Source organism: Pristis pectinata, chromosome 2, assembly GCF_009764475.1.
Source record: "Pristis pectinata isolate sPriPec2 chromosome 2, sPriPec2.1.pri, whole genome shotgun sequence".
NCBI classification, from domain to species: Eukaryota; Metazoa; Chordata; class Chondrichthyes; order Rhinopristiformes; family Pristidae; genus Pristis; species Pristis pectinata.
In genome coordinates this window covers 17,147,384-17,219,472 of record NC_067406.1, presented here as the reverse complement: position 1 = coordinate 17,219,472, position 72,089 = coordinate 17,147,384, and the positions used below count along the sequence as shown (strand labels likewise).

Below are 72,089 nucleotides of genomic sequence, written 5' to 3'. Positions count from 1 at the left end.
CAACTTCTACCAACTTTTATCGATGCACCATAGAAAGCATCCTATTTGGATGCATCACGGCTTGGTATGGCAACTGCTCTGCCCGGGACCACAAGAAACTGCAGAGAGTTGTGGACACAGCCCAGCGCATCACAGATACCAGCTTCCCCTCCTTGGACTCTGTCTTTACCTCTCGCTGCCTTGGTGAAGCAGCCAGCATAATCAAAGACCCCACCCACCCGGGACATTCTCTCTTCTCTCCTCTTCCATCAGGTAGAAGATACAGGAGCCTGAGGGCATGTATCACCAGACTTAAGGACAGCTTCTACCCCACTGTGATAAGACTATTGAATGGTTCCCTTATACGATGAGATGGACTATGACCTCACGATCTACCTTGTTGTGACCTTGCACCTTATTGCACTGGACTTCCTCTGTAGCTGTGACACTTTACTCTGTACTGTTATTGTTTTTACCTGTACTACATCAATGCACTCTGTACTAACTCAATGTAACTGCACTGTGTAATGAATTGACCTGTATGATCGGTATGCAAGACAAGTTTTTCACTGTACCTCGGTACAAGTGACAATAATAAGCCAATACCAATACCGAGAGAGAAACAGGGTTAATGTTTCGGGTTATTGGTCCTTCATCAGACCTTTCATCAGTTTGTTGACCTGAAACATTAACTCAGCTCTATGTCCCACAGTATGAGTGATGCGGGTTTAATTGTGACCTCTGGTGCTGTCTGTGTGGAGTTTACATGCTCTCCATGTGACTGTGTGCATTTCCCACAGGTCATGGAGACGTACAGAACAGAAGCGGGTCCTTCGGCCCACCATGTCCATGCCAACCTTTTTACCCATTTACGCTAATCCCATTTGCCCACATTAAGACTGTATCCTTCTATGTCTTACCTGGTTAAGTGCCTGTCTGAATGCCTCTTAAGCAAATTGAATGTATCTGACTCCACCACCTCTAGCAGTGGGTTCCAGATATCAATCAGTCTCTGTGTCAAAATCTTCCCCTCAAATCCCCTTTAAAACTCCTTCCTCTCACCTTAAACCCATGTCTTCTTGTTTTTGACACTCCAACCACAGGAAAAAGATTCTATCAACAGTATCTATGTCTCAATTTTATACACCTCTATCAAGTCACCCCTCAGCTTCCTCTGCTCCAAAGAAAACAAGCCCAGTCTATCCAATCTCTCCCCAATAACTAAAGTCCCCCAATCCAGGCAAATTCCTGGTCAATCTCCTCTGCACTTTCTGTAGCACAACCATATCCTTTCTGTAGTGTGGCGACCAGAACTGCACACAGTACTCCAAGTGCAGTCTAAGCAGTGTTTTGTAAAGTTGTAACATCACATCCCAAATCTGATATCCATTGCCTCAACTTATGAAGGCAAGCATGCCATATGCTTTCTTCATCGCCCGATCTATCTGTGTTGCCACTTTCAGGGAACTACAGACTTGTACCCAAAGGTCTCTCTGTTCATCATCATTCATTGATGCCCTGCCATTAACTGTATATATCCTGTACAGGTGCTCTGGTTTCCTCCCCCATCCCAAGGGTGAGCAGTTTCATCGTTTAATTGACCAACGTAGTGTAGGTGTCTGGAGGGAGAATCAGGAGGGTGTCAATGGACATTCGGTAGAGAATGGGTTCCACAAATTTAAGTGGGGAAATAGGATTGATGGGATTGCTCTGAGAGCTGGCATTGACCCGATGGGGCCAATAGTCTCCTATGTAGTAAGAGAATATTAGCTCTGCTTCTCTCTTCACAGATGCTACCTGATTTGCTGAGTATCCACAACGTTTTCTGTTTTCAGTTTGAACGTTGACACTTGCTCAGGGACAGAAAGAACTGAAGTACTCACTTGTGGAAAGTTGGTGAAATGTTCAGCTGGAATGAGTCTCATTCTGTGTTGTGACTACTCTGTAGTCTGGCAAATTGGAAATTTATCTGAAATTGAAAATGTGGTGAAGATTCGTTACAGGAATGAAGTTCAAAAGGCTGGAAAATGCACCCAGAAGTGTCAAAAAAGTACACCTCTTGGCAGGCTGCATCTCCTGGTTGCACCATTACAGGGAGGATGTGGGGGCTTTGGAGAGGGTGCAGAAGAGGTTTACCGGGATATTGCCTGGATTAGAGGGCATGTGCTATGAGGAGAGGTTAGACAAACAGGTTTTATTTTGGACTGGTGGAGGCTGAGGGGAGACCTGATAGAAGTTTATAAGGAAATGAGAGGCATTGATAGAATACACAGATGGTATCTTTTTTCCGCGGTTGAAATGTGCAATACTAGAGGGCATGCATGTAAGGTGGTGGGGGTGGGGGGAATTCAAAGGAGATATGTGGGGAAAATCTTTTACAGAGAGAGAGGTGGGTATCTGGAATACACTGCCAGGGGTGGTAGTGGAGGTAAATACGATAGAAGTGTTTAAGAGGCTCTTAGATAGGCACATGAAGATGCAGAGAATGGAGCAATAGGGACCTGTGTAGGCAGAAAGGGATTAGTTTAGTTGGGCGTTTAATTACTAGTTTAATTAGTTCGGCACATTGTGGGTCGAAGGGCCTGTTCCTGTGCTGTACTGTTCTATGTTCCTTCATAAACCCTAAGGATTAACCTTGTTGTGCCTGAGTCAAACATTAAAGACCCTCCACTACAAAAGTTGTGCTTCACTTTTCACTTACCCTTCAAACACAAATAATGATCATTGGAAATAGTTACTGCTCAGTTTATAACAAGGCATGTCACACTAGCCTCTTACTTTGGCCATATCCCCAGAGCAAGAATAATTCGGATTTACCAAGAGCTGGTTGGCATACATCTGCATAACCACCGCTGCTCTCTCGGCCCTTCTAAGAAGAGGCTATGAAAATGTATTTAATGCCATGGCTCCGTTGTTGAGCAATCTCTTCACTTGCTAGTGAACGATGTCGCCTCAATGTCCTGGGATTCTGACAGAGAACTGCGACAGGGTGAAGAATTATTGGCTGCTCTTCAGGTCTCCTTTGTCGCTGATGTTCTTCTTTGTGGTTTCCAAAAGGCCTTTTTCTCCTCTTATGAACCATCATTATACTCTCCTGACTCACACTTGTTACTTGGTAATTGGTTTATTATTGTAACATAAGAGCTGGTCATTGACTTCAGGGAAGAAGATAGAACATAGAACACTACAGCAGAGTACAGGTCCTTCGGCCCACAATGTTGTGCCGTCATTTTTTCTTCCTCTAAGATCTATCTAACCCTTCCCTCCCACACAGCCCCCTATCTTTCTATCATTCATGTGTCTATCTAAGAGTCTCTTAAATGTCCCTAATGTATCTGCCAGAAAGGGGGTAGTGTACATGCACCTGTCTACATCAATGATGCTGAGGCTGAGAGGGCTGAGAGCTTCAAGTTCCTAGGAGTGAACATCACCAATAGCTTGTCCTGGTCCAACCACGTAGACTCCATGGCCAAGAAAGCTCACCAGCCCCTCTACTTCCTCAGGAGGCTAAAGAAATTTGGCATGTTCCCTTTGACACCACTTTTTATCAATGCACCACAGAAAGCATCCTATCCAGATGAATCACAGCATGGTATGGCAACTGCTCTGCCCAAGACCGTAAGAGATTGCAGAGAGTTGTGGACACAGCCCAGCGCATCACAGGAACCAGCCTCCCCTTCATAGACTCTGTCTATACCTCTCGCAGCCAGCATAATCAAAGGCCCCACCCAACAGGGTCATTTGCTCTTCTATCCTCTCCCATCAGGCAGAAGATACAGGAGCCTGAGGGCATGTACCACCAGACTCAAGGACAGCTTCTATCCCATGGTGATAAGACTATTGAATGGCTCCTTCATACAATGAGATGGACATGTTTGACCTTTCACCTTATTGTCTACCTGCAATGAACTTCCCTGTAGCTGTGACATTTTACTCTGTATTCTGTTATTGTTTTTACTCTCTACTACCTCAATGCACTGTGTAATGAATTGATCTGTACGAACAGTATGCAAGACAAGTTTTTCACCGTACCTCGGTACAAGTGACAATAATAAACCAATACTGATACATGTACCGAGATACAGTGAAAAATTTTGTTTGCCATCCAGACAGATCATTCCATACATAAGTACATCGAGGTAGTTCAAATGGGGAAAGAAACAGAATGCAGAATACAGTTACAGAGAGGGCAATGCAGGCAGACAATCAGGTGCAAGGGCCATGATGAGGTAAATTGATAAATTGGTTTATTATTGTCAGTTGTACCAAAGTACTGTGAAAAACTTTGTCTTGAATACTATCCCGACAGATCATTTTATTACAACGGTGCATTGAGATAGTACAAATGAAAACAATAACAGAATGCAGAATAAAGTGTTACAGTCACAGAGAGAGTGCAGTGCAGTAGACAATAAGGTGCAAGGTCATAACTCAGTAGATTGTGAGGTCAAGAGTCCATCTCAACGTACTAGAGAACCGTTCAATTGTCCTATAATAGCGGGATAGAAGCTGTTCTTGAGCCTGGTGGTACGTGCTTTCAGGCTTTTGTATTTTTTGCCTGATCGGAGGTGGGAGAAGAGAGAATGTCCTGCATGAGTGGACATCAAGAGTTCATCTTTATTGTGTAAGAGGTCTGTTCAAGAGTCTGATAACAGCGGGATAGAAACTGCTCTCGAGCCTGGTGGTAAGTGTTCTCAAACTTTCTGCCTGATGGAGGGGGGGAGAAGCCTGAATGGATCAAGTGGCCTCTCCCTTCCCTAGTTACTGTTGATAATTGCACCTGGAGAAGGCTTATTCCAATAAATCCTTGATCCAATAGTTAGTGCCAAGTGAACAGATGGTAGCACGTTATTGGACTGCAACTCCAGATTTGGTTCAATGATCCCGGGACTGAGTTCAGATCTGAAGAAGTCTGAAATTAACAAGCCAATGTCAGTAACAATGATAGGGAAACGACTGGAGACACAGGAGGCTGCAGATGCTGGAATATGGAACAACAGAACAAGCTGCTGGAGGAACTTTATGTCTGACCCCAGACCCAGAGCAATGCAGTTGACATTTAGCTGCCCTCTGAAATAGTTAGCAAACCACTTACTTCAAGGATAATTGGAGACAGGTAACAAACACTGACCTTGCCAGAGAAATACACACACTGTGGTTACTGGCCACATTTACATTTGTTTGTAAAGAAAGAATCTATCCAGGAATCTATCACTCCTTTGAGAAACATTCCAGCATATCTCACAACTAATGAGAAGCTTTCAGAATAATCATTGGTTTCATGTAAGCAAACACAACAGCAATTTTGCACACAGCAAGATCCTTCACATTAATTAGACAAATAACCAATTCACTTTTAATCATTTTGGTGGTGCTAATTGAAGGAAGGACCTTGGCTGGGAAGCTCATTGCTACCAGGTCATTGATGATCATCTGAACTATAGAAGTGATAGAGACATGGCCTCAGTTTGATCTGTCAGCTAAACAACAGTGTGTCTGGCAAAGCAGCACTCCATCAGTCTGCAATGAAGTATTGGTATTGGTATATTTTTGTCACTTGTACAGAGGTACAGGGAAAAACTTGTCTTGCATATGGTTCGTGCATATCAATTCATTACACAGTGCATTGAGGTAGTACAGGGTAAAAACAATAACAGAATACAGAGTAAAGTTTCACAGCTACAGAGGAAGTGCAAGGTCACAACAAGGTAGATTGTGAGGTCAAGAGTCCATCTCATTGTATAAGGGAACCGTTCAATAGTCTTACCACCGTGGGATAGAAGCTGTCCTTGAGCCTGGTCGTATGTGCCCTCAAGCTCCTGTATCTTCTGCCTGATGGGACAGAATGACCTGGGTGTGTGGGATCTTTAATTATGCTGGCTGCTTCACCAAGGCAGCGAGAGGTATAGACAGAGTCCAAGTAGGGGAGGCTGGTTTCCATGATGCTCTGGGCTGTGTCCACAACTCTCTGCAGTTTCTTGCAGTCCTGGGCAGACCAGTTGCCATACCAAGCCGTGATACATCCAGATAGGATGCTTTCTATGGTGCATCGATAAAGGTTGGGGAGTGTCAAAGAGGACATGCCCTCTGACATGTCACAAGTGGTAGCCTTGATAAGGGCCTGAAACCGGGGTTTGACCCATGTCTTGGTAACTCAAAACTGAAGACGCCGACGTCTGATGGTAATTGACAACCCATTACTCCATTAGGGAAACACTGGTTAATAGTTTAATGGCAATATTTGCCCTTGACTTGACATTGCTGTTTCCCTCAAGGAGAAGGTGCAACTTAACTGAAAATCAATAATAAAACAGCAACAATTATCCCGACTGGTTTTGTAAGTCAGATCGCACAAATGTAAACTTGATTTCTAATTTCCGGTTAATCCAATGTCCCTGGAATTTCTGAACAGCTTGTATGGGAAAGATCATCTTACTGCAGTTGATTATCCTTCTCTGGCCATAAGCCAAGTGAAAATGGTTGGAGTACTTCCAGGGATGTTGAGACAGTGAACCTCAAAACATCAACAGCAGCTTGGAACTGAGCCCACTGTGTGACACAGTTAACATCAGTGGACAGGATGAGAGGAATTGGATAGGCTCAGACAGTTTAGCGCAGTTTGTGGCTATTACTCAGTAAGCTCTACAGGAATGCAAACTATTAGCAAGAGAATTTATAGCAGAGTCCCTAGTTATCACACAAAAAAGTTCTCTGATCTTCCCAAGAAGGAGACAAACAGGCCCGGTTGTGACAAAAGCCCATCTGGTTCAATAGCATTCCTTAGAGGAGGAATCCATTGTTGTTACCTGCTCTGGCCTGTATGTGACTCCAGACCCACAGAAAACTGCTCTGTAATGAAAATATAAAGGGATGGATATTGGCTGCTGGCAGAATACAGCCTGCATTAGACCTATTCAAGCTCATAGTTGTGCCAATTGCAGCAGCTCTTGTCTGAGGATGAACACTGGCCAAAGGGTGACATTATTTTTTACAAGAATGGGTAATGGAATAGCAGACCTCACTTCTTCTAGAGGATTTAACTATTGCTATTTCAAACAGTGTTTTAACGTGGTAGCATTTACAGAATGCAGTTGGTATGAACTTAATGCTGTAATTTAAGTTGATCCTCATCTCAACAAGACTACTCTGACAGCAGCTCCCAAACCCACAATCTCTGCTACTAAGAATAATGAGGGTACCAAGTGCATGGGAATGTCACCACCTGCAGGTTCCCCTCCAAATCATGCATCAACTTGAACTGGAAATAGATCACCATTCCTCTGTCGCTGCTGGGTTTACATCATGGAGATTCCTACCTGTAGTGTCCATTGGCTCTTCTGTGTTGCAAGTAACAAGGATAGAGCTATCAACAAAACATCTTCTATTGAATGTGGTCGACACTCAACCAGCAGATATGGCTGGTACCACAATGTGTCAGAAGTCAAATCACATGGTGTGCATCTTTCTTAAAGGCACACACACACACACTCATAAAGACTGTGCTATCCAATAGCTCTGTGGGAATACCTTCACCAGAAGGATGTCAGTGGTTCAAGAAGGTGGATCACCCCCACATTCTCAAGTGCGATTAAGAATGAGCAATAAATATTGACTTTGCACGAGATATCCATCAGCCATATAAGTACAAAAACAATCTGGTGTATGGAATGCATCCATGTGAAATATCAAATTATTTTCTCATTGCAGATGCTGATTGACTTGCTGTACATTTCATAAAAGTATCAGAGGAGGAGGAGGCCAATTTATCCCTCTAACCTACTCATTTAGGTCATGGCCAATTTTCACCTCATCGCTGCTTTCCTGCCTTCCCTATATACCCCTAACATTGTTAACTGAACAAAAATACTTTAATCTTGTAACTTCTTGTTATCCCCATATGTTTAGCCTTTTGGGTCCCTACCACCCAGCAGATCCCTTTTATTATTTCAGAATTTCTATATTTGTGTGCTTTCCTCTTCCAAAGGGACTTGAAGTCTGCTGTGTGTGCTGTTCATGAGTGTCTCTGCTGTGAGATTCTGCTACACTCCAGCTGGAGGGAACCTCTTGAAAGATTGGTAGAAATGGAAAAATTGTATCATTTGGCCCTTCAAGCTTGTCTTGCCAATTAATAGAATCATTGCTGGTCCTTTATCTCAATAGTGTATTCCTGCTCTCTCTAAATATTCCTTGATGCCTTTTGCACCAAGGGTACCTTTAAGTGTGTACCTTTAAGAACTCCAAATAATACTGAGAAACACAAGAAGGAATAAAGCTTTGATAAGCTGGTCATGGCACACATCAACTCCATCCTCCCAGCCAACCTCGACCCACTGCAATTTGCCTAGAATTCACTCAGCTCTGGAGCATCTGGACAGTAAAGACACCTATGTTAGGCTATTGTTTATTGACTACAGCTCTGCCTTCAATACAATAATCCCAAGCAAACTTGTCACCAAACTCCTAGACCTAGGACTCAACACCTCCCTCTGTAACTGGATCCTTGACTATCTAATCAACAGACTGCGATCAGTGAGGCCAGGCAGCAATACCTCCGGCACAATTATTCTCAACACTGGTGCCCCACAAGGCTACATCCTCAGCCCTCTACACTACTGCCTATACACTCATGACTGTGTGGCCAGATTCTGCTCTAACTCCATCTACAAGTTGCAGATGATACCACCATTGTAGGCCATATCTCAAACAGTGATGAGTTGAAGTACAGGAAGGAGAGAGAGAGGTTAGTGGAATGGTGTCATGACAACAACCTTTCCCTCAATGTCAACAAAACAAAAGAGCTGGTCATTGACTTTAGGAAAGGGGTGGTGTACATGCACCTGTCTATATCAACGGTGCTGAGGTCGAGAGGGTTGAGAGTTTCAAGTTCCTGGGAGTGAACGTCACCAACAGCCTGTCCTGGTCAAATCACATAGATGCTACGGTCAAGAAAGCTCACCAGCACCTCTACTTCCTCAAGAGGCTAAAGAAATTCAGTTTGTCCCCTTTGACTCTCACCAACTTTTATCGATGCACCATGGAAAGCTTCCTATCTGGATCCATCACGGCTTGGTATGGCAACTGCTCTGCCCAGGACTGCAAGAAACTGCAGAGAGTTGTTAACACAGCCCAGCACATCACGGACATCAGCCTCCCCTCCTTGGACTCTTGTCTTTACCTCTTGCTGCCTTGGCAAAGCAGCCAGCATAATCAAAGACCCCACCACCTGGGTCATTCTCTCTTCTCTCCTCTTCCATCAGGTAGAAGATACAGGAGCCTGATGGAACGTACCACCAGACTTAAGGACAGCTTCTACACAATTTAGATGATAACCAAAGCATCTACTATCTCTACCAACACCTCTTTCAAAATTTGGGATGTAGATCATCAGATTCTGTGTACTAAAGAGGAAAATCTGACAGCTTCTACCCCACTGTGATAAGACTATTGAACAGTTCTCTTTTACGATGAGATGGACTATGACCTCACGATCTACCTTGTTGTGACCTTGCATCTTATTGCACTGCACTTTCTCTGTAGCTGTGACACTTTACTCTGTATTGTTATTGTTTTTACCTGTACTACATCAATGCACTCTGTACTAACTCAATGTAACTGCACTGTGTAATGAATTGACCTGTACGATTGGTTTGCAAAACAAGTTTTTCACTGTACCTCAGTACAAGTGACAATAATAAACCAATACCAATACCAATAATGTCTTAATATAATAAAATATTCCAAGCCACTCCAGAGAGAGGTTTCTCATGAAGAAGGTTGATGGAATTGCATAATGAGATATTGGAATAGTGAACAAAAATTTGGGCAGAAAATAAGAACTGTCCTAAAGGAGGAGAATGAAAGACACAGAGAGGTTTCAAGAGGGAGTTCCAAAGCTTTGGCCCCCAGCAATTGAAGACAAAAGTGGAGAAATTGAAATCCAGAAAGCTCAAGAAGCTAGAATTGGAGGAGTGAAGAGACCTCAAAGAGTCGTATACAGCATAGAAAAAGGCCCTTCAGCCCACCACGTCCAGGCTGACCTTTTTGCCCATCTACACTAATCCCATTTGTCCATATTAGGTCTGTATCCTTCTATGTCATGCCTATTTAAGTGTCTGTCCAAATGTCTTTTAAACGCAGTGATTGTATCTGGCTCCACTCACTCCTCTGGCAGCACGTTCCAGATATCAACTGCTTTCTGTGTAAAAAAAAACTTTCCCCTCAAATTCCCTTCAAAACTCCTCCCTCTCATTTTTGATACCACTACCATGGGGAGAAGTATCTATCTGATCTACACCTCTCACTCCTAGAGATTCCAGGCCCAAAGGAGGCTCTCATGCTAAGGTGGGGAGAGCTGTAGAAAGATTTAAAAATGTGAATGAGGACTTTTAAATTGAAGTGTTGATAGACTGGGACCCAGAGTGAACCAGCAAGCTAGCGCAGTGATTAACGCTACAAATAGAAGCAGGAGTAGGCCACTTAATTTCTTGTGGCTGCCCAGCCATTCAATAACATCTTGGTTGACCTTTTATGAGAGAACCACTATTCTGCACAAATTCCTTGATTCCCTTAATATCTATTAATTTCTACTAATGTCTATCAATTTGTCTTGAATTTCTGAATGATTGACTCATCATTGCCTTCTTGAGTACAAAATTCCAAAGTTTCACTCTGCCCTGGATGAAGAAATTCCTTCTCATCTCACTTTGAATGGCTAACTCCTTATTCTAAGACTGTAGGCCTTAGTCTAGATACCCCCCAAGGCAGGGGAAACATTAAGTCTGCTTCTACCCTGTCAAGCCCTGCAGGAATTTTGTTTTAATGTGATGCCCTCTCATTCTTCTAAACCTGACAGAGAATATAGGCTTAATCCTTCCTAGTATAACAAACCCACTATTCCATGAATCAAGTTAGTGAACCGTACACTGCATCCCCTCTATGGTAAGTCTGTCATCACTTAAGAGTGATGGATATACACTTTCCAGGCCCCAAAAAGGCTTATTGCTAACCTCAGCTTTTTAGCGCAGCAGCGCGACCTGTCTAAAGGTCAAGAAGTGGTTGCTCATTAAGCTAAAACAGCAGAAATTGTCCAGGGCTCAAGATGTTTGTTGATTGCTAAGTTAAACTTCTAACCAATATTCCCTGCTCAGCCTCTTAACATAAACAAGAGAACAATGGGATCCACGGTTACTTAATTAAACCCTCCAGTCACCTGGCCTGAAAATGTAGTTGAAAAATCATCACACGCCAATGATGTCAACTTAGTGAAAAAACAGTATAAATGTTAGAAAGCAGTCAGGGTAGGGGGAATGACAGAGAGAAGGGGTTACAAAAAGAAGACCAAGAATTCATTCCTCAGCCTTTGGTTTTTGTGACTGACAACTTGTTCATCTGCAACTTGTTGTATGACTTTTTAGCTTGTAAGAATTGTACTTATGTTTGGAAATCCTTTGTAAGTTACAAGTCATTGTTAAGAATAACTTACGAGAATGAAATGTGTCTCATTTAAAATAAAATAAATTGGGTTTAAACTGCTTTGTTATCTTCTCCTTGGTCGGGAGGAGGGACCCACCACTCGAAATAGTGATTATTGACAACCAGACCTTTCCGTAGAAACTAAAGTAGTGGAGTAAGCTAGTTTTTGAAGTGTAGGTTGATACAATATAATCTCTCTGTAGTGAGGGTACTCGTAGATACCTATGCCAGATAGAACTTAAAGTCTTGACTTAAATTTGGAGCTCTCAGATGCAACACTCAATATCATCACCTAGGTAGGGAAGCAAGACCTATATACAATATTCTAGATGTGGTCTCACCTGGGCCCCACATAATCTGAGCAATAGAGTAATGGAGGTGCCAGAGAGGATTTTCATAACAGGTGACCATAATAATTCCAGACAAAGGGATTTCAATCTTATGACATCAACTCCTATAAAACCCTTGTATTGAAAACAACTCCACGTGTACTCACCCTAAATGAGCAACTTATAGTCTCTATTGTTGTACTCAAATCTTCTTGCAATAAAGGCCAGAATATTCTCTTGTTAATGTTCCAACAATGCTCTAATTGTTCATCATAGAAATCAGAGCTCTTGAGATGAAGTGTCTGTTGCAGAATAAGTCATGGTAGCGTGAGCAGAAAAGAAATTGAAAAATTAGTAACATAGGGATTGCAATAAGTAAAAGGAAATATCTTACAGTGTCCTTTGAGTAGCAGGTTTTAGATGTGCGATTACACAATGAAAAACTCTTCATGCCACACTAGGAATTTCAGAACTTTTCAAGCATTTAACAAGAAGTAGAGTGTTTGTGATTTTAATGTACGCTTTCCTATGTTTATTGGATGATTTATTAACAGCTTTCCAGATTGTTGAGATGGTGTGGGATTTAAAGAACAAAATGAAGACACCAGAGACTGCAGCTGCTGGAATCTGGAGCAACGCACAAAATGCTGAAGAAACTCATGGGTCAGGTATCATCTCTGGAAGGAAATGGACAGTTGATGTTTCAGTTCAAGACCCTTCATCTGGATGCTAATAAAATATTTAACTTGTTAATCCTTTCCAGATATTATATTCTGACTGGGTGCAGTACGTGCATGTATATACATGTGTACACTGCAGTTGGTCATATTGGAGGTGACTGGGTTCAGAGTGTAGATAAAAATCACAGAGAGTGCACAAGTGCGTATCGATTTATCACTTTGTGCATGTGTGCATGTATATATTTAAATGATAGATTTGGTTAAAGGTATGTAACAACTCTATTATATTATATATACTAGTACCTGTGGTGTTGATACTATCAAGACAGGCTGTAAATTCTTCCCCCATTTGTAATGCTAAACACAACCTTTAGTGGCGACTACATGTTATGCTCCACCTCTGAAATTCGTTCCATTGAAGCCAATGATATCTTTTACATTGTTAAATGCAAGTTGCAGGTGCTATGGGCACCACACTCCCTAGGACCATACAGCTCAGTCTCTGCTTTTCTCTTCTTCCCTGCTTAAGTCCAGCATGACAGACCATTGGTGAAATAACCAAACAAACCAGTTCATTGATCTCTATTTATTTAGTTCTGTGGTGGTGCGTACGGAAATGAATATGCAAAAAAGTTCAGCAGGACTGAATTTTTGTGTTTCCAAAGCAGTACAGACTGAGGTGCAGGGCCATTGTCAGGGCTGAGTAGTGTAGCTCTGGCCAAGGTAGGACAGGCCATACCACAGAGCACCAAGAAGGAGGCATGCCTGGAGCATCGAGGCTGGAATTGGAACCATGGTTACCCACTCAAAGAAAAATGGCAGCAAAGAATTGTTTTATAGCCACACTGATTAGTTGATGTTTTGTCATTTCTATTTGGCGGGAGGGCTTTTACATATCTTGGACCTCATTCTATCAGTGAAAAGCATGAAATTGAGGAGTTGCTCAGACACCGTGACAGATGGGGATAATGTGCACTACAGGTACAAAATTGTAATCGTCTATTAATCCCCCAACACTCCCCATTACATGTTCGTCATGGCCTAATCCAATTTCAACATCACAAGTCCTGTTAAACAACTTATTCCCTTTCATTAGTAGAAGATAAAAATACTGTCTCATCCCCAAAGGAGAAAATCATGCAAATTAATCACTGTGTGGTTTATTTTGAAGACATTTGGAAAATAACCAAAATATAATTTAACATCAAATATGGTGTTAGGTGACTTACAAAAACAGCAGACATGGAATAACAATATAATTTAAGGAGTTTGTATACAGACGGTACATTTGTCTGTCTACATTGCAAATGGGTTTATATTAATTTCCTCAGCAATTCAGGTGGAATCAGAACTGCCTCCTTTCTGCAGGAAGACTACAGAGAAGGCATCTTGGCCAACATTTATGATGATGCTACATATCGTGACCAGAGGAAGTTATACCTCCACTGCCCAGAACCTCTGCTGTGGAGACTTGACAAGCACAGAAACAGGATAATGACTAAACACATAGTTTTCTGCTTTTTCCCAATAATGCTTCAAGCCCCAAAATACCTATTTGTAAACATTAAAACAATACAATGTGAAACATCACATTCAGCTTTATTGAGTCCATAGAACTAGAGGGAAGAGTTTATTCACCAGCACCTCATAAGGTGAATCCTCATACCTATTTTGGCTTAAAATTGTGTGAATCTAATATTCCCATTTACAATCACACCAAAACAATGTCCAACTTATGCGGTGTACTGCAACCGAGTTACTTCTAACGTTACCCATTGTCACATTGCATCTATTGTTCCCTTCCTCTGTACCTTCAACTAGAAAGCAAGGTCAGAGCTTTATAAACTTGCTGGTGCCACCACTCCTCTTCAATCATGGCTAATGGGAGAGCTAGGAAGGTTTGGACTGGAGTTGTGCAATGCAGATGCATTTTTAACTTTTCTTGAGTAGTTCTGGTACTACCCAAGCAGTTGGAACTGTTTCTATAACACTGAGTGTTCCCAATATTATTTATAGGTGTTCTTTAAGTTATGCCTATTAATGATTGATGGATAAATAGTCTCCTACAAATGATATTTACAGAATATTTCTCATTTTTATGACATAGGTGGAGAACATTTTGTCCATTCAACATTTGCTAGTTCTCTCTCACCTGCCCATCAACCCTCCCCTGTCCTTCTACCCACCTACAATAAGGGGTAACTTACAGCAGCCAATTAACCAGCATGTCCTTGGTATGTGGAAGGAAACTGTAGCTCATGGAGGAAACACACACACAGTTGCAGGGAGAACATGCAAACTCCGCAGAGACAGCACTGGAGGTCGGGATTGAACCTGGGTCACTGGAGCTGTGAGGCAACTGCTCTACCTGCTGCAACACTGAACTTTTACATGGGTAATGGGTTCCCTTTCACCACTATTGTTTGACAGTCTTCTCAAGAGTGAGCACTCCCAGTGATTGGGGAGACTGAAGCAGAGGGTTTGTATTATTGTGGCCAATAAATGTGGACCTTGCCAATGACACACCCAACTGATGCTTGCCTGCTTGGCTCACTGGATAACAGCCCAGAGGGCAGCCTAGCAACATTATCCCCTTCCAGATGGCTAAAAGGCCAAGTGTGCATTCCCTAACGTGGCCTAAACTGAGGTCCTCTGACAACACTAGGACTGTGGCAGCGTACAATCTCTGTAGCTCAGTGGAACACTACTGACTTTTGTCCCTTTGTGCTTGGGCCTGTCGTTTACCTGTGTGGGCAGCACAGGCAATTCCTTCCTTTATGGGCTTGTATTGAAGACTAACCACTGTAGACATGCCCCACAGTGGTGAGGAAGGTTGAAATTGTGTGTAAGATAAATCTTCTTCCACAGTGGAATTCCCCAATCACCCCTCTACATAGGTAACAGATAAGGCTGCATTCACCCTTGTTTTCCAGCCCCATCTCCCCATCGGCCTCACTCCTCCTCCACGTTATGTGAGCTGTGCAGATGAAACACCCAGACTAAAATGAAATTTCAGGCCCTATTGTTTGGCCATTAATACCTCATTAAAACCATATTAAGCTCTGGGCTAAATAGTCGTTTCGATTTCCCATACTTATAATTTCCTCATTTCATTTCAGGAAGAGTTTCTGTTTGAGATTAAGTACTGAAGATTAAGAAGAGACAGACATTAACTTCCAACCCAGAGCCATTCACTTGTGTAAACCAATTTATTCTCTGTACTTTTATGGTGAAAGGATACCACTGAGAAACACCATACAAGAATCACAACAAGTTTGAGATTGTAGATAACCTTGGACTTTACTATAATAAAAGCCGATCTCATAAACCTTCAGAGAGGTGAATGAGATGGACAGGTCTGAACTTGTACATTTATAAGGTCCACACTTGTTACTCTCTGTGGATGTAAAGTTCCAGCAGATACTTGGTCTTCAGTAGGAGCCCATTCAAGAAGGGAATTGTCTGTGCTGCACACTTCAGGCCCAAGCACACAGAGAAGGAAAACTCTCCAAAGGCCAGTGGAGTCCCACTGTGCCACACCGATTGTACAGTGCCACAGTCCTAGTTTTGTCAGATGACCTCTGTTGAAGCCACATTAGAGAAAGCACACTTGACCTTTCATCCTCTTAAGGGGCAATGTCATCCGGCTTCCTTCTGAGTTGTTATCTAGTGAGCCATGAGCATCAGATGGGGGTATCGTTGGCAAGGCCTGCTTTTAATGGCCATTGCTAATTGCCTTTGAGGAATCAGGACAGAATGTAACTTGGCTGTGGATTGTCAGGAATGCAGAGGATTAGGGATTTAGGAGATGCTTTTGAAGAAGCCCTAAGAAGGTACTGCAGTCCACGTTGTGGATAGAATAGTGGTGGAGGAAGTGTGTGCTTATCAGCTCAAGAGCACTGGAGCTGCTTAAGTGTTGTTGCAGCTCCACCCACAGGCAAATATTCTAAACTATTCCTGATTTAAGTAATCAAAGGAATCAATACGGTGTACTCCCGGCAGGTTCCCGAGGCTTTGACGGCTCACTACAAGACTCGAAGCTCCTCCACTGTAAGGAGCTTCAGATGTGAAATTAACCCAGTGGACTTTATAAGGGATTAAGACGTTGGCAGGGGGCATTGACTGACGGCCCCTGGCACCTGCTACACTTTCAAAGATCTACAATTCTCTGTTACCCATTAAAGTGCGAAAATACATATGGAGTTCCTGTTATTGAGTCGAGTGGCATTAGTTAAAGCTAGCAGGAAGTTCGACAGGACTTTGAAAATGCCCCTGCAATTGACAATGGGAACAGCTTAAATGTGACACTGTGAAAAACCCTGAAGGACCTTTATTCCAAAGAGCCGTCGTTATTTCTTTACTGTTGTCTGCCTGTGGCACTCCAGGCCTGGTTTTCGGTTCCCATAAGGAATGATCCAAGATCATTTCTTAGTTCCTTTGATGATTTTCAGGGTGAGGGTTATGGGTGCGTTTGGGGACTGGGTCTTATTCCACATCCAGTACTCAGTGACTAGCTCTTCTGCCACAGCCAGAAACAGAATAAATCCCTACTCTGTATGACCTGCATTAATTCCTTCTGGGAACACAGTATGTTACTGGAAAACTAAGATACAGCAGATGCTGGAATCTGGAGCAAAAAAACAGACTGGAAACATCAACTGTCCATTTCCCTCTACAGACGCTGCCTGACCCACTGAGTTTCTCTAGTGGTTCATTTTTTGCCAACTGTCCCAGTGGGAGGAACTTCCAGTTCCCCGAACCAGTTAGTCACCTCTGAGGAACAGCACTGACAACGTAGTGGGCTGCATGGACCTGAGCTAGTTCTTTTTGGTTTAACTTTCACAAGGACCAGGGATGGCGTGGGAGACACTACAGGAGCATGGGGAGAGAAACCAGGGGTGTGTGGAGAGGGGGAGCAAATGAGAAATATGATGGTGAGGGTGGGGGTGACTATTGTCAGGGAGGTACCTCAAGGAGAACAGTATGGGGTGATTTGGGGTGGAATCTCTGAGGGGCATGGTGTGAGGGGAGACTGTGGGGGGAATCCTCAAAGGGCAAGATGTGGGGCAGAAAAAAGGGAGACCACTCAAGGACCACAAAGAGAAATTATGACTAACCTCAAGGAACATGGTTGGGTCTGATTAGATAAGGTTATTCAAGGGTTTTCACAATCACTGCACCCCTGTAGGTGTTTGAGTCATGCCTAGGGGAACATGAATAGAAGCATGGAACATAGAACGTGGAATATAGAACATAGTACAGCACAGGAACAGGCCCTTCGGCCTACCAGGTCTGTGCCAACCATGATGTCAAATTAAACTAATCCCACCTGCCTGCACATGGTCCATATCCCTCCATTCCCTTCATGTACATACATCCTAAACTCTACTGTCATATCTGAGTCCACCACTACCCCGGCAGCCCGTTCCAGGCACTTTCCTACCACTTTTGCAAATCTCCTTTAAACTTTCCTCCTCTCACCTTAAAGCTGCGCCCTCTAGTATTTGACATTTCCACTCTGGGAAGGAGACTCTTGACTATCAAAGGAAGCAATGGGGGATTCCCAGAGGAACATGGTTAGAGATGACAGGGGGCCAAGAGAAGGGGGACAATTGGGGATATGTGGAGGAACATGATGGGGTGATTGGGACATGCCTAGAAGAAAATATTTAGGATGAATAGGGGACCTTAGAGGAATGTGATATGATGTTTGGAAATTCACAGGGGATCATGGTTGGAGCTGATTGGGCTTCCCTGGAGGAATGTGGATGATACAGATTGGGTGTTTTCTAAAGGAACATGGAAGGAAGCATGAGCCAGAGGAGTCTCAAGGAAGATACAGGGAACACAATCAGGACAGCACCTGAGGAACTTCCCAGCATGTATACTTTTTAAACCCTTTATCCATTCTCAAGTCAAAATTGGAAAGGCGAAAGCAACAACGATCCTTGAACAAACACATTTACAGAACATGCATCTCTCTCCAACAATCCTGCTGCTTCATCTTAAATATCCGTCTCTTTCAGTCCAAAGGAATCAGTAACCTCATATATTTGATAAGCGGCTTGCTCTTTGAGCTCGTGGCACACTCCGATGGAGATGGACTCCACTGGAATGCCCTCGACCTTAGTGACGGCTGATGCACAGGGCTGATGCTGTCCCATCCTGATTTTGTTGGAGAGGTTGTTCATTTTCTCTCTGAGTTGGAAGGGCGATTTGGACAAGGAGGGGAAGAGTCTCCAGCTCTGGCGGCTGAGGGCTCGGTTAGCCACTCCACCTTCGCTGGCCCCCTCGCTGCTCCCCCACTGCTCACGGCTCAGTGCGGAGGAGCTGTTTATTGACAATGTCTCTTGGCTCATGGCGGACCTGGTCATCGTGTCTCCATTGAAGCCACGCTCCGAGCTATTGGTGGAGGTTTGCCAGTCTCGGTGGCCGTACACACGCCAGGGACGGTGCCGCCTCCTGCGGCACTGGCACTTCAGCAGCCTGGTGAAGGCTCGCTTGAACTCCTTGCTGGAGCAGGGGTAGATGATGGGGTTTATGCAGCTGTTGAAGTAACCCAGCCAGAAGATCACCTTGAAAACCACGTCGGAGGGCTTGATGGACGGGAAGAAAGCGCCTGAAATATATTCAAAGGAAAGAAAGACAAAAGCATGAGCGAGCTTCTCAACATCTCTTGGAAGTTACAGCACAGAGAAAGGCTTGGCAGCCCAGCTAGTCCATGCTGGAGTTTATCCTCATCATGAACTTTCTCCCACTTCATCTAAAATAAGAACAGAAAATACTGGATACTCTTAGATCAGGCAGCATCTATGGAGAGAAATCTGTTTCAGGTTAAACATTTTTCAGTACTCCATTGCAATACAGAAGGGAGGCTGCTTTTTTGGAGGTTTCAGGTCAGACGTTAAACTGAGGCCCTCAGGTGGGTGTGAAAGACCCCAAGGCACTTTAGCTTCATTTTTTGGCTGTCACAGTCATGATGGATCAAATGACCTTCTGTGTTGTAAATTTCTGTTTCTCTGACTGATTCCAAAGAGGAGCAGAAGAGTTGCTCCTGTGACCTGGATTGGTAGTGGTCAGCATAACACTATTACAGTGCCAGTGACCCGGGTTCAGTTTCGGCCACTATCTGTAAGGAGCTTGTCTGTTCTCCCTGTATCTGCGTGGGTTTCCTCTGGGTGTTCAGGTTTCCTCCCACATTCCAAAAACATATTGGTTAGGAAGTTGTGGGCATGCTATGTTGGTGTCAGAAGCGTGCTGACACTTGCGGGCTGCCCCCAGAACACCCTACACAAAAGATGCATTTCACTGTGTGTTTTGATGTACATGTGACTAATAAAGATATTTTATTTATGGTTCAATCAACACTAATTAAAGATATCTGTTCATTATTACCTTACTGTTTGTGGGAGCTAGCTGTGATTTAAAAGGCTGCAGTTTTCCATATTACAACAGTGCCTACCCCTTGAAAGTACCTCATTGTCTGTGAAGTGCCCAGGAAGTCCAGAAAGGTACAACACAATGCAAATCCTGCTTTTTGTGGCTGGGAGTTCTATAATATCACTGCTGTCTTGACAAGTTTCTGCTTGGATTTATTGGTAACCATCACATGTTGATAAGCTTATCCAGCCTAGAGTTGGACACCCTTACAAGTGGAAACATCCTCTTGATATCCACACAACTGGGTTCAATAGCAGGAATTGCTCTAAAGGATGGAAAATGATTGAATACTATTTGATAATAAAACAAAGCTTTATTCATAGCACTTTCCACATGAAATAAAAATAAATGGAAACGTAATCCTTGTTCTGTGCACTGAGAAAAGTCTCAATATAGTTTGCACAGGGCAAACACTTCCCAGGTAAACTGGACCACAGCCTAAGATTTGATAAGAAGCAATGCCGAAGTGTTAGGCCTAAAATAAATCCTGAGACAGGAAGCAGCTGACATAGGCCGGGAGTCTGACTGAAGAAAAAGGCCTGTGTGTCACAGCCACCACCAACTTCATCAAGACCTGCGTGGCTGAATGTGTGCCGTCGAGAAAAGACTGAGTTCTCCCAAACCAGAAGCCCCAGATGAACCAGGAGATTCGCAGTCTGCTGAGGGCTAAATCTGTGGCGTTCACGACTGGCTATCCAGAACCCGACAAGAAGTCCAGGTATGACCTGCGGAAGGCCATCATGAGAATGAAAAGGAAATTCCGTGTGAAGTTAGGGACACAATCAGACACACGACAGCTGTGGCAGAGATTGCATGCCATTACTTCCTATAAGGCCAAACCTAACAGCATAAATGGCAGGGATGCTTCACTGCCTGATGAGGTCAACACCTTTTATGCACGCTTTGAAAGGGAGAATAACACTACACCTGTGCAAATCCCCACAGCATATGATGACCCTGTGACCTCTATCTCGGAGGCTGACATCAGAACATCCTTCAAGAGAGTGAATCCTTGCATGGCATTAGGCTCTGACGGTGTATCTGGCAGGGTACTGAAAATTTGTGCCGACCAACTGGTTGGAGTGTTCAAGAACATCTTCAACCTCTCCTTGCTGCAGTCAGAGATTCTCACCTGATTCAAAAGGGCATCAATCATACCAGTGCCCAAAAAGAGTAGGGTGAGCTGCCTCAACGACTATCGCCCGGTAGCACTCACATCTACTGTGATGAAGTGCTTTGAGAGGTTGGTCATGGCTAGAATTAACTCCTGCCTGAGCAAGGACCTGGACCCACTGCAATTTGCCAACCACCACAACAGGACGCAATCTCACTGGCTCTCCACTTGGCTTTGGAGCACCTAGACAACAGCAAAACATACGTCAGGCTGCTGTTTATCGACTACAGCTTGACATTCAACACTGTCATCCCCTCAGTACTAATCAACAAGCTTCAAAATCTGGGCCTCTGTACCTCCCTCTGCAACTGGATCCTTGACTTCCTTATCGGGAGACCACAGTCAGTGCAGATTGGTAGTAACATCACCTCCTCACTGACAATCAACACAGGCACACCACAAGGATGCGTGCTTCGCCCATAGCTCTACTCTCTCTACACTCATGACTGTGTGGCTAGGCACAGCTCAAACACCATCTATAAATTCACCGATGACACCGCTGCTGTTGGCAGAATCTCAGATGGCGATGAGGCGGTGTACAGGAGTGAGAGAGATCGGCTGGTTGAGTGGTGTCACAACAACAGCCTCACTCTCAATGTCAGCAAGACCAAAGAAATTATTGTGGACTTCAGGAAGGGGAGGTCGGGAGGACACACACCAGTCTTCATTGAGGGGTCAGCGGTGGAAGGGGTGAGCAGCTTCTGGTTCCTGGGTGTCAACATCTCAGAGGATCTATCCTGGGCCCAACACATTGATGCAATCATGAAGAAGGTGCACCAGCGGCTATAATGGAGTTTGAGGAGATTCAGTATGTCACCAAAGATTCTTGCAAATTTCTATAGATGTACAGTGGAGAGCATTCTGACTGATCGCATCACCATCTGGTATGGAGGCTTCAATGTGCAGGATCAAAAGAGGCTGCAGAGGGTTGTAGGCTCAGCCAGCTCCATTACGGGCACAACGCTCCCCACCATTGAGGACATCTTCAAGAGGCGGTGCCTCAAGAAGGCGGCTTCCATCATTAAAGACCCTCACCACCCCGGACATGCCCTCTTCACGTTACTACCATCAGGGAGGAGGTACGGGAGCCTGAAGACCCACACTCAATGTTTTAAGAACAGCTTCTTCCCCTCCACCATCAGATTTCTGAACGGTCCATGAACCCACGAACACCACCTCGTTATTCCTCTTTTGCACTATTTATTGTTGTAACTTATGGTAATTTTTTATGTCTTTGTGTCTTGCACTGTACTGCTGCTGCAAAACCACAAATTTCACAACCTTTGTCAGTGATAATAAACCTGATTCTGATTCTGATTCTGCTTCAAGGGGACCCTGACCGATAGTCGGGAGGTTCGACTGAGTTGACCATCAGGCATCTTGGAGACAAAGTGGGCATAAAAATATTGTTGATCACCTGCTGACAGGCAAAACTGAGGTGGAAGTGGTTGAGACTTTAAGTTCCCAGGAGTAAAATTTACTAATAATCTGTCCTGGTCCATCATATACATGCCATGGCCAAGAAAATGCCTCTGCTTCCTCAGGAGGCTAAAGAAATTCAGCATGTCCCCATTGACCCTCACCAATTTTTATCGATGCACCATAGAAAGCATCCTATCCGGGTGCATCATGGCTTGGTATTGCAACTGCTCTGCCCAAGACCACAAGAAGCTTCAGAGAGTTGTGGACACAGCTCAGCACATCACGAAAACCAGCCTCCCCTCCATGGACTCTGTCTACCCTTCTAGCTGCCTCGGTAAAGCAGCCAGCATAATAAAAGACTCCTCCTACCACTGATATTCTCTCTTCTGCCCCCTCCCATCGGGCAGAAGATATAAAAGCATGAAAGCACCTACTACCAGGCTCAAGGACAGCTTCTATCCTGCTAAAACTATTGTTATAAGACTATCATACAAAGGGACTATTGAAGCAGTCTGCTTATACAATAAGATGGACTCCTGACCTCACAATCTACCTCGTTATGGCCTTTCACCTTATTGTCTATCTGCACTGTACGTTTTCTGTAACTGTAACACTGTATTCTACAGTCTGTTATTGCTTTTCCCTTATATTACCTTGATGTACTGATGTGATGAAGTGATCTGTATGGATGGCATGCAAAACAAAGATTTTCATTGTACGTCGGTACATGTGACAATAATAAACCAATTACCAATTTACACAACTCAAACAGCATAGAGGAATACCACCAACATTCAAACACCTCGGAGGGGAGCAGAGACTGGCAGGCAAGGTGGCCCACTCTTGTTTCTGCTCGACTAAGAAAGATTTTCTTTAAATTTGCAGCTTCTTCTATGTCTCCAGTCCTTCCATCTGGAGAGATTGGCTTGACGGATATGGCAGCGCTATCAAAAGGTAGTCAAACCCTAATGCATCAATGACTCAGCCGGCTTCCCTAACCAACTGATATTAACATGGCAGTGTGGGACAGGGGAGGTAAATGATTATCAAATATTTACAGCAGCAAAGTAGGTTGGCTGTCCCGGCAGCTTTGTGGTGTATCAGAGCCATTTGATTTTAACTCCTGCTCTGCACCATTTCTTTCCGGAGCGGGGGTTGAATATTCACGTCAGAAGATGGATTACTATTTCAAATGTGAGAACAGCAGTTATTATTCTGATGATAAGTCTAGTTAATTATTTACTTCAGTTGGAGAACACTCACAATATTTGCATTTTGTCACAGGGAAGTGATTCAAAATGCCGATTCTGTAAACAAACTGTTAACTGAAGTCTGAGCTCCAACAATGAATGCTATTTGACTTGATACTGACATCTAAAACCTCAGTTTAGCATGAGGTAACTGCAACCACTTCATTATGCCACCTACTCTGCCTCTCTTTTCAGCTTTAGCCAGTACTTTGGTCTTTGGACCTTCACTAGTTTCTCAATTAAAGAATTAATTGATGGTCTATCCAAGGATTAATTAACCTTATTGTCCCTTATTATGGGAGGCACAGTTCTGTTACGTTGCAATAAATTACCATGGTCAGGGCACTTGCTTGTGTGATCCATGAAGATGAAAACCTCCACTGTATAAAGCTCATGGTTTCTGTGTGTCTAATGCACGCAGCAAGAATCAGATACCTCTCTTGTTGTTTTCAGTACTTTGTAATAAAGTGAAAACCCTTGGAGATTGAATGGTATTGGAGCTCCAAAGCTGTGACTGGTGTCATGAGCTACTAAAACGATTGGATTTCCTCCCTTTTACTTGATTCATAGAGCTGTACAGCACAGAAAAGGCTCTTCAGTCCACCATGTCCATGCTGCCCATTGTATCTATCTCTACTAATCCCATTTACCTGCATTACGCCTATCGTCTTCTATACCTTGGGTGTCCGTAGCCTTCTACGGTTTCTATGCCTTCCACACTAGATTGTAAGCATTTGGCCTACAGTTGGCCGTTAACTGGAAAAGCAGCAAGAAGGAAACTGAACACAGGAGTGACAACCCTCCTACCTGGAATTCATATGTATTAGTTAGTGGATGTTCCAGGATTTTCCACCAGGGCTCAGTACTGGAATCCCACAACCTAAACTTAGACGGTTTAAGAATTGAGCTTCATCTGCTTGGTGTGTGCAGTGGACACTTGGCACAGAGGTCAACTGATCCTGCTGACTTTCTTTCTGTGACATTTGTATTTAAAATTCTGCTCCATGCATAGGGAGGATGTAACACTTGCTGGTGAGCAAGTACTCACAGAATGGACACATGATGCAAAGTGAGGCTGTGCAATGTTTCAGAGCAGCAGTTACACAAACTACTGGGATCAACATCTGCAGCAGAAATTCATCATTGGCCACTAGTACTGAATGTTATTGACTGGCTGTTGTACTCACCTCCTGAAGTTAATTGGTAATTGGTTCATTATTGTCACATAGACTGAAGTACAGTAAAAAGCTTTGTTTTGCATCCCATGCAGACAGATCATTCCAAACATCAGTACATCGAGGCAGTGGAAAGGGAAAAGCAATAACAGAATGCAGAATATAGTGCTACAGTTGCAGAGAAAGTGCAGTGCAGGCAGACAATTAAGGTGCAAGGGCCATGACGAGGTAGATTAAGAGATCAAGAGTTCATCTTTATTGTGCAAGAGGTCCATTCAAAAGTCTTATAACAGTGGGATAGAAGCTGTCTTTGAGCCTGGTGCTGCAATTTTTTCAAGCTTTTGTATCTTCTGCCCAACAGAAGGAGATGAACTATAGGAGGGATTGCAAAAGAAGGCTGATACTGCAGCACCTGTTAGCCATCTGCATATCCAAGGGTGACACCATGGTTCAATGCTGTGAGAGTGCAGCATTTTAAGAGAGGTCATTTTGGATAAAGTGGAATCTTACTCAGTCAGACATAAAAGACCATTGTGTTATTCAATAATCTAGTAACATGCCTGTTGTCTTTGCCAACATTCCTCCCTCTGCTGTCATAAAAAAATTATGCTGTATTTGATCATTCATTGACTGGCTGTAGACTGCTGCTGTCAGGTTTGTCTAATTAATAGCAATTGCCTACATTGCAAAATTGTGAAGTTGTAAAGTGTTTTGGAGCATTATGTTTTGAAAGGAGAAAAATAAATGCAGATTTCTTTTTTTCTTCAAGAAGAAACCAGTTGGTATTATTTAACAAACAAATGTTTTTTTGCTACACTAACTGCAGAGGTGTAGAGGCAGATACACATTCAAAAATCCACAGCCACTGCACCCCCTTCCAGTGATTCCCACTGCATCCTCTTCCCCTCATGTTCATCTTATGAGATAGGATGAGGTCATTCAGCCATCGAGTCTAGGTTGGCTCAGAGCAATCCCAGTCCCCCATCAATTTTCCCTGTAACCCATTCTTCCCACATTCCTGTCAATTCCACCAGCCACCTATACAAGGGGCAATTTACAGAGACCAACCCACACATCTTTGGAATGTGGGAGAAAACCCGATAGCCCAGGGGAAACCCACATGGTCACAGGGAGAATGTGCAAACTCCACACAGACAGTCCCTGAGGTCAGGATTGAACCCAGGACACTGAAGTAGTGAGGCAGCAGTTACACCAGCTGTGCCTCTATTTCCACCCGAGTATCAGAGAAAGAGAAAGGACTCCAGTTTGCCTTTCTTTGTTTTATGTTGCTATTTCTTCAGATTAAGATTTCAGTTCAATTATTTCCTGCATAGGAAAGTTTTTTTATACCTAACCAGGTCCAGTTAGCACAAATAGAACCACCTGTTCCTAGTTATGTGATGTGCATTTAAGTATAGGGCATGCTGCTTTCTGTGTTCCTGCATTTGTATGAATTATGGTCCTATCAGACATCAGAGTCATGTGGTATGTCTGCTTCACAAACAGTATAACAGCTTCACCGAATAGTCAGTTTGCACCAGAAGTTTAGAGATTCAACATATAACTAGTTAAGAGTGCTGTCTTGGAACTAACCTACTTCCTTGTATCTCAATGCATACATTCTGTGATCTTACAAATTAGCAACCAGGTGTTGAGGCTGTGCAGATGAGAACCTCACACTCAACATCAGTAAGACCAAGGAACTGATTGTGGACTTCAGGAGGGGGAAGTTGGGAGAACACACACCAGTCCTCATTGAGGGGTCAGCGGTGGAAAGGGTGAGCAGCTTCAAGTTCCTGGGTGTCAACATCTCAGAGAATCTATCCTGGGCCCAACACATAGATACAATCATGAAGAAGGCACACCAGCGATTCTGATTCGTTAGGAGTTTGAGGAGATTCAGTATATCACTAAAGACTCTTACAAATTTTTATAGCGGAACGATGGAGAGCATGCTGACTGGTTGCATCACCACCTGGCATGGAGGCTCCAGTGTACAGGATTGCAAAAGGCTGCAGAGGGTTGTAGACTCAGCTAGCTCCATCACGGGCACAACCCTCCCCACCACCAAGGACACCTTCAAGAAGCAGTACCTCATGAATGCGGCATCCATCATTAAGGACCCTCACCATCCGGGACATGCCTTCTTCTTATTACTACCATCAGGGAGGAGGTACAGGAGCCTGAAGACCCACACTCAATGCTTCAGAAACAGCTTCTTCCCCTCCACCATCAGATTTCTGAACGATCCATGAACCCATTGAACAATACCTCATTATTCCTTTTTTTAACACTATTTTATTTATTTTTGTAATTTATAGTACTTTTACGCCTTTGCACTGTACTGCTGCTGCAAAACAACAAATTTCACGTCATATAAGTCAGTGATAATAAACCAGATTCTGATTCTGATTCTGAGAACCACCTCAGACTTTCGGGCATTGTGCATTGTGAAATATAGGCAACTGTGTGATTGGAGCAACCCAACCTCTTGCTGACCTCCCGCACACGTCAGATTCTCAGCAATATGTAATGGATTATTTGCTTTATTCATCTAATGGTTTACAATGAGAGATACAACGAGCTGGACTTGGGTTTAACGTTCCATATGGTGTAAACAATTCAGTCAACACTTGTTAAGAGTTTCTGCTGTGAATCATCCCCATTAGTCCCCTGTTTTGTTTCTTCCCATCTCTGCTCCTGCTCTAGGCTTTATTTACACCAGTCAGGAAACAGGTGGAAGATGGTTGGAACTACACCACTGAACATAAGAAAAAGAAACAGGAGGAGGGTATTTGGTCCCTCATGCCTGCTCTGCCACTCAAAAGGATCATGACTAATCATCTACCTCAGTGCCACCTTCCTGCACTAAACTGATATCCCTTGATCTTGATTCCCCCCCCAATATCTCCATCCAAAATATTTTTTCAATTCCCGATAAATGCTATCAAAAAGCAAAACTCTGGGTCTGGGACATACACTTGGTAAACAGGCTTCTTCTTTCCTTGGAGACACAAAAGACTGCAGATGCTGGAATGTGGAACAAAAACTGAGCTGCTGGAGGAACTCAGATGGTCAGGCAGCAACTAAAGAAAATAGACGTCAATGTTTCAGGTCTGCAGTCCAGTCCAGATGAAGAGTCTCGAACCAAAACATTGACTGTCCATTTCCTCTGTAGATTCTGCCTGATCTGCTGAGTTCCTCCAGCAGCTCATTTTTTGTTCTTCTTTCCTTTTTGCCCTCTTATACGATGAGATGGACTCTTGACCTCACAATCTACCTTGTTGTGACCTTGCACCTTATAGTCTACCTGCAATGCACTTTCTCTGTAGCTGTGACACTTTACTCTGTACTGTTATTGTTCTTACCTGTACTCTGTACTAACTCAATGTAACTGCATTGTGTAATGAATTGACCTGTACAATCGGTATGCAAGACAAGTTTTTCACTGTACCTTGGTACAAGTGACAATAATAAACCAATACCAATACCATTATTTTATCTGTTAGATTTTCCAGTAGTAGATGCTTTATTTTCATAAGGTGCTCAATTCCTCTGGCAGCGTACGCACAAACTCACTTATCTAAAAAAAACCAGAAAATGCAGGAGACATTCATCAGGTCAGGCAACATCTGTGGAAAGAGAAATGGTCAATCTTTTGCTTTGTGATGCTGCGGCAGGACCCCAGATTTTTTGATTTTCATTTATCTAAAGCTCTGCTGTGCTTTTGTAGGTCAACGTACAGGGCAGGAATAGGCCAGGTTCACCAAACCTGTTCCACACACCAAGAAGGTCAGTGCGCCTTTTTTATACACTTCCTTCCTCCTTCCAACTATCTCCTCGTGCCCAGTTATGGGTTGGAAATAAAAATCCAGAAAAGAGAAGTATTTGATGGGTTAAAATATACGTATTAATGACGTATGGGTAGATTAATTTGGGTTTAAAATGGGCAGCATGGACTTGTTGGGTTGGAAAGGCCTGTTACAACCCTGTAAATAAAATTAAAAAAAACAACTAAATTACAGTTCAAAAGCATTATCCGTTAGCTAGTGTTAATTCTGACAAAGGGTCTTTGACCTGAAACGTTAACTCTGTTTCCCTTTTCACAGATGCTGCCTGACCTGCTGAGTGCTTCCAGCACTTTCTGCTTTAATTTCAAATTTCCAGCTTCTGTAGTTTTATTAATTTTTGTTTTCTGTTAGCTAATGTGCAGTTAGAAGAAATTAAGCTTTGTAAGAAATTAGTATTACTGCAAAATGAATTAGTTGCGTTAATTAGACAATCACAGTGAATGGTAAGTTTACAGGTAATTGGTATGAATTACGCTAAAAAGCTTTTTAATTTGGACTGATCTTTTATTCACTGCAGTTGTGAATATCCACCATTTGACCTCAAGTGACAACAGAGGGCAATGCACATTCATTAAGAACTTGTCAACTGACCACAGTTATTTAGTTGGTTTCTCTTCAAAAATTGGCTACACTGATGTTTTTGATTCAATTGACATAATGAAGGTTAAAACCCATGTCAGAATTTTCAAATGAATCCTGAAGCTGACATCAGCTTTTTACAGGCAGCGTCTATTTCAGGGCTTTTAACCGCTCAGACATTTTAACTACTGTCAATGAGCTGTCAACACATCCAGGTCGGGGGTCGGTAATGGAACCTACTGTGCTTGAAGCAATATAGAGATGTAAGTCATGTGATCAGAGGATGTAGTGACATCGTAGAGTCAGAGTCATAGAGTTGTACAGCACAGAAACAGGCCCTTCGGCCCACCACATCCATGCTGACCTTTTCCCTGTCTACATTAGTCCAACTTGCCCACACTAGGTCTGTATTCTTCTATACTTTGCCTATTTAAGTGCTTGTCTAAATGTCTCTTAAATGTAGTGATTTATCTGACTCCACCACCTCCTCTGCCAGCGAGTTCCAGATTTCAATCACTCTCTGTGTAAAAAAGCTTTCTCCTCAAATCCCCTTTAAAACTTCTTCCTCTCACCTTAAACATATGCCCTCTTGTTTCTGATACCGCCGCCCCTCCCACCATGGGAAAGAGATTCTGACCATCTATCCAGTTTCTGCCTCATATAGGGACACAAGAGACTGAAGATGCTGGAATCTGGAGCAACACACAAAACGTTGACTGTCCATTTCCCTTCATAGATGCTGCCAGACCCGTTAAGTTCCTCCAGCTTTTGTGTGTTTCGCTATGCCTCTTATAACTTTATATACTTCCATCAGGTTATCCATCAGCCTCATTTGCTCCGAGGAACAAAATCGTCACTTGTGCATATACGTATACTGACGTAAGCACCATACGTAGGTGCTTCCTGCTGCTTGAATAATATTTATTGCAGCAGTGTTCAAGGTCCACCTCAAGAGATGATATAATTGACAGCAAGTTTTCTGTATTTACTCATTCATTGGTAATCTACAGGAAAAGTTGGATGAAGAAAACTATGTTCTCTTACTTACTGATTAGTCGTCCTCTGTGCTTAAACTTTAGTTCAGTAAACAGGACAGCACAAGTCACTTTTAATGGGTGTACTGCCAGAAGTTGCTCATGCAACTGTTTAAAGAGTCCATGTGCTACTCATGTCAGAAGAAAGGTCACATAGCAGGAGCTTGTGAAATGTAACCCATAACAACAGGCAAAAGTGTAATCACCGGGCGGCACAATAGTGCAGTTCAGAGAGTTGGTGTCTCTCAGCACCGGTGATCCAGGTTCAATTCAGGCCTTTAGTGCAGTCTGTGGGGAACTTGCACATTTCCTCTGTGACTGCCTAGCTTTCCTCTGGGCGCTTCTGTTTCCTTGCACAATCCAAAGATGCACGGGTAGGTTAATTATCAATTGTCCCCAGTATATAGGTATGTGGTAGAATCTGGGGGGAGTTGATGGGAATATAGGGAGGATAGCTTACAGGGAAACTTAGTGAGGAATGGGATTGAGCTGGCATAGACACAATGGGCTAAATGGCTTCCTTCTATATTGAAAGGGAATTTGGAAATATAGAATGCAACATCAGCAGGGACAGAACAACGTTCTCCCAAAAAGTCACCAAAAAAGGAAGTTGCACAATATTCCAACCTCTGCAGATGACATGGACCTTAGCTTGTGTAGTATCTCTGTTGCAAGCAACCATAGGTGAGAGCAAGAGACATTAAGGTCACAGTCCTGATTGACGGAAAGCCAGCAAAGATACAGATTGATACAGCTGCAGATTCTTTCATTCTGTGGAGCACACACATGTCAAGCAGTTCAGTGATAGTGACAAGACTTATCAGGACGTTGCCTGGACTTGGAAGTCTGAGTTACAAGGAGAGGTTGCGTAGACTAGGATTTTATTCCTTGGAACACAGAAAATTGAGGAGTCACCTGACAAGATCATGAGGGGCATAGACAGGGTGAAAGTCTTTTTCCCAGGGTGGAGGTGCTAAAAACAAGAGGGCAAAGGTTTAAGATCAGAGTCGAGAGATTTAAAAGGGACATCAGGGGCAGCTTCTTCACGCAAAGGGTGGTGTGTATTTGGAATGAGCTGCCAGAAATAGTGGTTGAAGTGGGAACATTAGCAATTTAAAAGCTATCTAGATAGGTAAATAGATAGGAGAGGTTTAGAGGGCTATGGGCCAAATGCGGGCAGTCAGGACTAGCTTGCTGGGCAACATAGTCGGCATGGACATGTTGGGCCGAAGGGCCTATTTCCCTGTTGTATGACTCAATGATTGTGTGATTATGGCCAGAGAAATGGCTGACTTGACCACTCTAAAGAATCTATATTGACTTTTATCAAAAGGTGTATGCCTATTTCCTTGTTCTCATGGACATACACTCAAAATAGTGTGAAGAGATAACACAGAACATAGAATTGCACAGGAACCAGCCCTTTGGCCCACCATGTCTGTGCCAACCACGATGCTAATCTAACTAATTCCATCTGCCTGCTCATGGTCTCTATCCTACTATTTCCTCCCTATTCACGTATCTATCTAAATGCCTCTTAAACATTGCTTTCTATCAGCCTCTTCAACCTCCTCTGGCAGCCTGTTCCAGCTATCTACCACTCCTTGTGTAAAAATCCTGCCTTGCAAACCTCCTTTAAATATTCCCCCTCTCATCTTAAACCCATGCCTTCTAGTATTTGAAATTTCCACCCTGGTTAAAAACTCTATCTACCCGACGATATACTTCTATGAAGTTATCCCTCAGCTTCCAACTTTCCAGAGGAAGCAATCCAAGTCTGTCCAACCTCTGCTTAAAACTAATATATTTCAATCCAGGCAATGTTCTGGTAAACCTCTTCTGCACCCACTTCAGAGCCTCCATATCGTTCTCATAACGTGGCAACCAGAATTGTGTACAAAACTCCAAAGCGGCCAGACCGAAATTTTATACAGCTGCGGCATGACTTTCTGACTTTTACACTCAATGTCCCAACCGATGAAGAGTAGTAAGCCTTATGCTTTCTTTACCACCCTTCCACCCATGTTGCTGCTTTCAGGGAGCTATGGAGTTGCATCCCAAGATCCCTTTGTACATCAATGGAACCAAGGGTCCTGCCATTTACTGTATACTTTCCCCTTGCAATTAGCCTCGCTAAATCCCACACATCACACTTGTCTGGATTAAACTCCACTTGCCATTTCTCTGCCCACATTTCTCACTGGTCGATCCTTTGACAACCTTCCTCACTGTCCAGAACTCCACCAATTTTTGTGTCACCTGCAAACTTATTAATCAGACCACCTATATTTTCATCCAGATCATTTATATGTATCACAAACATCAAAGGTCCCAGCACTGATCCTTGTGGAACATCATTGGTCACTAACCTCCATCAGAGGAACCCCCCTCCACCACTACCTTCTGTCTTCTCAAGCCAATTTTGGATCCAACTTACCGATTCCCCATGGATCCCATGTGACTTAATCTTTTGGACTGGCCTATCATGAAGGAACTTGTCAAGTGCTTTACAAAATTCCATGTCGACAACATTCACTTGCCCTACCCTTGTCAATCATCTCCGTCACTTCCCCAAAAGATGTCGATCAAATCTGTGAACCTTGCCATGCTGACTGCCCCTAACAACTTCATGCTTTTCCAAATACATATATATCTCATGTTGGATATACATCACATACAAGTTATAGGATCTATTAGCCTAACCAATCCACTGCCAGCTACAAAGAGATTTATTGTAAAACATTCTGCAATATTTCTGAGGAGAAGTCATGACATTGGAACTCCCACTATAGTGAGTAGGCTTCAGGCCAAACCACCTCCACACCACCAACCCCCACCCTTCTCCGCAACAATCAACTCTCTTTCCTTCCCACTTTCCTGAGGTGTGCCTATATTGGGATACGTGTATGCCAGGAGTGTTTAGAGAAGGGAATCTCTTGCAACCCTGCAAAATTTGGTGTTCAGACCTCAAGCTTCCTGGGGGATACCCGAGAAGAAAACAAAGTCTGAGGACTTCCAAGTACAGAAAAAAATAAATGGGACTTGATAGCAAAAACAAACAGGTCAAGGTTTCATGTTGCAAAATACTATTTGATGTTCACTGTTTTTGTTCACCATCATTTCTTTGCTTTTTTGGTCTGAGTTCACCTCTTCCAATTAAAGAATGTGGCATGTTTATGTGCACTTGTTGTCTATCCTTTATCACAGAATGCTTACAAAATGGAAGACAGCCATTTGGCCTGTTGAGTCCATATTGGCTCAACATTAGAGCAATCCGTCTAGCCCCACTCCCCCATCCTCTCTCCAGAGCCCTGTAAATTCATTTATTTCAGATACTTATCAAGCTCTCTTTTGAATGCGACTTTGAACTTGCATTAAGCTCACTTGGAACTGTTCCACATTAGGCATATTTAATGAAAAATCTCAAGATGTGGACATCACTGGCAAGGCCAACATTTAATGTTTAGAGAAAGCAGTGCCTGGTAGGCTACCTAGAGAGCCAACCATTGTGGAGTGCAACCAGAGACCAGAACAAGTGAAGGCCACAGATTTCCTTCCTTAAAAGGCACCCAGCACTGCTTTGATTGCTGACTTACACTGCTCTTTGTCCAACAACACCTTGATTTAAAATCTCATCTTGCTTCCAAATTACTCCAATGCCTTGGACCAGTTGACCTTTCCCTGCATGTTTGAAGTTCAAAACACTGCAGATGCTGGAAATCTAAAATAAAAATTGAAAATGCTAGAAACGCTCAGCAGTTCAGGCAGCATCTGTGAAAAGATTGAAGACCAGACAAAGGAACTGAATAAGGTCCTCAATTTCTGTTTCTCCTTCTACAAATGCTATCTGACCTGCTGAGTGTTTCCAGCACCTTCTGTTTTCTTGGACGTTTCCCTTATGTGAGCATGTTCAGTTATGTGGACAGACTACAGAAGCTGGGCTGGCTTTCCTCTCTGTGGAGAAGGTTAATGGGAGATTTAATAGTTCTGAAGCTCTGAGAGCTTTTGATGGAGTTGGAAGGACAAATAACCAGTTTGCAGCAATGGTCAAAAGAAACAAAAGCAACATAAGTAAATGTTATTTCACACAGAGGCTTGTGATCTAGAATGCATGATCTGAGAAGTTGGCTGAAGCTGACTCAACAGTGTCTTTCAGAAGGGGTTTTGGATAAATACTTGAAATGGAAAAACAGTTACTGGTATGTGTGAAAGACCTGGGGATGAGTCTAGTTGATAATCTATTCAGAGAGCCAGCTCAGGCACAAAGGGCTCCTGTAGCATTCAATGATTTTACATGTCTCACTCAAATTCTTAAGATCCAAATTTATCATCAGGAACTTCCACCTGATTGGCTGTTGTAGATTTAGCAGCAGGTTGGCGGACACCCAGATATGGGAATGGTTGTAAACAAACTTCCACCAGGATTGTGATGGCTACTCAGGAGATCCTCTGAGGAGGTTCTGATGCATAAAGGGTAATCAAACTCAGCTTAGGACAACATGGGCTGAATTGTGCTGGACCTGAAACATTGCTTGGACTTGCCACTGCAGTCCACGCTAGGTGCCATGTACAAATGTAGGGTGCCTGAGTAATCCAACCTTCACCCCTGACAGGGGACTTGTGAGGCTGTAAGGGACCCAAACAGTGAGTAGGCCAAAGGCAGCATACCCTGACGCACTGAATCTGGGACACTTGACGGCCTTTATCCACTGTCAAAGGGTGAAAACAGTTTCCAACACTGTTAAAGCATTTCTGACAGGCAGACATGTTTGAAAGCTATCAAAAACAGATTTCAAAAAATTTAAATATAAAAAAGTATTACATTGAAATAATAAGTGGAAATAACTGACAAACAATTAAGAATTATTAAACTAAACGCGTAAAGTACCCACCTACACTTGCCTTATTTCCCAGTGTTAGTGACTCCCATTCAAATGACTCTGCCAGTCCTTCCCTGGTGAGGGGTGAATGTGAAGTGCACTCAGAGCCCCTCTTCGGCTGGTCGCCTCCCCATCGCTGGGGTCAATAGTTCCAGTGACAGAGCAGGCTTGCTGCTACCTGATCTTTAGCAAGTCATGGACTTCCATGTTTGGCCAGGCACGTAAGGAAGTCTGAGATTTTCTGAGGTGTGATGTGTTCCCTTTGGGACTGCAACCATCCATCAGTGAGACCTGGCCCATTGTCTCCTGATACGTGAGACAAGGAAATGCTATCATCTGAGTCCGGGAAGTAAACTGCAGGCCATTCTATTAGAGTGAAATACTGCTGTCTCAGGGATAGGGAGAAATTCCATTTAGAAGTTCTCTTCTTAAGGATGTTACCTTTGTCATATTATTTATTATCATCAATAATTAGAGAGATTTAAGAGGTGGTGATGAATGGGGTGCCAATTATGCAAGTTGCTTTATCCCGAAAGGTGTTGAGCTTCCATAAGTGATTTTGGAGCCATGCTCATCAATGTAAGTGCAGAGTATTCCATTATGCTCCTGCCTTTTGCCTTGTAGACAGAGAGACGACTTTGAGGCATCATGAGTGTTACTCGCTGCACAATACCCAACCCCTCACCTGCTGTTGTAGTTTAGGTGGTCCAGTTAAGTTCTTGGTCAAAGGTGATTCCTTTAATGTCAAGACACCATGTGGTATGGTAAGGCCATTGAATGTCAAAGAACACAGGCTACACTCTTTCTTGTTGGAGATGATTAGTGCTTGATACCTGTGTGGCATGAATTTCTTTACAATTGTCGGTCCTTGTCTGAATGTTGTCATTTCAATGTTAGAGTGGGGATTTTTTCCTTGTAATGAGCTTACAGATTATTCTTAAGTATAATTCTCCATCTCTAATGCAGCACAGGGACTCCTGAGCCCTGTGAGTTGTTTTCTGAATCCATCCCATTTAGAGCTATGGTAGTGTCATACAGCACAATCATGGGCATCCTCCATCTGGAAGTCGGCCTTGACTCCATAAGGAGATTGTGCTGGACACTCCTGCCAATAATGTCAAGGAGAGTTGTATCTGCTACAGCAGAAGGATGAAGATGAGATCGGGCAGTGTTTTCAATGGTGTAGGTTCTCTCACCACACTCTTCAGGGCTGTTCTGGCACCTTCGTCCATTGTTCAATATAGACTGGGCTTGGATCTCACAAACCAATGGTCCAGGTTAAAATGATGAAGAAAATAATAATTCACAGAAATGCTATTTTTATCGATAAAAGAAACGTTCTTTGTTTTCAAATTTCAAAATTAAATTGGAGGAATGCAGAAACTCAGAGGTTTTTAGATCTGGAGGCAATAGCAGAGATTAGGAGAGCCTACAGCATAGAAGGATTTGAAAACAAGGATGAGAACTTTAAAGCCAGATTACCTCTGTGATATGTTCCACACACATCCCCAGCTCTCAGACTGAAATTCTGTCTGTCAGCATTTTTGTCTTCTCTTATAGTTCACAAGTGGAATGTATAGCAATCAACCAGATATTGTTACTGGGTGAGCAGCAACCATATCATTGACATTGATTTATTGTGAAAGGAGTAACAAAAGTGGATAGCCCAGACATGATTGCAATTTGCAATGCTGGCTGAAGTCTTGTCTAAGTTCTTGGCTTGTAATCACTTTGTGGGATACAGCACATATAGATGAATAGTGTTCAAATTTTATTTCGGTGGTTGATTTACCATTTGTTCAGCCAAGCATTCACCCAGGAGAATGGGGTTAAGTAACCATTGTAAGCTGATTCATGAAAGGGAGCCTTGCAATTCTACAGCACATAACATATCCTCTCAAAGCACTTTGTAGTCAATGAACTACTTTGGAAGCAAGTTCACTTGGATAATGTGGGAAATGCAGTAGTCAGTTGAGTTATAGGAAGCCTCCACAGGCAGATAATGGCCAAATCAACTTTTCTATTTTTAGGGATCTTTATTGAAGCGGGGGAACTGGCTGGGATACCCAGGAGAATTCTTGCCTCTTTGAAAATAATACTCTGGGTTTTTTTTTATGTTGGACAAAGAAACCAGACAGACAGAAGTTCATGAAAATTAATAAAACTGCAAGTCCTGAAAACCTGAAATAAAAACAGAAAATGCTAGAAACACTCAACAGGTCAGCCAGTATCTGCAAAAAGAGAAACAGAATTAACTTTTCAGGTCTGAGACCTTTGTCAGAACTGGGCAAGAGAGAAAACTCATTCTCATACTGTATCAAGAGGGTCTGAAGGCCCTCTGCCTCTTACTTGAAAAGAGGCCCAACCAGTTCCCCTCCACCAACACATACATCAGCTGGCTGAACTTGTCCTCGCATTGAACAACTTCTCTTTCATTTGCTCCAGATCAAAGTTTCAGTCCCACTTCTCCTGTACATACATGACTTGGTGCTGCTTCCTGCACTCATACGAACTCAAGAATGACATGAATTTTTGCTGCTAACTTCTGCCCTGCTCTCACCTTCACATGGCCCATTTCTGACTCCTCCCTTCCTTTCTAAATCTTTCAAGTCTCCATTTCAGGGAACAGACTAGCCACAAACCTGCATTACAAACCCAAAGTCTCCCACAACTATCTTGACTACACTTCTTCACATGGGCTCTGTCTTCACTTCTCACTATCACAGTAAAGCAGCCAACACAATCAAAGACCCCACCCACCCTGGATATTCTCTCTTCTCCCCCCCTCCCATCGGGCAGAAGATACAAAAGCCTGAGAGCACGTACCACCAGGCTCAAGGACAGCTTCTATCTCGCTGTTATAAGACTATTGAATGGTTCCCTAGTATGATAAGGTGGACTCTTGACCTCACGATCTACCTCGTTATGGCCTTGCACCTTCTTGTTAGCCCGCGCTGCACTTTGTCGGTAACTGTAACACTTTATTCTGCATTCTATAATTGTTTTTCCCTTGTGCTACTTCAATGTACTGATGTGATGACATGATCTGTATGGATGGCATGGTTTTTCACTGTACCTCGGTACATGTGACAATAATAAACTAATTTACCAATTTCAGCATTTTGAAGGGATTGCTTCCTTCACAACTCCCTGGTCTGGTCTTCTGTCCACAGCAACCACTTCCTGCTTTATGGCACTTTCCCATGCAACTGCAGGAGATGCAACTTCGGTCCTTTCATCTCTTCCCTTCCCACCATCCAGGGACCCAGTCTTTCCAGGTGAAGCAGTGATTTACTCGCACTTCTTCCAATCAAGTGTGCTGCATTCATTGTTCATAACATGGTCTCCTCTACATTGGAGAACCACACACAAGCTGAATAATCACTTTGCAGAGCACTTGCGTTCAGTTCCATATGGGCATTCCTGAGTTTCCAGTTGTCTGCTACTTTACTTCTCAATCCACTCCTACTCTGATCTTGCTGTCTGTGGCCTCCTGTACCATTGTACTGAGGCCCAATGAAGAACAACACCTCACCTTCTGTCTCGATACTTTGCAGCCTTCTGGACTCAACATCCAATTTGCCAACTTCAGGTAACTTGCTCTTTCTTTCTGTCTACATCAGAACTGGCCATTTCTGCCAGTAATCTGTGATTTTGGCTCATTTTTCTCTCTCTAATATAAAGTCAGACTATTGTTGTAGCCTAACATGATATTATGCTCCACAGCCCCATTTGGCAACACATAACACAGACAAAGAAACATAATCTGCCTCTACCTGCCACACTAACTCATTTGGTCTCACCCTATCAGAGATACTCCCCTTGATCTGCACATTTCCACACCCCTTTCTTCTCTGCTACTGAAAACTAAGTTGTTTTCTTTCTTTCCCAGTTCTGACAAAGGTCTCAGACTTGAAATTTTAACTCTGTTCCTCTATTCACGGATGCTGCCTGACCTGCTGAGTATTTCTAGCATTTTCTAGTTTTATTTAAGAGAGAAGTTCAGATTTCCACCTTATCCTGAATTGCTATATCTCACACTACACCTAGACTTGATTTATTTTTGCACTAGAATCAATACCCAAAGGCAAACAATCCAGTAAATCCCAGGCTAATAGCTGCCAGCATAATGGAAGCACTGATGTGCTGGATTAGAAACTTCACCAAAATATAGCAGTGCTTAGCTGGACACTTTAGACTCCAAGAGTCATACAGCACAGAAACAGGCTCACTGAGTCCACCCTGATCATCAAGCATCCAACACTAATCCCATCAAATTCTACCACTCACCTACATGAGGGGCATTGTTTAAGTTACAGTGCTGCATCGTGACACAAAATAACTGTTATTGAACATGACAGAAGCTGTGATCATGTAATCATCATATTCTCAAGAATTAATACCGTGATTTCTAAAAATGCTCCCATCGAATGGTGTCCTTCATGAAGATGAGAAGTACCTATGAACATTCAACCAATGAATATAAATTAGAAGCAGAAGGAGGCAGCTTGGCCCCTCAAACCTGCTCTGCTGTTCAATAAAATCATGTCTGATCTGATTGCAACCTTAACTCCACATTCCCGTCTATCCGTGGTAACTGTAATTGAATATGTAGGGCAATTTGAGATATCTTAAATGAAGAGATGCTACATAACTGTTTATTAATGTCCCTCTGGGGCAGGCATGGTAGTGTAGCGGTTAGTGTAATGCTATTACAGCGCCAGCAACCCAGGTTCAATTCCAGCCACTGTCTGTGAGGAGTTTGTACGTTCTCCCTGTGTCTGCGTGGGTTTCCTCCGGGTGCTCCGGTTTCCTCCCACATTCCAAAAGACGTACAGGTTAGGAAGTTGTGGGCATGTTATGTTGGCACTGGAAGCGTGGCGACACTTGCAGGCTGCCCCCAGAACACTCTGCGCAAAGATGCATTTCACTGTGTGTTTCGATGTACATGTGACTAATAAAGATATCTTAATCTTATTTTTATTTAATTTTCATACTGGGGAAATGAGAATGCTGAAAGGACCTGCACTATTTATTGCCCGTCTCTGATGTTCCTTGGGATGGCATGGATGGCATTCTTGAACTGTTAGATTCCATGTGATGTCAATGTTCTATGGAATTCCAGGATTTGCCCCAGTGAAACAATAACAACATATTTACAATCTGTATAGTTCATGACTTGGTAGTGATGGTATTTCCATGGTAGAGGTCACGGATTTACCAAAGCAGCAATACCTCCAGCACGATAATTCTCAACACTGGTGCCCCACAAGGCTGCATTCTCAGCCCTCTACACTACTCCCAATATACTCATAACTGCATGGCCAGATTCTGCTCTAACTCCATCTACAAGTTTGCAGATGATACCACCATAGTAGGCCGTATCTCAAATAATGATGAGTCAGAGTACAGGAAGGAGATAGGGAGCTTAGTCACATGGTGTCATGACAACAACCTTACCCTCAATGTCAACAAAACTAAAGAGCTGGTCATTGACTTCAGGAAAGGGGGTGGTGTAAATGCACCTGTCTACATCAACAGTGCTGAGGTCGAGAGGGTTGAGAGCTTCAAGTTCCTAGGAATGAACATCACCAATATCCTGTTCTGGTCCGATCACGTAGACACCATGGCCAAGAAAGCTCACTAACGCCTCTACTTCCTCAGGAGGCTAAAGAAATTCGGTATGTCCCCTTTGACACTCACCAACTTTTATCGATGCTCTATAGAAAGCATCCTATCTGGATGCATCACGGCTTGGTATGGCAAATGATCTTCTCAGGACCACAAGAAACTGCAGAGAGTTGTGGATACAACCCAGTGCATCACAGAAACCAGCCTCCCCTCCATGGACCAGTCTTTACCTCTCGCTGCCTTGGTGAAGCCGGCAGCATAATCAAAGACCCCACCCAGCCGGGTCATTCTGTCTTCTCTCCTCTCCCATCAGGCAGAAGATACAGGAGCCTGAGGGCACGTACCACCAGGCTCAAGGACAGCTTCTATCCAATGGTGATAAGACTATTGAACGGTTCCCTTATACAATGAGATGGATTCTTGACCTCACAATCTACCTTGTTGTGACCTTGCACCTTATTGTCCACCTGCACTGCACTTCTTCTGTAGCTGTAACACTTTACTCTGTACTGTTATAGTTTTTACCTGTATTACCTCAATGCACTCTGTACTAACTCAATGTAACTGCACTGTGTAATGATTCGATCTGTACAAATGGTATGCAAGACAAGTTTTTCACTGTACCTCGGTGCAAGTGACAACAATAAACCAATACCAATACCAAGTGTTGTCAAAGGCTTCAGTTATCATACAACATTCTCTTTTGTAGATCTCCTAATTTGTTTATTGCTTAGTTTGCTTTATCTTACTTGCTCTGCTCTTCTGTCAAATGGGCAGCTGGGTGCCTGGTAATTTCTCACCCTGGCTTTATCTTGTTGCCACTTCACTGGCCGTGACCTGCTGTCAAGAGGTCTGGGAGAATGAGCAGGATGATTCAATTCACTTTTTTCTCTCTTTTCCTTTCCAGCCCCTCCACCCTCCCAACTTGGAGTCAGAGTGAGATTTTTAATGCCATTTCTTTCATGTCATGGCCAAAGTTTAGAACTCAGCACATCATTAAATAAAAGATCACATGTACAGCCCAACACTCTTTGATCTCAGATACTTAAGTGACAACATATAAAGAATAATGGAAGATTGGGGTGGGATATTAAATTGAAGGCTGCTTAGGAAATGATGAGTTCATCAAAAATAACTGAATCACAGATTACAAGTAAGATTAAATAAAACTGAAAATGCCAGAAAATACCAAAGTCAACAGAAATATTGGAAATATACGACTGAGTCATGAGGAAGTTAGCTCTGGGGTTTTAACTAACTTTGTGGATTTTTAAAGACAAACATTCAATCCATTCAACAGCCTATTCTCCTGTATTTGTTTTTACAGAGGTTACTACAAGAGCTTTGTCACAGGAACTGGTTGAGGCATAAATCCCTGTGTCTTTGAAGACAAGTATGACAAAATATTTAAAGCAGAAGGTTATAAAGAAAGCAGGTAACTTGGATGACAGTATCTACAGGAGGTACTGCCTCAAGAAGGTGGCATTTATCATCAAGAATCCCCACCATTCAGGTCATGCCCTCCTCTTGCTGCTACTGTTGGGCAGGAGGTACAGAAGCCTGAAGTCCCACACCACCAGGTTTAGGAAAAGCTACTTTCCTGCAACCACCAGGTTCTTGAATCAACTTGCACAATCCTAATCCTATCTCAGCAATGGAACACCTCTTGCACTACTATGTACTTGTCTCTGATTGCACTTTTTTGCACCAATGTCTTGTACAGTCTGTTTGTTTCTCTTCATTGTCTTATATAATTTATGTATATTTTATGTATAAATTATGTTTTATGTGTTGTCTGAACTATGTGCCTGTGATGCTGCTGCAAGCAAGTTTTTCATTGTAACTGAACTTCACTGTACTTGTGCACATGACAATAAACTTGACTTAATTTTAACAAAGAGGTGATGGATGAATGGTCTCTCACTGTGCTATTAAATGTTGTGAGAGGAAATCTCCAATCTCTTTATTATGTTCACAACAGCAAAAAAAACAAGGATGACAACAACTTCATCCATTTTATAATCTGCTGCTTGTTGCTTGGAAACTTATTGAGACGCAAAATTTATACATCTTATTCTTAACTTACCTGTTGCAGCAGACGTTTATTGGATGTGGGAATATGTGATAGTCTTGGGATATGACCAGATTTCATGCTGGTCAAACCCACACTGGTGGGAAGAAATGTCCAGCTGTGTTGCAAAGTAGCATCTGGAGTGGCATTAATGGAGTACCTTTTCAGTAGGGGTGGAAGATGCCTTGACATGATTTGAGGAAAAGCAGAAGAGATCATCCTCCTTTTAAGCCCGATTATAAATATGAAATCACACTAGCCAGTCATTTACTTCTCGGCTTTTTTGGGAGTTTGCCCTGCCCAACTAAAGTGCCATCTTTGTCTACATAATAATAGAACTTTACACTTCAGAAGTAAATCATTTGTTGTGACTTTGCTTTGGGATGACATTTGGATAAGTACATGGATAGGAGGGGTTTAGAGGGATTATGGGTCAAATGTGGGCAAATGGCATTAGCTTGGTGGGCTGAAGGGCCTGTTTCCATGCTGTATTACTCGATGTCCTGACAATGGAGCAAGAATTAAGAGTCATAAGTTATACAGCATGGAAACAGTCCTTTCGGCCCATTATGTTAATGCCAACCATGAAGTAATCCAATTTTCTAGCACTCATTCCATAGCCTTCTGTGCCTTGGTGAATTAAGTGCTTGTTTAGTCAAGTTGAGTTTATTGTCATATACACATATATGCACAGGTGCAATGAAAAAGTTACTTGCAGCAGCATCACAGGCACATGGCATTAGAGACACAACATTCACAAGAAAAACATAATTAGAACAAAAAACAAAATGACACAATTAGCACAAAAAACAAAGCCCATTGTAGTGCAAAGTGGTCAAAGTGGTCATAGTGTTAGTATATTGAGGTAGTGATAAAAATGTGGAACGCTTCAGGAATTTGCGCGTCATTAGATATTTCTTAAATTCTCAGTCTGTGGATGACGGAGGCAGGTCCTTTATTTTATTCCCTCAATCATAATTCTAATGAACAGATCTGCAGCCTGTATTAATTATAGGTCAAAGAGGGTAATTTCTCCACAAGAGTTTGGATAATGTTTATTGCTAACAGTTGCACTCAGCTTGGGTGACAGACAGCCCTGGTACATTCTATCCTTATATGCTCCCATTAACTAGAACTTTAACAAAAAAAAACAATTCCAACAAACTAGTTGCATATGAAAGACATTTGCAAATCTATTTTTCTATCGCCCACTGCTTCAATTTATACAGCAAACTACATGTCTTGGATTTGCTACAATTCAATTTGCATTTTAAATGTATTCATTTTTTACAGAGATTTTGTAGTAAATGTGGTATTTAGTGATATTTCTCGCCATGATTATATACAAGCTAACAAATGGCAACATTTATATAGTTCCTTAACACAGTAAAACATCCCAGGGTGCTTCAGAAGTGCATAGAGCTGAATGCAGAAGTATCAGGAAAAGTACCCATCAGAGAGAAAGAATCCACACCCAATTTCTGCACATAAGTGCATATTTTTTGTAAAAATTAGTAGAAGTATTTTCCATTTCTCTTGGCTATCCTTTTGCGCTATTTATTTACTTTTGTAACTTATATTAATTTTTGTGTTTGTATGTCTTGCACTGTACTGCTGCTGCAAAACAACAAACTTCACAACATGTCAGTGATAATAAACCTGATTCTGATTCTTATTATCCAGTCTTCCAAGGGTGATGCATCCTCAGACTTTACTGTTCTCCTGCAAATAGTGTGATGGGATCTTCCACCCGCTACTGGAAAGGCTTCACCTTTGCCAATGTGGCACCCCATTAAGGGACGCGGGAAGGATTTTCTATGCAATACATGTTTATGCCCTGGAATACATTGCCTGAAAGGGTGTTGGAAGGATGTTCAATGGTAAGTTCCTGAAGAGAATCGGATACATACTTGGAAGGATCTAAGGAAAGTGTGGGAGTGTGGGACTAGTTGGATAACGCTTTCAAAGATCCAGCACAGGCACAATAGACCAATGAACTTCATAGAGCCATGGACTAATGAAACAGGACCTTCAGTCCATCAAGTCTGTGCTGACCATCAAATATTCATTTACACTAATCTCATTTTATTTTCCCCACATTCCCACCAACTCCCTGAGGTTCTAACACTCACCTACACACCAGGGGTAGGTTACAGTGGCCAATTAATCTACCGATCCGCACATCCTTGGGATGTGGGAGGAAACTGGAGCACCCAGAGGAAACACACGTGGTTGCAGGGAGAACATGCAAACTCCACACAAAAAAGCACCACAGATCAGCAATGAAGCCAGGTCTCTGGAGCAGTTCTGCTAACTATGCCAGTGTGCCTCCCAATCACACCTGTACTTCACTCGCTTCCCAGGCCTCCCTCCAAATCTGAACAAGTCAATAATGCTTCAAAGCAACTCTACCCTGGCAACAGCAATGTCATCCCTCTCTAGTAACACTGACTTTAACTCTGGAATATCTCCTATTAACACCTCTCTAATAGGTCATTAACACGGAATGTTAACTTTGCTTCTCTTTCCACAGCTGCTGCTTGACCCACTGAGTGCTTCCTGCACTCTCTGTTTTACTTCAGGAGTATCTTGTGCAGTTCTGGTCACTGCATTACAGGAAGGATGGGGAATCTTTGTAGTGGGTTCAGAAGAGGTTCACCAGGATGCTGCCTGGATTAGAGTGTATTAGCTATGAGGAGAGGTTGGACAAACTTGGATTGCTTTCTCTGGAGCGTCAGGGGCTGAGGGGTGACCTGACTGAAATATATAAAATTATGATATGAGAGGCATAGGTAGGGTAGATAGAAAATTTTACCAGGATGGAAATGTCAAATACTACAGGACATAGCTTTAAGGTGAGAGGGGGAAGTTTAAAGGAGATTTACGAGGGCAAGTATCTTACACAGAGAGCGGTAGTTGTTTGGAGCGTGCTGCCAGGTGAGGTAGTAGAAGCAGGTACAATAGTATTGGTATTGGTTTATTATTGTAGAAATAAACCATTACTGTTCTTTACTCTGGGTAGAAAGGATTTTAATTGTAAAGGATTGTGGTTCTGGTTGCCAGACTACAGGAAGGATGTGGTAGCAATAGAGTGTATTGGTATTGGTTTATTATTGTCACTTGTACCAAGGTGCAGTGAAAAACTTGTCTTGCATACCGTTCGTACAGGTCAATTCATTACACAGTGCAGTTACATTGAGTTAGTACAGAGTGCATTGATGTAGTACAGGTAAAAACAATAACAGTACAGAGTAAAGTGTCACAGCTACAGAGAAAGTGCAGTGCAATAAGGTGCAAGGTCACAACAAGGTAGATCGTGAGGTCAGAGTCCATCAGGCACATGAACAGGCAGAGAGTGGAAGGATATAGAACACATGCAGGCAGATAGGATTAGTTTAGATTGGTATCATGGTTGGCACGGACATTGTGGGCCGAAGGGCCTGTTCCTACGTTCCATGGCTATGCTCATGTAACTAAATGCAGGGAGTACAGTGAATAAAGCAGCTGAGCTCATGGCATGGAGAGATACACGAAAGTACAAATCCTTCATTGGATGTGGACATCACTAGCAATGCCAGCATTATGTGTTTCCCCAATTGCCCCTGTAATGAGGAGGCAGTTAAGAGTCAACCACGTGGGAGAGCCTGGAGTTATCTACAAGCAGGCTTGGTGAGAGATCAGAGATTTACTTTCCTGAAGGACATTAATAAACCAGACGGCCTTTTACAATAATTTGGTAGTTTCACGGTTAATGATACTGAGACTAGCTTTTTATAAAATTCCAGTCTTTGTTAATTACCTGTCATATTTTTCCCAGCTTCTGTGGGTGGATTTAGACTTACACCCCCAGTGCAGAGCTCTGGCTACAGGACCGGTAACTGAGCAATTACTGAAACATGCCTTAAAGAGGAGCAGGAATGTCAGCCCAATGTAACTGGCTATGTTTTCAGACCAGATAGAGTGAGAATGAAAAAATGGAATGGGTGTGGCAAATAGATAGATCATTAAATGTAGCTTCAAACATAAAAGCAAAATTCACACCCTGTAAGGGTATTATAGACCAACACACAACAAAATGGAAATAAAACAGTTTTGCAGGCAAATTTCTAACAAAAGCAAAGGGCAGTAATAGAGGAGGACTTTCAATTCCCTTATATTAACTGGGACACTAGGAAGAATATGGTTGCACTCGAGAGAATACAGAAGAGATTCACTAGGACATTTCCTGGATTGCAGTTATGGGGAGAGATTGGATAGGCTGAATTTCTTTACCTGGAATGAAGGAGGCTGAGGGGTGACCTGAGAGAGATCTATAAAATTATAGCTGGGGAAGATGGTCAGAATCTTTTTCTCATAGGGGTATCAGAAACAAGAGGGCATGGGGATGAAATGAGAGGAAGGAGTTTTAAAGGGATACTTAAAGGGAGTGGTGGGTGCATGGAACGCACTGCCGGTAGAGGTTGTGGGGGCAGATACATTAGGGACATTTAAGAGACTCTTAGATAGACACATGAATGATAGAGAAATGGAGGAAAGGGTTAGATAGATCTTAGAGCAGGATAAAATGTCGGCACAACATTGTGGGCTGAAGGGCCTGTACTGTGCTGTAATGTTTTATGTTCTATGTGAGGGGTTACATAAAGAGTGGTTGACTTCTGAAACTTGCTGCCAGAGGAAATGGAATCAAACACAATCACTACAGTGTAGAGACATTTGGATGGGCACTTAAATAGGCAAGGCATACAAGGGAATGGACCTAGTGTGGGCAAATGGGATTAGTGTAAATGGGCAAAATGGTTGGCATGGGCATGGTGGACTGAAGGACTGTGCTATAACAATCAGTGGGAGACATACAGAACGTGCAGGATTCTTAAATTGCATTTAGAAGAGCTTCTCTTTAGCCAGTCTTTAGCAAGAGGCAGGGGTGTGGACTGCAATTTAGTTTCTGGATTTAGTTTTGGAGAATGAAACTGGGCAGGTACAAGGAGGAGTACAGTACAATGGAAGAGCACGTTGGTAGTGGATAATAATTCAGTTTGATTCGGCTAAGGTTCCAGGCCAGTTTTTCTAGGCTGAGAATTGATTTTGCAAAAGTGGATTGGAAAATGTTGACTTGAAGATTGGTAATTGTTTTTTTATTGTCATGTACCGAGATACAGTGGAAAGCTTTTGTTTGGGTGCCATTCAGACAGCTCATTCCTTACATAAGTACATTGAAGTAGTACAAACGAAACAGAATGTGGAATATAGTGTTACAGTTACAGAGAAGGTGCAATACAGGTAGACAACCAAAGTGCGAGGGCCATGACGAGATAGATCGAGAGGTGAAGTGTTCATCATTATACAGGAGAGGGAGAGTGCACAAACATGAAGGAGGTACCAAACAGTCTGCTGGAGGAACTCAGCAGGTCAAGCAGCATCTGTGGGAGGGAAGGAATTGTCAACGTTTTGGGTTGAAACCCTGCACCAAATTACCTCCATCACGGAGACACAAGAGACTGCAGATGCTGGAATCTGGAGCAACAAACAAGGACTCATAGAGTGGCGCAATTTCTGTAGTGTAGCAGTTATCACGTTCATCGAACACGCGAAAAGTCCCCAGTTCGATCCTGAGCAGGAAAACTTGATTCAGTTCAATTCTGTGCACCCAATGTGAAACTAAGTCCTGATACAGGGTTTCAAACTAAAACCTCAACAATTCCTTTCCCCTGACAGGTGCTGCTCAACCCACTGAGTTCCTCCAGCAGATTGTTTGTTGTTCCAGATTCCAGCATCTGCAATCTCTCGTGTCTCCATGATGGAGGTAATTTGGTTTTACATCAGGTGTGTAGAATTGAACTCAATCAAGTGTTCCTGCCCAGGATCGGACTGGGGACCTTTTGTGTGCTAGGCGAACGTGATAGCTGCTGCACTGCAGAAACAGCACCACACTATAGCAATCGATAAATCAGCATCAGGACAGTGTGAGGAAGTCAAGGAGATTCAAGGGATTGAGGATAAATACGTTCTGACAAAGAAGCGTGGAAATGCCAAATCCAAGCTTTCTGGAGGACAAGGTACATAGAAAGTAAGATCGGGCAAAAAGTAGAAGCTTGTATTGGAACGAAGAACTGAATACTACAAAATGCCTAACAAAATATAGAAAATTAAGGGTGAAATTAAAAAAGGAAATTGGGAAAGCAAAGAGAGGGCATGAGAAAAACTACCAAATGATATCAAAGAAAATCAAAACATGTTTTATGAGTACTTAAAGAACAAGAGGATAACTAAGGAAAGAGAAGTGCCCACAAGGGAGCACAGAAGTAATCTATGTGTGGGTTGGAGGATGTGGGTAAAATTTTTATGGAATGTTTTGCAGCTGTTTGCACAATGAGGGGGGGAGTGATGTCTGGTGTAGTTAAGGATGTCAAGTGTGAAATATGCATGGGATAAGCATAGTAAAAGAGGGAGCATTAAGGGGTTCGGTGTCTTTGAAGGTAGATAAATTGTCAGATCTGAATGATAAATACACCAAGAAGCAAGGGAAGAAATTGTGGAGGCTCTCACCATTTATCTTTAATCCTTCTTGTCTAAAGAGAAATTCCAGAGAGTTGAAGGACTGATAATGTTCACCCATTGTTTAAGAAAGGATGAAGTGAATAATTACATGCTTGTTAATGTTATTGGGCAAATTATTGGAATCAATTCTGAGAGATCGTGTAAACCTTCATTTAGAAAGGCACATATTAATCAGGGAGAGTCAGCATGGATTTGTTTGGGGAAGTCTGACTAACTTGACTGAATTCTTTTGGTGAGATAACAAGGAGGGCTGATAAGGGCCATGCATTTGATGCAATCTACGTGGATTTTAGCAAAGTCTTTGACAAGGTCCCATATGATAGGCTGGTCAAAAAGTAAAAGCCCAAGTGATCCAAGGGAAAGTGGCAAATTGGATCCAAACCTGTCTCAGAAGCGGTAACAATGGATGGGTGTTTGTGTGACTGAAGGGCAGAGTCCTGTGTGCAGCACAGGGCTGCTGTAATATATGCATGCTAAAGAAATTTGAAGAAGATATAAAAATTGTCAGAGTGGTTAACAGTGAAGTGGAAAGAGTTACACGATAGGATTGATCAGTTAGGAAGAAAAGTGGTAAATAGAATTTAATCCAGTCAAATGTGAAGTAATGCACTGGGGAAGTCCATAGCATGATTAATAAATGGGAGAATACTGAGAAGTGTGGGAGAACAGAGGGGCCTTCAGTGTACACCAATTTTTTTAGCCAGTATTTAGGAAGACCAACATGACTTAAAATTCTAATTCTCTAACATCCACCCATACATGTAATTTTTTTCTCAGCAAAATTTCTTTGCTGCTCTGCTCCCTCTGCACTGAGTGCCTTTTCAGTTAACTGATATCTCAGTCCATCATGTGTCTCTCAGCTGAGTTCACTGTCCTCTAATTTTTAAGAGATATTAAGATTTTTTAAGACTTTAAGATATCTTTATTAGTCACATATACATCGAAACACACAGTGAAATGCATCTTTTGCATAGTGTTCTGGGGGCAGCCCACAAGTGTCGCCACGCTTCCAGCGCCAACACAGCATGCCCACTACTTCTTAACCCATACGGCTTTGGAATGTGGGAGGGAACCAGAGCACCCAGAGGAAACGCACCTAAATTTTTTCCAGGTCACTCCTCTGACCATACTATCAGATCAATTACAGATGGGCTTCTCTGTGATCACCATCTTTCATTGATTGTTACCTGCGTACACCTTTCCTCTCCACCCTACTTCCTTCTGGATCTACCAGTGGAAAAGCTCACTTCTAATTCACTGATATCTGCACTTCTAAAGTCCTGCCCTCAGATTATTGAATCCCCATTTACTGCAACAACTCTGCAACTACCAATTTGCTCAACCACACCCTCATCCCCAGTTCACCCCCATTACAAATACTACTCCTGTCGTTATGAACAGCTTTCATATACATTTGCTTGAGTGGAAGGGATGTTGGAGACAACTGGCTTAATTATTCCCTGCCAGATGAGGCCAGAGTATACATTCCAGACAGAAGAGTGCAAGGACGGTTTGCAAGTATGCTGCCAGGACTCAAGGGTCTGAGGCTGGGTAGGCTAGAATTTTATTCATTCAAGGAGACTGATGGATGACCTTATAGAGGTGTATAAAATCATGTGGGGCATAGATAGAGTAAACACACACAGTCTTTTTCACAGGGAAAGGGAATCAAAAATAGAGGGCATAGGTTTAAGGTGAGAGGGGAAAGATTTAAAAGCATCCTGAGGGGCAACTTTTTCATCCAAAAGGTGGTGTGTATATGGAATGAGCTGCCAGAGGAAGAATTTGAGGCAGGTACAGTAACATTTAAAAGACATTTGGACAGGTACATGGATAGGAAAGGTTTAGAGGGAAATGGGCCAAATGCAGGCAAACGGGACTAGCTTAAATGGGCCCTTGGTTGGCACAGACGAGTTGGGCCGAAGGGCCTGTTTCCATACTATATTACCCTATAAATGTCAGCAAGACAATAGGACAGGATAACTGGGGTTGCTGCTCATAAGGAAGAGGCACCTTGGAGGATTCCAAGATAGGCACAGAGGGAAGCTATAGACTTAATGAAGAGGATCACCCTGGAATACACAGACCCTCAGCTTCCTTTCCCTACTACAATACATGTTATGAGATCACTGTCCCCTATACAGTCCATCCACATTTCTGTAGACAGGTTGAAGAGATGGTGCATCATCCTGCCACTATTGAAACTCATCAGATCAGCTGCTTCTGCCTCAGTATCTCAAATAACGATGAGTCTGGAGTACAGGAAGGAGAAAGAAAGCTTAGTGACATGGTGTCATGACAACTACCTTTCCCTCAATGTCATCAAAACAAGAGAGCTGGTCATCGACTTCAGGAAGGGGGGTGGTGTACATGCATCTGTCTACATCAATGTTGCCGAGGTCAAGAGGGTTGAGAGCTTCAAGTTCCTGGGAGTGAACATCACCGACAGCCTGTCCTGGTCAAATCACGTAGATGCCACGGCCAAGAAAGCTCACCAGAGCCTCTACTTCCTCAGGAGGCTAAAAAAATTTGGCATGTGCCCTTTGACACTCACTAACTTTTATTGATGCACCATAGAAAGCATCCTATTTGGCTGCATCATGGCTTGGTATGGCAACTGCTCTGCCCGGGACCGCAAGAAACTGCAGAGAGCTGTGGACACAGCTCAGCACATCAAGAAAACCAGCCTCCCCTCCATGGATTCTGTCCATGCTGCTTCAGTAAAGCAGTCAGCGTAATCAAAGAACCCACCCACCCGGGACATTCTCTCTTCTCCCCTCTCCCATCAGGCAGAAGTTACAAAAAGCCTGAAAGCACATATTGCCAGGCTCAAGGACAGCTTCTATCCTGCTGTTATAAAACTATCGAATGGTTCACTAATACGGTAAGAGAGACTCTTGACCTCACAATCTATCTCATTATGACCTTGCACCTTATTGTTTACCTGCACTGCACTTTCCCTGTAGCTGGGACACTTTACTCTGCATTCTGTGTTGTTTTACCTTGCGCTACCTCAATGCACTGTGTAATGAATTGATCTGTACGAACGGTATGCAAGACAAGTTTTTCACTGTACCTCAGTATAATAATAATAAACCAATTCTAATTCCAATTCCTTTTGAGGAGATGTGAGATAAACAGATGGGGGAAAAAGTTTCCAGAGTTAAGTAGAAGAAAGAGCATAAACACCAGCCTGTATTTCATGTCACTCAGCTTCATTCTCCTACCCCCCTGCTTATCGCCCACACACTAAACCTACTGGGCGTCCTGTCCCCTCCGCCAACATCTTCCACCTGCCCATCATCCCTCCTTTATGTGGTTCCACTTATCACCTTCCATTCCTATCAGATTCCAGTATCTGCAGCCTCTTCTGTCTCCACTCATCACCTTCCAGCTTCCGTCTCAACCTCCAACCTCTCCTCTCTCCACATGACTCTGTCTGCTCCTCATTTCTCTCTCTCCTTATCTACCTATTAGCCACCAGCTGCTGTCTCCCAACTTCACCCCTCTCCTTTCTCCACCTGGTTCCTTCTACTCATCATTCCCCTCCTCATCTGGCTCCACCTTTCGCCTGCCAACCCTCACCCCTTTATACTGGCTATCTCCCCTCTACCTTCTCAGTCTGGTTGCATCGCAGCCTAGTATGGAGGCTCCGATGCACAGGATCAAAAGAGGCTGCGGAGGGTTGCAGACTCAGCCAGCTCCATCACGGGCACAACCCTTCCCGCCATCGAGGATATCTTCAAGAAGGGGCCATCCATCACTAAGGACCCTCACCATCTGGGGCATGCCCCCTTCACATTACTACCATTGGGGAGGTGATACAGGGACCTGAAGACCCACTCTTAAACAGCTTCTTCCCTTCCACCATCAGACTTCCATAAACCCATGAACATTACCTTGTTATTCCTATTTTTTGCACTGTTTATCTTCGTAATTCATAATAAATTTATGTCTTTGCACTGTATTGCTGCCGCAAAATGACACATTTCACGTCATATAAGTCAGTACTAATAAATCTGATTCTGATGCAGTCCTGATGCAGGGTCTCCACCCAAACTTTTGACCATCCCTCTGCCTCTCCAGATGCTTCCTGACCCATTGAATTCCTCCAGTAGTTTTTGTTTTAATTGTAGTTTTTGAATGATGAGCAATAAGTGAACATTTCTGCACTTTAACACTCAAGTAGCCTGTGTATCAAAGCAAAAGTAAGGCTGTATGGATTCACAGAGCATACAGTGGCCGACACAAACAGTACAAAAGGGTTAAATCAGCAAGGTTAGCAATATAACTGTTCCAGCAAGAAATTTAAGTTACTTTTATTCCTGCTGTGCTGATTCAATGGAGCTTGATGCAAGTTCCATTAAAGGCTTGAAGTAATACTCCCGTATTTTTGTATATAGGTCTATCATATTCATACCAGATTAGAAAAATCGGAATGCCTCCCATTGTGAAGCAATTTAATAGAACTGTTTGAAAGAAATGCATTCATTCTTCTGCTACAATAAGACACAGAAGAGTTTGATTGGAATCTACCGGGCAAAAGGTATTAAGAAATATCAAACAGGCAGATAGAGTTAAAACATACATCAGCCATAATTTAAAACAAAACTCCTGGGGTGCGATATCCTGTTCCTGTTGCAACGTTCTTCTTAATGCCTTAACTGTTTACATGATGGTGTTCCTCAACTAAAACTCCCGCTGTTAAACTCCATGAAGATACATGGTGGTTAAGTTATGTGCCAAGCAGCTGGAGCTCTGAATCTGTTGATCCAGAGATCTCCATCTGAATCCCACCATGGCAGCTGGCAATTTGAATGCAAGTAATTAAATAAATTTGCAATTTAAGAGAAAAGTAGCAAGGTTAATCACAAAACAACTGGATTTTTGCAAAAGATGTATTTCCTTTACTAACGTCCTCCAGGGAAGACATTGTGGGTCTGGAGTCACAGATAAGCCTCACCAGGTCTGGCCTGTGTATGACTCCAGACTCACCAATGTGGGAAAGTCAATAAATTATTATGGAAAGCTGGGCGGCAGTTGGCACTGAGGTATTTTCATCTCATTATAGGAAGGATGTGGAAGCTTCAGAGAGGGTGCAGAGGAGATTTACCGGGATGCTGCCTGGATTGGAGAGCATGTCTTATGATGATAGGTTGAGTGAGCTAGGGCTTTTCTCTTTGGAGAGAAGGAGGATGAGAGGGGACTTGATAGAGGTGTACAAGATGATAAGAGGCATAGATTGAGTGGACAGTCAGAGACTTTTTCCCAGGGCGACAATGGCTAACATGAGGGGACATAATTTTAAGGTGATTGGAGGAAGGTATAAGGGGGATGTCAGGGGTAAGGTTTTTACACAGAGAGCGGTGGGTCTGTGGAACGCACTGCCAGCAGAGGTGGTGGAGGCAGATACATTAGGGACATTTAAGAGACTCTTAGATAGACACATGAATGATAGAGAAGTGGGGGGTGGGGACTATGTAGGAAGGAAGGGTTAGGTAGATATTAGAGCAAGGTAAAATGTCAGCACAACATCGTGGGCTGAAAGGCCTGTACTGTGCTGTAATGTTCTATGTTCTATGTTCTATCTCACCTGTGATGTCCTGTAGAGAACTACCTTCATTCAAATCAGGAAATGTCCTTAATTACCTCCTAAATTCTGGGGCATTGAGGGATGGAGACCAAATGCTGGCATGGGCAGTGACATCGACATCTTGTAACTAAGTAAGGAAAAAGTGCGAATTGTTCCTCTCATGTCGAGTCGGTTCCAAATAAACTGAGGTTGAATTTTTGGCTCTGATTTCTAAATGTTTTTGTTTATTTTCTAATGACATAGAAGAGGTCATTGAGTCTATGCTCTCCCGCAAAGCAACCCATTTGCCATAGATTTTGGTGTAATCTGTACTCTCCACATTCCCACCAACTCCCCCAGATTCTATTACTCACCTACACATGAGACGCAATTTAGAGTTGCCAGTTAACCATGTCTTTGGAATGTGGGAGGAATCCCACACAGTCAGAGCGTGCAATCCTCTCACAGCACCGGAGGTTGGGATTGAACCTGAGTCACTGGAGCTGTGAGGCTCCACAGACTGCGTCACTGTCCTCTATTGCTTCACTATTGGGGTATGAGTGAAAGGATCAACAGTGAGGTTTGCAGTGAATGTCCAGTGTTGCAGCTGCATGAAACTTTGGTTAGGCTACATTTGGACTATTGTGTGCAGTTCAGCTCACCACACCAGAGGTGGAGGCTTTTGGAGAAGGCACCAAAGAGGTTTCCCTGGATGTGGCCTGGATTAGAGTGTGTTAGCTGCAAGGAAAAGTTGGACAAACTTGGATTGTTTTCTCTGGAGCATTGGAGGCTGAGGGGCAACCTGACAGAAGTATGACAAGCAGAGATGGGGCTGTTAGTTGGAGTCTTTTTCCCAGGGTGGAAATGTCAAATAACAAAGGGCAGAGGTTTAAGGTGAGAGGGGAAAATTTTAAAGAAGATTTATGAGGCGAGCTTTTTTACACAGAGAGTGGTAGGTGCATGGAGAGCGCTGCTGGGAGAGGTGATAGAAGCAGATATCATAGTGGGGCTTAAGAGGCATTTGGACGGACGCTTGAACAAGCCGTAGGGACCAAGTGCAGGCGGATGGGATTATAGTGAGATTGGCACCGTGGTCGGTGCAGACACGATGGGCTGAAGGACCTGTTTTTGAACTGTATTGTTCTAGGTTTAATAGTTTGATTGCCGCACTTGTGTGCGTCCTGTTGACTCGCTAACTGAAAGAAGCTGCAATGGAATCGTACCCACCGAGTGCAGAGCAACAAGTGAATATGCCTGCGCTTCAGCGCAGAAACACTCGTTGATTTATGTGGGAAAGTCGAGCAACGATGGGTGGATTGTTGAAAGTTGGAATGCGTGTGGTTGCTGAGGCATTTCCCTCGCAGTCTGAGAGTTGAACCCTATTCAGCGATGTCAGCTCCATCCAATTTAAATAGCAGGCAGAAAAGAGCAAAGTCCCCAACCACGTTTGGGCCCAAAACCGACCACGGGGGTGAGGGCAGTAAAACTACCGAGGGGGCACGGGGAGTGGCGAGGTGTGTAGCTGGCGGGGGACCCCTCCCTTGTTTGGAGAGGTGACTGGCACCACTGGCTTGTTTTGGGGACATTGGTTTTGGCTTGTTCCCTGTCTCAACAAGACACAAGCACCTCAGGGTGACCCAGTAAGGGACTGAGCAGAAAGGGGGTGATCGGATAGTGAATTATCCCCGCTCGGGTCTGCCGGCCGACTCTCGGCTCCTTGGCTGCGATACCCAGGTACACTGAGAACCAGACAGCGGGTGCCACACACAGTGAGATGCACACCGTTAACTGCTTCCTGTGCGTAAACAGAAACCACGGGGCTGTCTGCGGAAGGATGATTCTAAAAGCCGGACTATGTACGTCGGTCTACCTACCCAGCGGCAAGATGGTGAAAAAGGGAAGCCAGCAAAGGATGAAGACTCCGACCACGATGCCCAGAGTCTGAGCCGCCTTCTTCTCCCGGGAAAACTTGAGGAGCCGCATGGAGAGGGAGCTGCGCAAGTGATGTCCCTTGCCCTTGAAGCTGGGGTTGGAATCGTCCAGCACGCTCTTGCAGTGAATTCTCAGGACAACCTCCATGGTCTTACTCCGCTCCCTCTTCACCCCGGCCTCCAGGCTCTTGGTGGTCCGCCTGGCTACAACGTAGATTCGGAAGTACATGACCAGGATCACCATGAGCGGGAGGTAGAAGGAGAAGAGAGAGGAGAACAGGGCGTAACCCGGTTCCTCAGTGATGCTGCACTCCGTCTCATCGTCCGGGGCAGGCTCCTTCCAGCCCAGGAGAGGACCCACCGAGACAACGATGGAGGTGACCCACAGGATGATCAGGATCCGCACCGCCTTCACCTCGGTCATGATGGTTGGATAGCGCAAAGAGTAGCGCACGCCAATGTAGCGGTCAATGGATATGACACAGAGGCTCATTATTGAGGCCGTGCAACACAGGACGTCAACTGCAGCCCAGACATCGCAGAAGATTCTCCCGAAAGCCCAGTAGCCAAAGATCTCCAGGCTGGCCGAGAAGGGCAGGATGATGGTACTCAGGAGGAGGTCAGCGATGGCCAGGTTAATGATGAAATAGTTGGTCACCGTCTGCAGGTGCCGGTTGCAGGCCACTGACAGAATGACCATGATGTTGCCCACAATGGCGAACAGGATGAAAGCACCCAGGATAACCCCCAGGGCCACCGCTTGGTTGACATCCAGCTCCTCCGGGCGGCCGGATCTGTTGGCGGTGATGGACTCATTCGGGGACAGGCCATAGTTAATTGCGGACGCATTCGAATAGTTCCCATGGAAGCTCTCATTAGTAAACTCAGAAAAAGTCATCTTAGAAGAACTGCCGTCTCCATGTGAGTGAGTTTGCCAACTTCAGCCTCTTCAAGCCCTCGCGTCGTGCCAATGTGTCAGAAGGCTTCCCATGTAGCGCCTCGGACCCTGCGGGAGCCCATCCCGGGGTCGTTCATGCTCCATGACCGAGTCCTGCAGGGTAACTGGCCAAGCTCACTTCCCCTTCGCATTTTGAGCTTGACTGAAGCCCCGTTAGACTCCCTTCTCCTGGTGGCATCTCTCTTCTTTACCGACTCCCATTCAATCGTGGCTGCAACTTTTCCTGCACAGTTTCACCGCTCAGCATCTGCACAGTCCCGGGGTAATATTATCCCCCTCCCTTCTGCACATACACACACACACACACAGAGACACAGACACATACAGACACACACTAATTCATGCACTGGTAAGAAGAGTCGCCGAAGCTGACCACTACTGAAAATCTGTTCAAGCAGTTGGGTGCTGAAGCTTCAATAACACTTTTCAATCACTTGAAAACCTCGCCTCCTCGGGATGGTCCTCACGTCACGGATTCCGTGCGCCTGTGGCGAACGCCGTTAGAGGGCAGCAGAGATCCGACTGTGGAGAGATCTATTGGACAATCTCCAACCAGTCAACAGGAAAACTACTCAACTATAGATGGAAGGTGTTCTTATTTATAGAAATATATCACATTGAGTATTATAAATAAGCTGCAGCTGACCTATCCCATTCGCAGTACTTAACTGGCCAATGGAAATCACCAAGTTAAGTTTGACTACTCTGCTCACCTCTGAATCCTGAAATATAAACGCCTTCATAACTGCTGCGAATTCCAATCATTTTATTTTGATTTTGATTATTCTCCTCCCCATTATCTATAGTTTGTTACCTCTGTCTTTCAATAACCTGTAAATGAAATTCTAATTCACTCATTCATTCTGTGATACAAGCGCATTGTTTCAACTTGGCTCTAGATACGTTCCAAAGCTTTGCAATTCAGAGGCGAATAATCAAACGCCTCAACACTCCCTGTTTGATCGTTTACCTCTCTCGGAAGTAGGGGATCTTGTTTACAGAAATCACTCTAAGCTTATCGAAAAAAGGGCGGGTATAAAATCTCTGAATTTTAAAAATATGAAGTATCAACTCAAGTTTTGACGACTAGATGGTTTCTATGGTGACATACACCAATCATATCAAACATTACATTATACTGTTAAAAAGATAATCTGGCTATACTACCAATAATAAGTGTCCTCTGAGCCATGTAGAATATAACCCGCCAAATGCAAAGCACGGTCACTATTTTTAATAAGGGTTTTACTTTTTTTGAACTTTTATACATGTGCTTTGAATTAAGCTAACAACATCAAACGATTAAATGTGCTAACTTCGTAATAAAATAGATGTTATAATGTTCTTCACTGGTTTGGTCCTAGTTCTTTACTTCTTCCCCTTCTCGCCGTGTTTCCATCATTTTTTTTGTCATTATACCCTTTTCTTTATCTCTCTGAATTTGTTTCCTCCTTGTTTCCTTTCTGAACCTTTTTCTCTCTCTGCCGTCTTTCCGCTTTTCTCTCAATCATCTCGCCAGCTGTTTTTATTCCATTCCGGGTTCCAGCTTTATCCCTGCAATTTGCTGTCTGCTGCCTCTCTCTCTCTCTCTCCCCCTTCCTCAACCCGCCTGTTTTTATTGTCCCCGATTTCTTCATCTCTCTCTGAGACTTTCACACTTTGAGACTCTCAGTTTCTAACAATATTGACCGTTGTTATCCGCCTTTCCCCCCCAAGGTTTCGTTCTGTGTTTTTAACTCTACTCCGTAGAACATGGAACAGTACAACACAGGAAGTGTGCTGTTATCTCCTGCATCTTCCCCATCCTCTCGGTCTGTGTTTGTTTATAACTCTGCCTTCTGACCCACTGCTTTTTCCATTCATCTCTCACTAGCTCACTCCATCACCCCTCGGTGTTTGCACCTCCGTATCCATTCCAACCCCCTTTCTGCTCGGCTGTCGGGCGTTTATCTCTGGAGTTGAGGGTTGAAGCAGAGAGAAACAGAGAGATGGGGTGCATCGTGCGCCATGCCTCCATGCAATCGCTGCATGTTACAGGGACAATTGGTCTTCATCGATTAGGAACGAGTGGAATTAAAGCAACGCGAGGTTGTACTTTACATTACAAAGCATTAAGGCCGTCACCATACGGTGCCAACTGCCGGGTGCTGAACCGAACAGTGTGTGGTACACGAATACCGTGCGCGGTTAATCGAAATTTGAATTCACACAGACTTGAGGAGAACAACACGTTTAATCGATTACCATAGAGTTAAGACCCGTCTGTCCCGACAGATCGTTAATTTTATTTAGAAGATGCGATCGATATTAATCAACAGGTAGCTGGCAAATGATTTCAATGTAGTACTGAGAAGGGACAAGTGTCATTCTGACCCCGAAAAGACCAAAGCTTCTTCGTTTTCTGAGATGGATCCGGAGACAGCCCGAGGTCAAGCAGTGACTGATGGAGGTAATGAACACAATACTCATCCATAGCAAGACCATCGACCCTGGACGCCGGTTATTGCAAAGTACCTTAAAACATCTAATTTTCCATGTTTTTCTTCAAAATAAAACGCACCCTCCCCCTTTCCGTGGGTTGGTATAACTTTGTCACCACTGCACACTGTTGCCAATTTCACATTCTGGAAATTGACCAATTTGTGTGAGTTGGGAAATCAATCCGCGGCTGTAATGACAGGCCGGATTTCTCTGCTCTCTGCGAGGATAATTCACTTGCAGATAACTTTCCCTTCCACCAATCTCCCGAACAGTAATGGAAGCAGAATGCAGGGTTATCTCAGAAACAGACCATTCGGTCCAACTAGTCTGCGCTGGAGTTTCCTCGCACCCCACCTCCCTTATTTCAACTCAATTTATCTTTCTTCTGTTATTCATTCGCCCAATTTCCTTTAGCGAGCTGTTCACGTCACCTGCCTGTCCCGGGAAGAAGGCCGGGATGTCGTTTCAGAGAAAACAGCTGCCCTTCCATTTTCCAAATAGTCAACATCAGGTATGTATGGCTCCTGATATTGAATTCTCCTTCCGTCCAAATCCACCCGGAGCGACCTGCACATTTATCATTGCAAAGACTTCTGAATGTGCGAAGCCTCACTCAGTCGTGTCTGATTTTATAAACGTAACTTAGTTCTGCGCCTTCATTGCAGTTCTGTGGTTTGCATTTCCTTTTGTGTTTCTCTGTCCTTATTAAACCGAAACTCCGCAAGTTTCAAGTCTGCAAGTACTCAAGATGGAGCCTGCTTAAGTTTCTACAGAACTTTAAACATCACTTCAAAACTTTTCAATTCTACATCCTTAGAAATAAAACCTATTATTTTGTTATCATCTGTGATTGTCTTGCTAACCTGTGCTGCTGTCTGAATGTTCTTTTTTCCCACTTATACTTCCAGATTTTTTTCCTTTGCTCTTTGTTACATTCTGTCTTATCTTCTGGGGTGTTGGTGGTCTTTCTGGTTTTCCTGTTACAGGTTATCCATGATAATCTCCAATTGCCTAATTTGCAAATCCTCCAAGATCCTCCTTTTAATAGGTTGAATTCTCCCCCACCATCCTACCCAACACCCCCATCAGCCCAACTTCATAAGTCCCCTCCCCACCATCGCTTCCTCCTCCTCACCCCATTTGGTATCAACTGTAAATTCTGACGCTGAGTTACTTGTTCCCAAGTGTAAATCATTAATGTTAATAGATTCCAGCAATGATCCAAATGGAACATCAGCTTGGTAAAGGCCACAAGAAATTGTGGTGTTGTGAACACAGCCCCGTCCATCACACAAACCAGCCTCCCCCCATTGACCACGTCTACATTTCCCGCTGCCTTGGGAAAGCAGCCGACATCATCAAGGATCCCTCCCAGCCTGGTCATTCTTTCTTCTCTCTCCTGTCAGGCAGAAGATACAAAAGCCTGAGAAGACGTACCACCAGGCTCAAGGACAGCTTCTATCCTGCTGTTATCACACTCTGGAATGGGCCTCTCGTACAGTAAAAGTTGAACTCTTGATATCCCAATCGACCTCGTCATGGCCCTTGCACTTTATTTGTCTACCTGCACTGCACTTTCTCTGTAACACTATATTCTGCATTCTGCTTTTCTTTTTACTACCTTGATGCACTGATAGAACTGATCTATCTGGATGGCAGGCAAATAAAAGCTGTACACTGTACCTTGGTACATTTGACAATAATATTCCAATTCTAATTCCACTTTGTTACCTTCCTTCAATTTCAAATCCTTTGCCTCTACTCTGCCTTTAAGTAGTACCTTAAAGGTCAACTTGTTCGCTGAAGCATTTGCAGGGATAGGCCTTACACTCAACAGGACAGAGGTCCTCCTCCAATCTGACCCCAGTGCAAAACACCGTTATCTGGCAACAAAGATTCATTCTGAAACCATATAAAACATGGATCATTTCTCGTATCTGGGTGGGCAGGCTGGGTAGTGTAGTGGTTAGTATAACGTTTTACAGCACCAGCGACCCGGGTTCAATTCTGTCCACTGCCTGTAAGGAGTTTGTACGTTCTGCATGGCTTTCGTCCAGGTGCTCTGGTTTCCTCCTACATTCCAAAGACATACAGGTTAGGAAGTTGTGTGCATGCTATGTTGGCACCAGAAGCGGGGCGACACTTGCGGGCTGCCCCCAGAATACTCTACGCAAAAAAAGATGCATTTCACTGTGTTTCGATGTACATGTGACTAATAAAGATAATCTTATCTAATCTCTCGGTTAAGGCAGACATTGATGATGAAATTCACCACTGCCTTCAATGCACCAGCACAGTCTTTGCTAATTGAGGAAAAGGGTGTTTGAAGATCAAGAATTCAGACCCAGCACAAAACTCATGGGGTACTTGGCGCGAGTGATTCCTGCTCTCCTGTATGCCACTGAGATCTGGACAATGTACAGCAGGCTCCTGAAGGAACTGGACAAATACTATCAGTGCTGTCTCTGGAAAATCCTCCAGGTTCACTAGCAGGATAAATGAACCAAAGTTGGTATCCTCTCCCAAGCCAACTCTCCCAGCATTGAGGCTCCAGTTACACTCAGGCCACATTATTTGAATGCCTGACACCAGATTCCTGAAGCAAACACTCTATTCTGAGCTCTGACAGGGAAGAAAACAGGGAGACAGAGGAACAGACTCAAGGACGCACTCAAAGGCTCCTTGAAAAACTGCAACAATTTCTCTTACTCCTGAGAATCTCTAGCCCATCACCATTCAAAGTGGAGAAGGATGTCACTGAGAACCTCGAGTCTAAGCATTGGGAACACACAACAGCCCTGTGTGAACTGCACCACCTCACAAACTGTGCACCTGCCCAACTATGAGGCTCTTTCTGGTGTGGGTCTGGAAGAACTTGCAGCTTCTGTATTAGCCTCATGAGTCACCTCAGAACCAACAGAACCAGAGCAGAAGCAAGTCATCCTTGAAGCAGTGGGACTGCTTCAGAAGGAGATCTTACCAAAGACCTTTTGAACATCCATATATGTTTCATCTAATGCATTACCCTCATCTAATCTTTCAATTACCTGTTCAAAGCATTATATCAAATTGGCTAAGCATGCCTTAATATTTTGCAATTATTTTTGGCTTTTCTATTTAATATGTTTTCTGATTTTCACTTTCTTGGGTATCAATTCCAATACTTTTATTATCACTGAATGAGCTGTTGGAATTGAGAATCTCCAGTTCCAAATTTTATCTAAACCCTATTTTCCTTTGAATAAAAGAACAATTTTTCTTCAAAAAACTTATTCATTCTTGGGATGGAGAAGTTGCTAGCATTGCTAGAGTTTGCTAATTTGTCAATTAGCACCATAGAATCATTAAATTATATAGCATGGAAACAGGTCCTTCAGCCCAACTCATCCATGCTGACCAAGGTGCCTTCCTGAGGTCGTCCCATTGCCTGCATTTGGCCCATATCCCTCTGAACCTTTTCTATCCATGAACCTGGCCAAATGCCTTTTAAACATTGTCATTGTACCCACCTCTACTACTCCCTCTGGCAGCTCATTCCATACACCCACCAGCCTCTATGTGAAAAACTTGCCTCTCAGGTCTCGTTTAAATCATTCCCCTCTCACCTTCAACCTATGCCATCTCATTTTAGACTTCCCTATCCTGGGAAAAAGCCCGTGACTATTTACCTTATCTACTGTATGTCCCTCATGATTTTATAAATCTCTATTTCACCTTGTACTACATCAAAGCACTGTGTAATGAATTGATCTGTATGAACAGTATGCAGGACAAGTTTTTCACTGTACCTTGGTACATGTGACAATAATAAACCAATTTACCAATTTAATTAACCAAGATCATCCAAGGGACCAATATCCTTGCTGGTAGGTTTGCTAGAGCTATTGCGGAAGGTTTAAACTAGTTTGGCAGGGGGATGGGAACCCGACTGATAGGTTAGAGGATAGGGCAGTTGGTGTACGGGTTGATGCAGTGTGTAGAGAGACTGTGAGGAAGGATAGGCAGTTGATAGGGAAAAATTGCAGTCAGTTGGATGGGTTGAAGTGGGTCTATTTTAATGCAAGATGTATCAGGAACAAGGCCCACAATGTTGCGCCAATATTTTATTCCTGCTCTAAGATCTATCTAACCCTTCCCTTCCACATAGCCCCCTGGTTTTCTATCATTCACGTGTCTGTCTAAGAGTCTCTTAAATGTCCCTAATGTATCTGCCCCCACAACCTCTGCAGGCAGTGCGTTCCATGCAACCACCACCTTCTGTGTCAAAAACTTACCCCTGACATCCCCCTTATACCTTCCTCCAATCACCTTAAAATTGTGCCCTTGTGGTAGCCGTTGTCGCACTGGGAAAAAGTCTTAGAACTTAGAGCATGGGTAAGTTCATGGAACTATAATGTAGTGGCCATTACAGAGGCTTGGCTGTCACAAGGGCAGGAATGGCTGCTGGATATTCCAGGGTTTCAAAAGGGACAGGGAAGAAGGTAAAAGAGGTGGGGTAGTGGCATTGCTAATCAGGGATAGTATCACACCTGCAGAAAGGGAGGACATCCTGGAGGGATCATCCACAGAGTCAGTGTGGGTGGAGGTCAGAAACAGGAAGGGAGCAATCAGTCTATTGGGAGTATTCTACGGACACCCCCCCCCCCACCCCCCTCACCCGCCCCACTCCTAATAGTAACAGAGACACTGAGGAACAGATCGGGAGGCAGATTTTGGAAAGGTGCAAAAATAACAAGGTTGTTGTTATGGGTGATTTCAACTTCCCTACTATTGATTGGCACCTTTTTAGTGCAAAATGTTTGGAAGGGGTGGAATTTGTTAGGTGTGTCCAGGAAGGTTTCCTAACACAATATGTAGACAGGCCGACTGGAGGAGAGGCCATTCTGGATCTGGTACTAGGCAATGAACCTGGTCAGGTGTCAGATCTCCAGGTGAGTGAGCATTTCGGAGACAGTGACCACAGCTCCCTGACCTTTACCCTTGCCTTGGAGAGGGATAAGAGCAGACGGTATGGGAAAGTATTTAATTGGGGGAGGGGGAATTATGATGCTATTAGGCAGGAACTTGGGAATGTAACTTGGGAGCAGATGTCCTCAGGGAAATGCAAAATGGAAATGTGAGATTGTTCAGAGAACACTTGCATGGGGTTCTGGATAGGTTTGTCCCATTGAAGCAGGGAAAGAATGGTAGGGTGAAGGAACCATGGTTGAGAAAAGACGTGGATTATCTAGTGAAGAGGAAGAAAGAAGCTTTCTTAAGGTTCAGGAAGTGAGGATAAGACAGGGCTCCAGAGAGTTTCAAGGTAGCCAGGAAGGAGGTTAAGAATTGACTAAGGAGAGCTAGAAGGGGGCACGAAAAGGCCTTGGCGAGTAGGATTAAGGAAAACCCCAAGGCATTCTACTTGTATGTGAAGAACAGGAGGATGACTCGAGTGAAGGTAGGACTGATTAGGGATAGAGGAGGAAACATGTGCCTGGAGTCGGAGGAGGTAGGGGAGGTCCTTAATGAATACTTTGCCTCAGTATTCACCTGTGAGAGAGACATTGACGTTTGTGACGACAGCGTAAAACAGGCTGATAAGCTAGAACATCTCGATGTTAAGAAGGAGGATGTGCTGGAACTTTAAAAAAATACACTAGGGATAGATAAGTCCCCGGGGGCCGGATGGGATATCCCGAGATACTATGGGAAGCGAGTGAAGAGATTTCTGAGCCCTTGGCACTGATCTTTGCGTCCTCACTGGCCACAAGAGTAGTACCAGATGATTGGAGGGTGGCAAATGTTGTGCCTTTGTTCAAGAAAGGGAGTAGGGATAACCCTGTGAATTATAGACTAGTGAGTCTTAATTCAGTGGTGGGCAAAATTACTGGGGAAGATTCTTAGGGACAGGATTTATGAGTATTTGTAGAAGCATAATCCGATTTGGGAATGTCAGCTTGGCTTTGTGAGGGACATGTCACGCCTCACGAGCCTGATTGAATTCTTTGAGGATGTGACAAAACACATTGATGAGGGTAGAGCAGTGGATGTGGTGTATATGGACTTTAGTAAGGTGGTTGATAAGGTTTCCCATGATAGGCTCATTCAGAAGGTCAGGAAGCATGGGATCCAGGGAAACTTGGCAGTGTGGGTGGCTTGTAGGTGGCTTGCTCATAGAAGGCAGAGCGTAGTGGGAGATGGAGCGTATTCTGCTGGAGGTCGGTGACTAGTGGTGTTCCGCAGGGATCTGTTCTGGGACTCCTGCTCTTTGTGATTTTTATAAATTACTTGGATGAGGATGTGGAAGGGTGGGTTAGTAAGTTTGCAGATGACATGAAGGTTGGTGGTGTTGTGGATAGCGTAGATGTTTGTCAAGGGTTACATTTGGACATTGATGGGATGCAAAGCTGGGCTGAGAAGTGGCAGATGGAGTTCAACCCAGAAAAGTGTGAAGTGATTCATTTTGAAAGGTCAAATTTGAAGGCAGATTATGGGGTTAATGGCAGGATTCTTAGCAGTATGGAGGAACAGTGGGATCTTGGGGTCTAAGTCCATAGATCCTTCAAAGTCGCAAGTTGATAGGGTTGTTAAGAAGGTGTATGGCGTGTGGTCTTCATTAGTCAGGGGACTGAGTTCAAGAGCTGCAAAGTAATGTTGCAGCTGTATAAAACCCTGGTTAGACCACACTTAGAATATTGTGTTCACTTCTGGTTGCCTCACTATAGGAAGGATGTGGAAGCTTTAGAGAGGTTGGAGAGCATGTCTTATGAGGATAGGCTGAGTGAGCTAGGGCTTTTCTCTTTGGAGAGAAGGAGGATGAGAGGTGACTTGATAGAGGTGTACAAGATGATAACAGGCATTGATTGAGTGGGCAGCCAGAGACTTTTTCCGAGGGCGGAAATGGTTAACACATGGGGCCATAATTTTAAGGTGATTGGAGGAAAGTAGAGGGGGGAAATCAGAGGTAGATTTTTTACACAGAGCGTGGTGGGTGCGTGGAGCATGCTGCCAGGGGTGCTGGTAGAGGAAGATACACTAGGGACATTTAAGAGACTCTTAGATAGGCACATGGATGACAGAAAACTGGAGGGATATGTGGGAGAGGATTGTTAGATTGATTTTACAATAGGTTAAAAGGTCGGCACAACATTGCAGGCCGAAGGGCCTGTATTGTGCTGTAATGTTTTATGTTCACTCCTTAGCCTCCTTTGCTCCAGGGAAAACAGTCCCAACCTATCCAGTTTCTCCTCATAACCCGATCTCTCCAGGCTCAGCAGCATCCTTGTGAATCTTTTCTGTACCCTCTCCAGCTTAATCACATCCTTTCCCCAATCTTTCTGTCCCGATTAGTAGAATGTTTGTTTTAAGTTTATTCTTTAGGAAAAAGAAATCTGCTCTCTTGTTTCCTTTGTTTAAAAATGAAATGGTTATTAACTGGCATTTCCCTGTTATTATCAATGAGTTTATTGCTCTTATCCTGTAATGGTCCAATGCCATTTTAATTTTCCATTGTTATTCAAACAGTTGCATGATGCTTCATTATTGCTTGTTTTCCTATGATATCTATGTCCTTCTAATGGTTCTGTTTTAGTTTCATCCAGAAAGACTGCAGCAGTTTAAGGAGCTGATACCACTTTCTCTAGGGCGTTTCTGGATGGGAGATAAATGCAGGTTTTGCAGTGACATATAATCCCTATAATGAATAAAATATGCTTAAATTCTTCGTATCCTCCTTTAACATGACAGTGAACAGAAGCAGAAGTAGGTCAATTGGCTTCTTGTGCTTGCTTCGCCATTAAATAAGATAAATGAATGGTGAAGCAAGCACACGGGGCCAAAAGGGCTGAATTTACCTCAGTGCCACATTTCTCCACTGCCCCCACTTCCCTTAGTTCCTATAATAAAATCTGTCAGTCTCCATCTTGAATGTACTCAGCATCTGGGCTTACTTGTGTAGAGAATTCATGACCCTCAGTGTGAGAAAATTCCTTCTCACCTTTGGCTGACCCTTATTACAGAGACTGTGATCCCATGTTCTGGATACCCCAGCCAGTGGAAACATCATCTCTGCATCTACCCAGTCAAAGTTTGTATGTTTCAGTGAGATTGCCTCCCAGTCTTCTAACTTCTAAAGACCATTGGCTCAATCTGTTTAATCTCTCTGTTTACAACAGATCAATCTGATGAACCTTTGCTGTACTCCATCTATTGCAAGTCTATCTTTCCTTCCAGTCCGCTGCATAATATTCTGGATATAGTTTCAACAGTGTCCTATATAATTGGAGCAAACCATCTCTATCCTAGCACTTAAATCTGCTTTCAATAAAGCCAACATACCATTTGCCTTCCTAATTGCTGATTGTACTTTGATGTCAGCTTTCAGTGACTGTTGTACCAGGACACAATGGTCCCTCTGAACAACAACACCTTTTAATCTCTCACCATTTAAAAAATACTCACTCTTCTTATATTTCTTAACAAGACATTTTTTTCACATTATATTCTATCTGCCATGTCTTTATCCATTCACTTAACCGGTTTATGTCCCCCCAAAGCTTCTCTGCATCCTCTTCACAGACCACACTGTCACATAGCTTTGTGTCATTAGGAAACATGCATATATTACAATTGATCCCTTAATTAAAATGATTGATAAAATTGTGAATAGCTGGGACTCCAACACTGATCCCTGTCGTGCTCCACTTATCATAGCCTTCCAAGGCAAAAACAAATGTTTTCTGTTCATTTCCCAGGGTAGAAATGTCAAATACTAGAGGGCATAGGTTTAAGGTGAGAAGATAAAATTTAAAGGAGATTTATGAGGCAAGTACACAGAGAGCAGTAGGTGCCTGGAATGCGCTGCCCGGGGAGATGATGGAAGCAGATGTGATAGCAATGGTTAAGAGGAAATCAGACAGACGCATGAGCAGGCAGGGAATGGAGAGATAGAGACCATGTTCAGGCAGATGGGATTAGTTAAAATTAACACAATGGTTGGTATAGACATCTTGGGCAGAATGGCCTGTTCCTGTGCTGTACTGTTCTATTTTCCTCAATAATAGATTCTACCATTTTCCCCACTGCCAATGCTAGGCTGACTAGTTTACAGCTCCCCATTGCCTTTCACGTTCACTTCTTAAATAGGTGGGTTACATTTGTAACCTTCCGATTTGTGGGACCCATTCACAAACCTATGGAATTGTAGAAGGTGTCAATCTGTGTGCCTGCTATCTCCAATTCTACCTTCCTCTAACTAGTCCTCATATTCTTTAAATTTATTGCTTTTGTGTCTCCATTACCAATTTTTTACTCGTGCTCATTTCTTCAACCTCTCTATTAGTATCTAAAAATCGATATTATCTTTATTATTTAGACTCAATTTTTTCCTAACTCTTTATTTGTGCATTGTCCTCTTCAATTGGCTGACAATTGCTTTCAATGAAGGCCCTTTTAAAGAATTCCCTCAGTTGGGTACTCAAGGCATTCCCATCTTTAGTTATGCTTTCCTTTCCAAATGATTTGCTCTTCACTCGTCTATTGCCTGCTTGTCCCTCTCAACCCTAATCTTTCATCTTAACATGTTTGATTAGTACCATCAGCATGCTCTTATCTATTTTGGCTTATTATCCATCAAAAGATGGCTATCATCCATCCTGTTGAATGTCATGTATAGCAAGTGAGAAATTAGTCATGTACACACTGTGGAAAACAAACTCATTCCCTTTTGTGTTTTCGTTAATTCTTCCTGCCAGTTTATGTGAGAGTAGCTGAAAATTCTACTGATTATTATTCACTTCTCATTGCTTGTTTTCTAGTTTTATTTAGTTTTATTTCAATGATATATGGTCTTCTCTGGTATCAGGGCAATCTAATGTCATCGCTTCTTTATATTTTAACTCAGTGTCCATGGATTTGGTATCTGTAATTTGATCCTTCTCAATGTTTTGTCCTTTAGCTGCTCAACTCCCCTCTTTCCTTCCCTGCAACATTTGTTTGTCATTTCTGTACTTTCTTCTTAGGCAGTCCCTTGGGATTGAGGATGACTCCAGTTCAGTGGGTTTGGTGATGGCTGATGTGGCCAACGTGGGAGGTGCACATTCCAAAGGCGGGGCAGGTGGGTGAGTCGTTTGTGAGTTGTGTGCTCTTTCTACCATTTACACTGGGTTTCTGTGATGTGAGGTTCTCCTGTGATCCTGCATGCTCCTTCTCCAGAGTGAGTGGCCATGGACCATGGATACTAATGAGTTGGTGAGTAGGTTACATTTTTTCAGGAGGCTTGGGAAAACATCCTTGAAAATATTTTCCTCTGTCCAGTGAGAAATCTCATGCCATGGCTGAGCTGGAATTAGAGTGCTTGTTTCAAGAGTCTGGAATCAGGCATTCAAACATGGTGATCTGCCAACTGGAGTTGTGTGAGTGGAACTGAAGCTTCAAGGCTGGGAATGTCAGCTTGGGAAAGCAAGCTGATACTGGTTTGGTTATGGATCCAGTGCTGTGCCTTGGGATAGGCCTGGCACAGTGTTGTCGTTTGGGACAGGACTGGCACCAGTGTTGTGGTTTGGGACAGGACTGGCACAGTGTTGTGGTTTGGGACAGGGTTGGCACCAGTGTTGTGGATTGGGACAGGATGGGCACAGTGTTGTGGTTTGGGACAGGGCTGGCACAGTGTTATGGTTTGGGACAGGGTTGGCACAGTGTTGTATTTTGGGACACCTCTGGCCAGAGCGGGAGACGAGACTTTGAACTCCATGCATTTTCTCTCTGGTCAATAAAGTCCCAATTCACCCATTATGTTTCGCCCAGTTTTCACTGTACCAGCAGAATAAACGCTTCAAATGTTTTCATCGATAGATCATTTTCTCTCTGTTTTCGCAGTCTCATACCTTCGGGCTTCCAGTTCGCCCGGGGAGTTCAGTGCGTGTCGAGAAACGCCGTGCACCATTGCACACTCCAGACTAACACGGAAAGTCATGCACGATTTATCGGGTCTCCCGTTCAATTTAATTTCGTGTTTCATTTCGAATTCTGCTGAAATATGTTTTGATAAGAATGATTCACACCGTTCAGGGAGGCGCGCTAAGTCGGACATGGGGAACTCTCCTCGAGGAAATTCATTTGCTAAATGTTGCACGTCAGCCTCCCGTTCCCGAGCCCTCCGCGGGCAGAGGGGACGGGGAGTGGGGAGGTGGAAGTGGGTGGGGGAGCAGGGACGGGGTGTGGAGCAGAGGCACAGGCCCGGGGAGCCCAGCAGCCCGTCTCCAGGGAGAGTTTTCAGACTCAAAAGTCCATTGACCACGGGGCACCCACTGAGTACAAAATACCAACACAAAATAAAGCTACAGCTCCAAAGGCTAGCAAGATTTTGGCGCCTTACGTTTATAACAGCTGCTGCAAAGCTATGTTAAATGTGTGTGATTTTGTTTTGTTCACTCATGCACGGGAATGTGGTCGACGCTGGTAACACCGCATTTATCGTTAACGGTAGATCTTTGATTGCAAAGTGTGAAGCCTGTGTACAGCCAGAGAGGCAGATGGAGCTGGGGTGTTCCTCTCGGGAGGGGATGGAGTTTCTTGTTGCCAGCCAGTGAGTCGGGCACGGCTGATCATGTCGATTTACCCGGAGAGCAATCCGCAGGAGTGTTT

General features: G+C 43.5%; 1 protein-coding gene across 1 annotated transcript; it reads right to left on the bottom strand.

Annotated features, from left to right (window-relative positions):
• Positions 1–13,629: 13,629 nt before the first annotated feature.
• Positions 13,630–59,293, bottom strand: LOC127579552 (alpha-1A adrenergic receptor-like). The gene is made up of 2 exons (XM_052032416.1): positions 56,972–59,293; positions 13,630–19,079 (listed from the first exon to the last, which is right to left on the bottom strand). Exons 1-2 carry the CDS (start codon positions 57,924–57,926, stop codon positions 18,466–18,468), a joined length of 1,569 nt encoding a protein of 522 aa, XP_051888376.1. The 5' UTR covers positions 57,927–59,293; the 3' UTR covers positions 13,630–18,465.
• Between the last annotated feature and the right edge of the window lie 12,796 nt (positions 59,294–72,089).

Bases quoted from the DNA above. Each gene is read 5' to 3' on its own strand.
- LOC127579552 (XM_052032416.1), bottom strand. From the start codon at position 57,926: ATGACTTTTTCTGAGTTTACTAATGAGAGCTTCCATGGGAACTATTCG. The intron at 19,080-56,971 runs GTAGGTAGACCG...AATATATTTCAG, and splicing joins TTTCACCATCTTGCCGCTGG to GCGCTTTCTTCCCGTCCATC.